This window comes from Protomyctophum parallelum, assembly GCF_964188405.1.
Source record: "Protomyctophum parallelum genome assembly, chromosome: 12".
NCBI lineage: Eukaryota > Metazoa > Chordata > Actinopteri > Myctophiformes > Myctophidae > Protomyctophum > Protomyctophum parallelum.
The window spans coordinates 1,854,490-1,926,578 of record NC_139712.1 but is presented as its reverse complement, the minus strand read 5'-3'; the positions used below and the strand labels follow the sequence as shown (position 1 = coordinate 1,926,578).

The 72,089-nt window shown below is 41.1% G+C and overlaps 1 protein-coding gene across 1 annotated transcript; it reads left to right on the top strand.

Moving 5' to 3' along the window:
* The first annotated feature begins 32,845 nt into the window (after positions 1–32,845).
* On the top strand, positions 32,846–46,761 carry LOC310868286 (uncharacterized protein). Its single transcript, XM_083778649.1, has 4 exons — positions 32,846–32,942; positions 40,907–40,974; positions 41,311–41,423; positions 42,555–46,761. Exons 3-4 carry the CDS (start codon positions 41,324–41,326, stop codon positions 46,211–46,213), a joined length of 3,759 nt encoding a protein of 1,252 aa, XP_083634775.1. The 5' UTR covers positions 32,846–32,942; positions 40,907–40,974; positions 41,311–41,323; the 3' UTR covers positions 46,214–46,761.
* Positions 46,762–72,089: the final 25,328 nt, after the last annotated feature.

Genomic DNA, 72,089 nt, shown 5'->3' with positions numbered 1-72,089 from the left:
CATGTGGTAAAAGTGACTAATATGGCTTTTTTCCCTCTGCTACAGCTGGAGGGTGACGAGGAGCTATCTGAGAACCAGAAATCTGACGTGAATGAGCTTACTGAGCTAAACGAACTCCCACGAGTGACTGATGCCAACAGAAAACACCTGCATTGGACGATTCTGCAAAAAGAAGTAATGTAATATAGAAAAACATGAATTATACTTAACCAAATAAACTAGATACTATATTAGAGAATTGAATATCTACATGAATACTAAACCAAAGTAATTTTGTTCCAAAAAGTCTCAGAAGCTGTTACATTAGCTACCATCCACTATATTATTTAATTCTGTATATTCTTTCTATTTTGTGTATTGCATTACAATGCAGGTTCTGGGCAGAACGGCTCCTCAGGTCAGGCAACTGAGAAGAGGGTTAAAGGAGACGGGAGTGTGGCCGATACTGACGGGGAGACGTGATGTGGCTGAAACGATCTTCCCTAAAGAGACGACGTGCGACCCCAAGGTATGATACTATTTTAACTTTATTTCAAATGGCTACTTGGATTCTGGTAAGGGAAAAAAACACAACCGGCACATGCCATGTCAAATCACAACCATGAATTACACGGTGTACATTAAACGTTGCACATGTAAATAAACCAGTGATAAGAACACAGGCCTTGGATGACGGTTTCATGTTAGACTCTAACATTAAGATTTTTTTTGGCGTTGCTTCAAATACATTTTTAAAACCGTCAACCTCGTTGCCTCAGGTCACCCCTGTAAATAACTTGTGTCATTCACCTCTGAATAAATGACAGTTAGTTTATAGCATTATAACACCTTACATTTCTGTCATTATGCTACATAAATCTGCATGTCACGAGGTGAACTTAGGACAGATTGTAACTAACGTGACTTCCTTTTTTAACCTGAACATGTACCTCAGTAATTGTTAAATGTTTAATACTACCATAGGAGTTGTAGCACATTTATTTAGCTAAACTATTCGGCTACTGTAAATGCCGTTGACCGTAGAAGAACGTGATGTAGCACTGAGCAGCCTCCAGACTAAATACTTTAACTATGCAGTTGTAATGCCTTCATTTGTTCATCCTGAGATGTGTCGATCGGTCTTAATTTAAAATGTCATTTCTGTGACAACTAGGTCATGATTGATCTCATCACCTGGCCAACGGCATCCAAGGACGAGGACTACCCTCTTGAAACCAGAGAGGATCGGAGCTTCATTTAAGCAGTTCATTGATACAGGTATATCATGTCTTTGAATGTATTCAGGTCAACTAAGAGGATTTAAATCCCAACAAAGCTGCTTGTTTCCATTGGGGTCCTTATTGTAGCCTACTTCAGATATCATTGCTCTAACTCTAAACTTGTGATGAATATTAAAGTGTACTTACTTGGGCTGAAAATGAACAGCAAGCAAGACAATAGTTAACACCTGATCAGTTACCTTTTGCTATTGTATTACACATACACACGCTCTCAAATATTTCAGTTTGTGACGATTACGCTTTCCTGCAGTAAAACTTAAATGTTGTCATTAATATTATACCAATGAGACACTTTGGCTGATTTGCTTATTCCTGATAATCGATATGATTAAAAAATTGGCCATTCTGGAAATGGGCTTATCGGCACTGAATTACAAACTTTTATTTGAATTTGCAGCCTTCATCATAACATTTTTAACATGCTTATTAAAATGTATCTGCTAAAACCAATGTTAAACAAATATTCCATTTTAAGGCCTACACCAATTTGATGTCTGATTAATATTGCCAATCCCCAATTTATATTTTATGATTAATTAAACTCATGATTTTTTCTTTTCTATCTACAGCACTTGACCGACAAACTCCAGCAAGCACTTTCAAGACAGCCTCTTGATTTGGACTAGTACCTCCAGTTTGTGTGCAACCATGCTTTTATTTTGTTTCATTCTTTTGCCGATCAGTTGGAGATTGATAACTATATTGTGCAGCAGTTGAACTATGTATTGGAGCGGATCCAAGCTGTATTTGACAACGATCAAACATTGTCACATGTAGACACAGCTGTGGGGTCAAGAGGAAGACCTAGATTCCTTATTCAGAAAGAGCAGCTTCATTATTTGTTGGAGTCCCAATTCACAGTGCCATGTATAGCTCAGTTGCTGGGAGTATCAAGACGCACTTTGTTCTGTAGAATGAAGGAATATGGACTAAGTGTATCTGGATACTACAGCACCATGTCTGACTCAGAACTGGATAACATGGTGAGAGCTATGAGTGTCAAGGGACAGCTCACTGCAATGGGTAGCCGTGTACAGTGGGAGAGGATTCAGGATTCAATGCATCGCAGCTGGTGTCTTGGTATCAAGACTAACTTTGTTCCGTAGAATGAAGGAATATGGACTACCGGTTAGTGTATCTGGATACTACAGCACCATGTCAATCAAACATTGTCTCACTGCTGCCAAAACACATGTGTTTTAGCCTAGAAGTCAACACTTGAACAGACAGGAACATGGTACTGGTCCCTTGTTTACAGTTGAGAACCCCTGTTAACTGCATGTGACAGAAACACTATGATTTCAGACTTTTGTATTCCAGACATCTTCCATAAAAGTATTGTCTCGGATATGTCATATAAAAGCACCTGGTTGGCACTAGCCTATCTAAAACAGCAGATACAATATAGTAGTACATAATGTTACATCTTGTCTGTGGTAATGGCACTTTAAGGTTTCATACTAAATGTGCTTTTTGGAGGCTGTCTGAATTGTTATGCACGTTGTATTCAAATAATAAAAAATAAAAAATTCAGTAAATGTTCAGTGTTTACAGCATCTTTTTAGTCACATTATTTTTCAAAGTAAGATGGACTTCAAATGGCCATGTATGGCTGAAGTGGTTAATTTCTATAGTAAATACTGATATGAACACAGGTTATCAATATGTACGTGTTTACTCATGACAAGCTACAGTGTTACTACAGTGTTCATAGCTGTATTACAAATTTAGCGTGGGGTTGGAAATAATTTCTCTAAGTTGTCAAATTGTTTTCCCCTAGTATTGGGCCACTACGTCATTCTAACGCAAAATAAAATCCAACAAATGTGTTTATGGCTACTATACCTGTGTATTAAAAGTTGTGCTTTGTGGAAATGTTCAAAAGCAAAGTTTTGAGGTTTCAAAGTGTTCTTGGTCAAATGTTATAGTGGATGTGTGGTATTTTATTGGCCTAAAATATTGTCTCTACATTTCATGAATCCACTCCAGCAATTTATTTTTATACGAGTTTACGCATTCCATTAACTAGTTACTAGAAGATAAGATTTTCTAAATTTCATTATGCTTTATGTAGCATGTGACATGTCGAACTAGGGGGTTTTCATGATTCTGAATTCATTCCAAGCATTAGTTTTGCACAAAGCAGTTAGTCTGGGAACCGTGAGGGTGAATGTGGTTTTGTCAGTAAAAGTTTTTTTTCTCAACTGATTCTTGTAGCTTGGGGTCACCTTAAGAATTGAAGAGGGTGCCCAGTGATATCCCTTGAGCATTTTTAGTTAACTCATTGATGCCTGAAACACTAACACATCCCTGAAAATAAGCCCCAAATCCCATAAAATATAAACGTTGAATAGAGGAAAGAAGTGCTGCCATGGTCCTTTGTTGTGAACTGAAAACAGGTGCTCGTTGGCGAGAGTTCAAACATGAAAAGAAAAAAAGGGGGGTCCAAGGCACTCGGTTCCAGTCAAGTGAAAATCTTTGCCAGTATTATATTTGATCAGAATAGGGCATTTTAGAACCCAGCATTCATTCATGCTTAAAACAGCAAAACCCCATAAAATACAATAATCAATGCAACAATTTTCCATTGCAAAATAAATGCTTATCTGGAAGTTGTCATGTCCACCACATCTCCTTGAATCTCCTATGAATTAACTCTTTCAGGCTTATCGTAAACATTCTATACCAAAACATCAACAGAACATTATGTGCATGTCAAACTATAGGCACATGTTTTCACTGTGAACTTTAAACAAAAGACAAGCCTGTTGACTGCCAAACTATACGGTAGGTAATGGAGGGTTTAGGTAGAGTTATCATACATATTTGGTATCTTTTCTTGCCTGTACTTGGTACCAGTACTCCCAACACCCATTTTGTTTTCTGCACTTGGCACTTAAGTTTGTGCCACACTGCTCACATGGGAGTAAAATTAACCTGGTATAAATTGTTCCTTTTATATACATGGTACAAACTTTAAAAAGTAAAATGTATAAAGGTGTGGTTCCCAATAAGTCAAGTTGTGAAACTGGAAGTACTGAAATTAACAGGCTCAACAGTTCAATTGTGGTTAAGTAATTGTACAGTAAATTTAATAGATGCTTGTTTCTGTAGTAAATTAAAGAAGAAAGTCTTCAGATGCCTCAAAGATGTTGCAAATTGTGATGTATGCTACATATCATGCATGCACGCATACACATGCAGACGTATACTCACTTGTGTATGCACAAACACCATATATAGAAACAGGTAGATAAAATAAATACAACATGGGCTCACTGTCCATCCTCTTCCTGGGAGGTCTTGAGGTCAATGGTGCCTGTAAGGCTATGAAAGAGCTCAAATCAAATCACCCAAGATGATTTTCTGCTCTGATGTTAATTCTATCATGTTGTGGAAGGCTGCCGATCAGAGTAGTCACCAGCAATTTGAGACATCACTACATTTTGGTGAGAGGACTCAGAAGAGGGTCTGCCATGCCTGCTGTTTACTCCAAGGCAATGATTTCAGCTGTGGCTACAAGGGCATTGAAGCAGACATGCTGTAAGACTCGGTTGAACTGACTATTGTAAGTTCTGCAACCCATTCACTGTAACGGTGGACATGGCTGAATGGGTAGAGAGGCCGCACGGGGAACAGTAGGTCCCATGTTTGATTCATAGTTCTGGAAATGTGTCAAGGTGTACTAACATAATAGGGATGTACCGATGAGACATTTTGGCCGATTGCTTTTTATAAAGAGGCTCTTTATTCCAAAACTAGGGATGCACCATTATTGAAATGTTGGGCCATATCCCAACATTAACAGCTTGAATGTAGTATTTGTATTTAAAAATGTTCCAACTTGTTGACTCTTTTGAAAGCTTCCCCAGAAAACATGCATATAAGTTGCAGCATTCATCATAACAAAAGGCTTTTTCAGGCTTTAAAAAATATTGTCGACATTGATTGATTGATTGATTGAAATATTTATTAACAGTTTGCAGAATTACAGTAAATTTTAAGCACAAACTCAATACAAAGACTGTTAACTGTCAGTGGACGACCCAATTAAGCCTTACACTTGTTTACAACAGGGTCCACATTGTTCAATTCATCAAAACATTTAGAGACATAGAAATAGACACTTCTATATAGTTAAAGAACAGAACAGGAATTCATCATATAGGAAGCAAAAAGGGAAAAGATACATATACAGTGAGGGGAAAAGGGGGGGCGGTGGGGGGGGATTCAGATTTTACAGAGGCCAGTTTCGAATTGCAGCTGTCCGTACAGTAGGTGCCCTTTGAGAGCGGTTTTGAAGGAGTCAAGGGATTCACATGTCTTAATGACTGTTGGTAGGGCGTTCCACATTTTGGTGGCATAGGAGCGAAAATAATTTAGTCCCTTGTTGGTGCCGAATCTGGGTTGTACATGGTTTGTTGCACTCCCTCTGGTGATGTGGGTGTGGACTTCGTTTACATTAAGGAAGTATTTAGACAGGTACATGGGACATAATTATTATAACATATAAAATATCTGCTAAAACCGATATATAATTAAACCTATACCGATTAATTGGTTTAAGGCCCATATCGGCTGATACATATGTGTTTGCCGATTAATCTCCCATCACTAGTACATATTAAGCATGATAGGCCTACTCATAACTCCAGGACCTGTAATCCCCAGACCCAAATATGACCACTTAGAGGTAGGGAACTTGCACAGAATAGAGATTAAACAAGTGGCACAATTTCAACCGGAACACTAGGAAATTAGAGCTGCCAAATGGCTACTGTTTCCTGATTAACTGGAAATGTGCAACTAACTATAAAATATATTTTATGAATATTAAAAAAAAGCATGGAGAGATGGGTAGCCCCCTGTTGCTGAACAAACACTTCACAGCAACGAGTAGACTACTTTAACAATATAGTGCTTTAACCTTTTAACAACAAAATATCCTTTAAGCAGCAATATATACTGGTTAAAGCTGAACAATGAATTTCCAAGTGGGATTAATAAAGTCTAATACAGTACATGAAGATGAAGACAATGAGGAGAGAGATAATGAAGAGGGTATACAGAAGACCATTGATCTTTCCTCGTTTTAGTAATATTCTCTAAACCCCCAAATTAGGTTAATGGTTGTAATTTATTTACAATCTAAAAAAAATATGTACCTTTCAAGTGACCCAACGTGACTCACTTTTAGACCCTATTTTCCCTCTATGAATGTGGTGGTGTTATATGTTAATGAGGCTACAAATGTTTGCTTGTGTTGTACATGCACTATGCAGTGCATTACCATTAAAAACAATCAGGGATGTTATTGACTTTTTTTTAGATTTTTTTTTACATATTTTATAACATCTGTATCATAAAAGGGAACAGGAAACACCATTTCTGAGTCTGTGAAATTCCCTGTAGATTGGGTTTCGTTTAAAAGAACAAACCATCATTTTATTATGTAGATTAACAAATAACACCAATATACATGAAATATAATTTATATTATTAAGTATGACTCTCTGTGAGATTGATCAAGTACAATATTGGATCCTGAAATGCTGTGTATAGTTAACCACAGTAGAAAACAGAAGGGATATGTCTGGGAAGCGACAAGATTTAAAATTAGCTCACTCAAAACTGTCCTTTAAGGCCCTTTATTGTTTAATAACACGTACAGTAAGGCCACAGACAAGATGTAACAGTATGTACTACTATATTGTATCTGCTGTTCTAAATAGGCTAGTGCCAACCAGGTGCTTTTATTAGTTTTATATGACATATCCGAGACAATACTTTTATGGAAGATGTCTGGAATACAAAAGTCTGAAATCATAGTGTTTCTGACACAAAAGCTAGCACCTCTGTATAAAGGTTATAGCCATTTGATTCATCATTTGCTAGAGGGTCAATTGCAGACTGAAGTGCTGAGAGATCTTCATCAGCAATGGGCACTGGAAATTCTGGGACCTGAACTCCAACAGAGGTATCGGGCGTCATCAGGCCATCCTCCCAGTCCATTTCTGGATTTTGCAGGTCCTAAACATGAGATTTTAGTGTAACACACAAGCATTTTAATCTTGGACCTCTAATAATAATTTCTGAAATAAGAGTAATGTGCTTAATTCATGGTGCCCGACAAGTACAGAATACAAATACAGCAGCAGTAAGGGTTAGTAAAGTTGTCCTACCTCACTATTTCCTTCTTCCACTGGGGTGTTGAGCTGTCCCATATACCACAGTTGTTCTGGAGTGTGGTTTCCCTCTGTCCTGTAATACGCATGTTTACTCTTTAGAACTACTTTACCACCATGTAACCTTACAGAGTGTTAAAGTAGTTCTAAAGAGTAAAGTCTTAAAAATACAAAAGAGTGGCTGCACACACTGATAGCTAAAGTGCCGATTATTTGTTTGGATGCAGAGTAAAAACCAACGTTTCGGCAGTACAACTGCCTTCTTCAGGGTATATGGAAAAACAATTCAAATCACATATATAAATAGAGCCAGGGCTCAACATTCAAAGTAGTTCTGCCATAAAGCATAGGGAGCAGACCATATTTACACAGTACTCTAGCTGCTCCATGCACAACTTGGCTTACAAGTTGTACCATAACAAGGCAGGCTGTGCCATCTAGGCTCCTACAAGCTACAAAATATATCATAAGGCACAAAGTAGAACAACATAGGTAATATAAGTTAAGGTTAGATATAAACAACCATAACATCATAATATAATTCTTACACAATTCTACCTCACCTGAGGGGATGATTATTCCAGCCAGATGTAAAGACATTGAGCGCTGCTCGAAGGCGAGGTAAGAACACATAATGCACACAGAAAAGGTGCACTGAGTTGGAGATGTCAAGGAGACCGTCTTCCTCTAGTGTGTGAAGCACATCATAAAAGATCCAGGTGACGGCCATCCACACATCTCGCCAGAGCCGTTCAATTCTGAAAAAGTATAAATGTCTATCAGGAATGGGTAGTGATAAAATGTGATACAGTGTTTAACTGCAGTTTCTCAGTTTCACTCCAGGGAACAATCCCTTTGGGATGCTGACCTCAGCTGAGATATGAAAACAAGATAAACCTTGAAATTACCACAAGGTTCATTTTAAGCTACTAGAGTGGTGCCCATATATGGACTTCTTTGCATGCCCAAATATGGAGTCTATGCAGATGTCAGAATGAGGTCAGATCAGGCCAGCACCATATATGGAGATATAGGGGTGATAACGTGCAGAGGCCTTTTGTGGCGGTTCTGGACATCCGTGGGTCCGACCGTCAGTGGAACAGTTGATTTTGAAGTCGGTGGGTCAAACGTTTCTCAAATTACGTGGATTACAGCCGTACACTCGTACAGACAGACGTACAGAGACATGGTGCATTTATAGATAGATAACAATCACAAGACATTACCTTTGATTGTGTACACTTTTTCCAGCGATATAACTAGCTCGGCCGGTTCCACGTCTGTGGAACATGAAGTAGGCAATGTCCACATTTTCAACTCCTTGATCTCCACGAACCCTGTAATATATACAGTGCAGCAATAGTTCAGTGAGACACGCAAATCAGAAGGTTTATTATATAATCCCCCTTTCATTCTCCATCAGTAATTAATTCTGCTCCTTTAAATCAGCTGTCGCTCTCCACATCAACTCCCTTCACTCTCATTCACTGCCAGCTAAATCACTCCCGCCAACATTCAATCAGGTAGTCCTTTTAAGCACTCTGTGTTCTCTCTACATGCCAAGTTGACTCTGTGGTTGTTCAGATGTCAGCGTTCAAATTCGCTCCACCTCCCCGGCCTCCCCCCTGTGACATTAGTTATGTTATGCATGATTCTGTGATTATAATGTGTTTTATGGATTGGAAATGTATGATCATGTGATATGTACAGTATCTATGTGGTATATGGAATGCATTGAAAGTTATGTTGTTGATATCAGAGCTGTGTGTCGGTGAGCTGTGTGTCGGTGCACAGATGATCTGAGATATTAAATGTGATAACTGAGCTGTCTCTCTTGGGGCACCAATAAGCTGAGATATCAAATGTGATATGATACCAGAGCTGTGTCTTGGCCTCTTGGGGCACCAATAAGCTGAGATATCAAATGTGATATGATACCAGAGCTGTGTCTTGGCCTCTTGGGGCACCGATAAGCTGAGATATCAAATGTGCTGCTTCTGTGCTTTTATTGATAGTTACAGTGAAGACGGACAGGATAGAGGGAGGAAGAGACAGGAAAAGACATGCAGCAAAGGTTGTTGTCATGAACGTGACTTGAACATGCGGGTGCAGTACTTAGTTTAGACAGTTTTTGGTTTAGACTAGTCATTGGTTAGACCAGTCATTAGTCCTACATCTACAACCTATCTCAAACCCTCACCCTAACCCTAACCTCCCACGAGGCAGCACACCTAAACCTAACCGTAACCCATGTCTAACCAATGCTATGTCTAACCAAAGTATGCCTCCCGAACATGCAACACACTGCCAGGTCAGAGTCTGTATGTGGCATGCGTCTGGACCACTAGGCCAGCGGCCGCCCTTGAGCTGAAGAGTTTTAATGAAAATAATTACTGTAACCAAGAACATCTGCATTAGTGACCCATAGCAGTAATTCTTAAGTATATCGAGGGGGAATCCCTCCCAACCAACACTCCCTGCTGACAGGTGCCGCCCCAGTCCCTAGTAATATATGCAGTGACAAATATCACCTGAACACAGACGCCCAAACAAAGCCGGATGCACCGTGGGGTGGATTAAAACCCACAGCATCTGAACCTCAGAATATATTATTTATACAAAGACAAAAAATACCTTGATGGAAGACCATGGAGCTCAACAGCCTCGAGGAAGAAGGACAATGCTGTTCTTGCACGGTTGTTTGTCGCTGCATTCAAGTACATGACCTGTGTAATTAACAAGGAATACATGAATGAATACATGAATACGTCAATGTCATTTCACAATACAAAATCTTTTGGTTGGAGACAGTTGTGACAGTGGACTTCCTGCTTTGAAACCAATGGTATGTGCACTGCCGATTAATGCAGAAAGAATTAGTCCATTAACTGAAGAATGATGAATCGATCAAAATTTGCTAGAGAATGATAGTGCCTCTAGAGAAATAAATCAAGGTCTTATCGTCCGGATTCAATGTTAAAGAATTTTGGGAGTGATTGAGGCACATCAATGTAATAATTAAACCACACTGCAGTGCCAAACACAATGTAAGTGAAATTAATAAACTAGCTAATTAGAAAACGCATGCATGAATTACTCTACCTTTCTGGAAAATCCATCGACTCCACCAAATATTACGAGGTTATACCTATGAAGAAAAGTAATTAAAAGGTACAGGTAAATACAAAAAAATATTATCTGGAACTGCTGTTAATGAACATCCAACTTGAGCCAAAAATTGCAGATCTACAAGCTCACTCTGCCAGGCGTTGCAAGCTTGTAGATTGGCTAAGTGTACCGGGGGAAAGACCACACTAAGTAGAGAGCCAAAGGTCAAGTTTATTAAGTACTGACGGTTTAAAGGGTAAGACCACTTTTTTTAAGGTTTGGGTTGTGTAGTTACTTTGCCATGATGCAACTCCAAATGTGGACAAGAAATAAAAAATAACTGCTCCAGTGATTAGAAATTGATCATTCAAAATTTGCTCCTCATTGACTTACATTGTAGCTAAAACAGCTCTCAAAGTCACTCTTTTAGTACGTAAACAAACACAAACAATGTTGATTCAGACAATATAGAGCATCACCAAAACTCATGCTGTTTTATTTTTTCATCAAAATGTTTTCTTCCTGTTGATTTGTCCATTTTATTGGGAAGAAAACCCGGACTGGATCCGTGGATCTGGATCCAGATCTTCAAATAGTAAAATCAACAGGAAGAAAACATTTTTATGAAAAAATAAAACAGCATGAGTTTTGGTGATGCTCTATATTGTCTGAATCAACTTTGTTTGTGTTTGTTTACATACTAAAAGAGTGACTTTGAGAGCTGTTTTAGATACAATGTAAGTCAATGAGGAGCATATTTTGAATTATCAATTTCTAATCACTGGAGCAGTTATTTTTTATTTCTTGTCCACATTTGGAGTTGCATCATGGCAAAGTAACTACACAACCCAAACCTCAAAAAAAGTGGTCTTACCCTTTAAGTGGTGAAATGTCTGAATACGCACATTAACATGTAACCTTTTAAATGTTTTAATCAAATTAGTAGTAGTAGTAGTCGCTGCTTCATTTATCTGTCATTAAGGGGTCCTTGGACCGAAAGATGTTAAAGACTCTTGATCTAAAGCATACCTGATGAGTTTATGGTTGGTATCAATATGAACCAATGCAAGGGGACCTCGCACTGAGTAACTTCTTCGCACAGTGCAGCCAAGTCGTGCATATCTGGATAGGACTCCAGCTGCATCTACACGATGCATTGAATCCTGAATCCTCTCCCACTGTACACGGCTACCCATTGCAGTGAGCTGTCCCTTGACACTCCTGTACCCTGCATTGGGCATCTGGGTTTTAATAGCTCTCACCATGTTATCCAGTTCTGAGTCAGACATGGTGCTGTAGTATCCAGATACACTTAATCCATATTCCTTCATTCTACGGAACAAAGTGCGTCTTGATACTCCCAGCAACTGAGCTATACATGGCACTGTGAATTGGGACTCCAACAAATGATGCAGCTGCTCTTTCTGAATAAGGTATCTGGGTCTTCCTCTTGACCCCACAGCTGTGTCTACATGTGACAATGTTTGATTGTTGTCAAATACAGCTTGGATCCGCTCCAATACATAGTTCAACTGCTGCACAATATAGTTATCAATCTCCAAATGATCGGCAAAAGAATGCCACAAAATCAAAGCATGGTTGCACACAAACTGGAGGTAGTCCAAATCAAGAGGCTGTCTTGAAAGTGCTTGCTGGAGTTTCGATTGCAGTCGGTCAAGTAATTGATCCTGAAGACTAAGACCATCCTGGCAATACAAAATAATTTGAAATTAGAAATGTGCACTCCAAGTCACAAAACAACACTACAACAATGCATCATATTGCAGGCTATATAGTTGTATTATAACATGTCATCTATGTACACTTATAAAAGAAAAACAGAGCCTATGTTTACATAGGTCAGGCATTGCATGGCTGCACCCCTTGTCACATGTTTCATGGCTGTTGCAAACACACTTTCTGAATGCCCAAAAACAATAGGCCTATACACATTAAAATGCAGCAGCCGAAAGGATTCTTTTGTTTTAAAGTGGGAAATTTGGTAGGTCTATATAGTCTTTCTTTATTGGCCTAAAATATTGTCTATATACATTCGTGACCCTACCATTTAACATCCTATGGCTGGCAAAAAATTCAAAATTTCCTTTAGCTTAAAGTAGCATGTGATATCCATTTCAAGCATTACTTTTGCACAAAATACACCACATAGATTAATCAAAATAGACCACATAATTTTGCCTACAGGGTTGAAATATCAAACGTCCAACTTTATGTTGTAAGTTTGTATACCATTGTCGATGTGCAATGTAAAAACACTACAGGCATTTTAACAACATTATTATTAGTATTATTTTAAGACAATTGCTCACCTGTATCCCAGCCATGTTGTAGAAGTTTTATGAAAGTAACTGGATAGTATGAGACGAGTTCAGTAAAATAAATGTGACCGAGGCTTCTCAACACGCCTTTGTTTCCCGGTTCACTGTGGGGTGAATTTGGGGCCAGCAACAGTGGCAGGCAGCGCCATCTGGTGGGGGTCAAGTCGGACAGATTGTGGTGTTTTACATTAGAGCAGGTCTGCCCAAAAGGTAGATCCTGATTCCTGACCTATCAGTAGATCAGGCTGAGCAGGTAGATGAGTAGATCACATGTCAGCTCAAACCCACAATGCGATTGCTTTCATACTTTGTATTGCACACAAACGTTACATAACATTGCAACGTTGCATTACATAAGTTATACAAAACAAAACAGTAGGCTACCAATTCCATTGTCCCCATATTTGAATTTCCCACTTCAAATGTGTCTGTCATAGGCATGTATCGGCATGGCACGGCACTATTCCACAGCCCCTTCAGGTACATTGAACTATTTTCAGCAATGGGATAATAATGTTTTGGATCTTATTGATCTGGTCATTTTGAAAGTAGCTCTCAAGTCAAAAAAGTGTGGGCACCCCTGCAGTAGAGTGATTTGCAGTAAGACCACCAGCACATGGTATTACATCAAATACATGAAGTCATCAGTAATCAGAAGGAAGCTAAGAGTAGAATATGTACAACTAAACTGAGCAGCATTGGTCAATATTGCTCAAGAGTCAAATGTTTACAGAGATTAAAATAGGGTGCATTTTGCATCCCAAAACGCAGTTTAGTTAAGGTACGCAATAAAACGACCTCTGCATCCACAGGATGCACTGCTGTACTGTTTATTTAGATAGCTTTAGTAATAATATCTATGAACCTAACCATTGAAAATTAAATGAGTCAAATGCTGTAAAAATGGCAAAAAGTTGAAGTGGGACTCATCTAAAAGACCATCCCTGCATCCCGGGACTCAACATTGAAAACCTATTTACATCACTGCATTATATTTCATTACTTTTAATGACAGCCAGCCTATTTCTCTCTATGGAGTTAGCTTCTGCCAGTAGAATTTGAGCTTGCATTCTAGCTGGATGCAGACAGGGGTTAACTTATTAGACCGACCCCAAAAAGGGGTCCATGGCTGTGAACAGTAATGAAACCTAAAGCACCTAGAGGGGTCGATGGCTGTCAGGAGTTACACAGTATGGTATGTACTGTTATGGCAGAGTAATACCTTGTCACTGGGTATATTACAGTAATATATTGCTAGTAACTTCTTACTGCACAAAACTGAGTATATGCGGTCTACAAAAAGCACAAGTACATATGTAGTGCCTTTGCATAGGTCATCAATACAGAAATATTTGATGTAGCGATAATAGAGTAAAAAAAAACACCACAACACATTTACTGAACATCGCATTCATTTGTATTTTAAAATGCAACCATTTTAAAAGACATTAAATAGTGCATTTATAAAGTGCTTTTTTAGAACATTAAGAGCAACCAAGACAATAGTTAACACCTGTCAGCTTAAAATAAACACATGTTAACATTTTTAAGGCCAGACACACAGGAACAAGGCCTTTTTTTAAAGGACCAATTGAACAGTACCGTTAAAAGTATTACAGAACAGAAATAAAATCACATTGAACCAGGGTTACTGGACTCTACAGCAAAACATTGGCAAGTCACCAGTCACCGGGTCATGTAGTGCAGTGCACAAATTGCATGGTCAGGGATAGCCCTGGTCCAGGGCTTACAGCGAGTCTCTGATGCCCTGTGGAAGTCCCTTCCCCAGACCTCTGGTGATGCTCTCAAAGTCACCTTTTTGAATGATCAATTTCTGATCACTGGAATTTCTTTTTAAATGTCTTGTCCACATGTGGAGTTACATCATGGCAAGGTAACTACACAACTCAAAAGAATATTACCCTTTAAAAGAAAAGAAAACCAAGGTCTTGAAAAGTGCTGCCATTCAAGGAGAGACATTAATGCATTCCAAAACCAGTTTCAACTGTACTGATGGATGCTTTAAGAGCGTTTTCAAAGTCCTTGAAATTCTTGAAGTGCCCTGGTAGGCGGAGGGTCTTGAAACACGTCCTGGACGTCGGCAAGGCCCCAACCCTGACCTCCAATGTGAGTTCGCCCGAGAGGACCTCCCATCCGACCCAGAATTTACACAGGTCAACCAGATCCGCTTCAGGAGCTAGAATAATAAAAAAAAGAAACCTTAAATAATTTTCAGCACAAATAACTTTAATATTTAACACAAACAGCTTTGTTGGCTTTTAAATCCAAACCTTGTATTGAACAGTTTTTTTTTTGCAAACTGAAAGTATTCAAAGACATCACATACCCCTTTCAATGAACTGCTTCAGGTAGCCTGCAATCCTCTGTCTGGTTTCAAGAGGGTAGTCCTCGTCGTCCTCATCCTCAGATGCCGTTGGCCAGAGAATGAGATCAATCATGACCTAGTTGTCACAGATATTACATTTTAAATTAAGACTGTTCGATACATCTCAGGATGAACAAATTAAGGCAGTACAGGGCAGGGTGGGGCAGCAGTGGCTCAGGGGTCGAGTGGCCAGATGGGAACCGCAAGGTTGCCAGTTCGAACCCGGGCTCCCGAGAGTTAGTATGAAGTGTCCTTGAGCAAGACACTGAAACATAAATTCCTCCTGATGTGCAGGTTGGTGCCTTGCATGGTTTCCCCATCATCGGTGTGAGAATGAGTATGAAATGCACTATGTACGTGTATGTATGTGCAGCTAGAGGCGGGATCAAGGCATACACAGAAATGCATGATCCCACCTCTAGCTGGCGCTGATTGGCCAGGCCGTTTGGTGGCCGGAGCGTCAAGTCTGGAGTCAGGTTAGCTACATTATGTTTTTCTACATGAGGTCAATGGCATGTACTACTAGTAGATGGTATAGTTTAGCTAAATAAAAGTGAGACAACTATTATTTCAAACTACTGAGATACATGCTCAGGTTGTATGTGCCCATTCAGTTCTGTCTCTCCAGCTCTTTAGTGAGTGACCAGCAAATAATCTGGATTATGGTGCACAGCAAACTTTGTGAGGTGCCAGTCAGAATAAACAGTTAAATAAAAAAGAGAATAGCCAGACACTCATAGCTGCTAATGTAAATTATATTGTGGACACAGAACGTTTGACAGATGAGCTGCCTCCTTCTTTACGGATATATATATCCGTAAACAGTATTTATATACAGTAGTGTAGGTATCGTACCTCGGGGTTGCATGCCGTCACTTTAGGAAAGATCGCTTCAGCCACATCACGTCTCCCCATCAGTATCGGCCACACTCCCGTTTCCTTTAGCCCTTTTCTGAGTTGCCTGATCTGAGGAGTCGTACTGAACAGAACCTGCATTGTAATGCAATACACAATAGTTAAAAACAAAAACTGAATTTGGGCCAATGAAAAAATATAGTGGATGGTGTTGTTAATGTAACATCAGCTTCTGAGCCCCTTTGGAACAAAATAACTGATTCAATTTAACAGTTTGTATAGTATTCATGTAGACTAGTGGTTTAACCATTTTCATATAAAAGGCCCATTATTTGGCATTTGAGCCACCAAGTCATTATTGGATAGGATTTTGTCCACAATTCCATGCTGCATTGAAACATTGATCAAAAATATAATTTGCGTTATGTAGACTTTTTCTATAGTTAACATTGGTGATCAATATAATTCATGTCCTACTTCTTTTTGTAGAATAGTCTGGTGCAGGTATTTTCTGTTGGCATCAGTCACTCGTGGGAGGTCGTTTCGTGTAGCAAGGTCATTCACGGCAAGCTTTTGGTCCTCCGACAGCTCCTCGTTGCCCTCCAGCTGTAGCAGAGGGGGGAAAAAAACATTAGTCTTTGACCAGACAAAAAAAAACCTGCGTAAAGACGCACTACTTTTTTGTATTCTGGCCTCAGTGTTTCAACAGCCTCTTGGAGCAGGTGTAATCTTATGTGAAATGTACACCATTTGCCAGTTTCACATGAACTTCTACATAAAGATTTGTCAAGATCTAATCCTGTCAGACTGCTTCGTTATGGTTACTATATTTGAAGCAAGACACGTTGTTAATTCATAATATATTTTATATATAAGTTTCAGTCTTAAGATTCCCTTCCCACAAATATGGAGTCATAAGTACAATACTATTACTTACCGGTAGTTAACTTTGTTTTAGCTTGCAATAAACTAAATTAGTTACTAGTGGACACCACTGCTTCTTACCAGCGCTATTGTGTTCCTATGCTCAAGATCAGGGACATCCTCTAAGCACAATATGGCCGTCTCTACTGGTCCACCCAACAGAACATGGACAACCGCTGGACTGATCCCTGCCAACCCAGGTCCACCATGGAGGAAAGAATGTCCAACTATTCGGCCCGCCATCACAAAAAGGTCATTGTCCAACAGGGGCTGTGATACAGAGGGGATGAGGTGATCCTGCTGTCCCTCAAACAGCATGGTTACATCAGTACTCCCTGCATAGTGACCATGAAACCATTAGTTGTTTTTCCCCTCCCCCAGAAGAATGTTTTTCATGAAAACTGACAAGACATCACATTGCTGCATACAGACTGATATCAAGGATACAATTGTGAAGGTGCTTCCTTAGGGTCTAAGACAGAGCTATACTGTAGCACTAACAAAGCAAACCAACATACCAAAATTCATGTGTAGTCCTGCCTGCAAAATATGCATTGCGAAACTGATGAAGTGCCGCGTCACACCGACACCGACAGCCAGGTCACCTAAACGCAATAATAGTTTAAATAAAACAATGGTTGATCTACGGTCTAGGACCTGGAAACAGTCAATAATGGCTACTGTACTTTGAAACATTGTTTGGACCACATGTTTAGTAACATAATTTAATTTGGATATTTGAAGCATTGTTTTATTTACACCTGAAGGGAGCACTGACCATTTAGGCTGCCATCCGTTGAAATACATGATCATGATCACATGGACAAGAACCAATTACTGGACGCTTGTGTGATACAGTTCTCAATTTCATCCAACATAAATAGCAAATGATCAGTGGCATAAATAACCAAAATGAGAATTTAGCAACTGTACACACGTACGGACCAATGACTAGTTTGAACCAAGTACTGAACCCGACTAAAAGAACTTGATCGTATATATTTGAAATTAAATATTGCTACCTTCCAGCACACACAAAAACGAGGCAGCCCACTTTGGTCGCTTTTGTTTGTAGAATGCAATGACTGAAGCTTCTCTGTCTGTCACTTCAGCATGCATGTCCATGGTCAATCTAAGTTCTGGCTCCCGACTCTGCTCCCTGACTATGTGTTGTCTGAACAGTTGTGCAGCTCTTGAGGGAACCTCAATTTGCTGCCAGTCTAGGAAATACACAAAAACAGTGTTTACGGTTAAACATTTCAGTGTGACATTTTCAAAAAAATCCAATAAAGGGCACAATATCGGATGGACTAGATGCACCGCCATCTTTAGTGTAGTTCAGACGTCGTTGTAATTACCCCTCTCCATTGGAAGAGGGAAATCACATAACTATTGGATTGTATCTTCAAAGGTTGAGGGTTCTAATTATCAGCAATTAACTGTAGTAGAGTTAGTAAAATGGGAATATCTTTCACTAACAGATACCTGCAATGTGGTGACAAATGGAGCAACAGCCACTACAGACCGTGAGCACATATATATATGGTTTATTTGTTTAAGTGTAATAAGTATGTGTCAGTTTGTGAGGTGTTAACTGGTACCTGGGACAGAAGGAGCAACTGTGACTGCAGGAGCAGCAGCAGTTGTGTGACTGTGAGCGGGCACCGCAGAAGTTTCTGCAATTCTAAGAAATGACACACACGTATGCCATGATAAGCTCTCTGCTGCAATTATAACTGTTAAAACAATCAGTGAAATGCAAAGGAATGCTTAAAGTCAAATGTATTCGTACCCAACTCCACAAAAGTTTGCATGCCACACAATGTCCTGTGTTGGAAATGCGTCCCCACAAATAGGACAGATCTCCTGAAAAGAGAAATTAGCATGCATTTATTTCATGATGTTTACAATTCACAACGGAGACATCGCAGGTAGCAAGTAAAAAAGGAAATTACTTCAATTGGAGCCTCATCCACAACAGCAAACTCATCACCATCATCCACGACATTGATGACTTCATCCTCACTTGGTGGTGGCACATCACCGATCTTTGAATAGAGTGAGACAAATTTAATTTGAATCCAAATGGCATAGGACACCATACAAGGCAGCAACCTGCACATCAGAAGCAATTAGGGGTTAAGAGTCTTGCTCAAGGACACTTGCAATTCCCATCTGGCCGCTCTAACCCAGAGTCACTGCCACCTTGGCCTACAGCCACAAGAAATTTGGCACACAGCATTTGTCGAGTAGCCCCGGACACAGACTAAGAGTCGACTCTGCCACTACACTGCTTCTTCCGTAAAGAAGCAAACATACATAATCAACTAACCTGTATTCCGTTAGTGAATAGTTTGAACGTTACTTACCTCTTCAACAAGACATTTCTTGACATGGAGGGTCAGGAACTGCAACGGCATAGACTGCCCACATGTCCTGCAGCTGGCCTTTGGCATCCTCACAAACTCCGGTGAGTCATGGGGAAGTGGGCTGCAATTATGGATGTGAATTATCAATTAACCGGTTAGTTAAGTGACGTTAGAAATCTGAGAATCTTAATTTCAATCAATGTCTGAACAAGGTAATAAAGTCCTTAACAAATATTTATTTGACCATTTGAGATACAGTGGCATGTTTGGATAAAGAAAATATGAAATATGCACTCTCAGTGTCTTGTCTGTCACTTCACATGCAAGAGCAGTTTATGTGGCTACCAAGGTGGTGTTAAATTGAAGAATTTCTTAACGGAAATTAATCGATTAACTATCAACATCCCTACCTGCAATCCAGTTCATCCTGAATTGGGACAATGTAGAGGGTGTGTCGGCCATTGTTGGTCACATTCTTCAGAAAACTGCCAGTATAGCCCACATCCTCTCCAATCACCTGGACAAGCTTCCTCTGCCCATGACCACCTAAATACAAAAAATAAATATCACTGGTATTTATTTTGAGAAATGTATAAAACATTTGGTAGCAGGCATAGAACTACCATCATTAAATTATTTCAAATAATTGACACTTAAAGCACCTTTGTATTACAGAAGAAACACTGATATAACTACAGACTGAATTAATCGTAACATAAGTTACGATTGGTTGTAAGAAATAAATGCATTCATATATTCAATGCAGTACAAGTCCAGTAGGATTACCTGTCGCCTTGTGGCAAAGCCATGCTCCATTCAGCTGGGCCAATTTGGAGAACTGAAACTCCAGTAGAGCAACAATCTAAAACAGGTTTAACATTAAAAACAGTGTTTAGGGTCATCCACAGTTCCACACAGAATGACAACTAGAAATATAACTCAATGATCAGAGCAGCAACAATGAAAACACGCCATGTAAAGGTTGATAGATTTTGATTACTGCACATCATGGTTACCTCATCGTGGGTCGCATCCTCCGTTAATGTCACAGTTCTTTTCCCCAACCCTGACTCCAGGAGCTTAATTTCCTCCGAAGGATTTGGAGTGCGTTCAGCAGGGCCAGGGAGCATGAAAAACTGGAGCCTCAACTGTCTTTTAACCACTGCAGGAGCCATCTTGGAAAGCGCAGCACCTGGGCGCTTCTTAGCTCGGACACCTCCCTGCCTCAAATATGCAAAAGAACTGTACACAGGGAAAGCAGTGTAATCAATATTATATATTAAATATATTACAGCTATAATTATTTGCAGTAATATGTGGGGCAGGCAGCAAATACCTTTGCAGTGACTGACCAACAGTTGGCAGTGTTGGTGCAGTGTGCCTACTGCTTCCATAGGTGACGGTGGTGGCAGTCACAGCTGGGGCAGAGGGGCCGGGCCGGCCGGCACTGGCGGTCACAGCGGGTGCAGTGTGCCTACTGGGGCTGACATATGGTGGGGGGCCAGGTTGTCCTCGTCCCCTTCCAGAGTAGTAGCGCAGGAAATCCATGTCATTTAGTTCCTCCTGCAAGAACAATTGTTGATGAGCATCTAACATGAATAGAACACAACAATGTCTGTTCCATAGCTCTAATTTTTATTTTATAGAATACATTGAATGAATGTTGAACATTGAATGACTAACAGTTTGCACAAAAAAAAGCACAGATACAGATATAAAAAAGTATCCTTCTGTGTGTGCGCGCACGCAATGAATGGGGTCTGAAACCAGAAAATGGCCGCCACTACCATGCTAGTGAAGACAACCATCAGCTGTGATTACAGACCATGATGAATACAAAGGCTTTGAAACGAGCAGCTAATGTTTTGTCAAAGTTTATCCAATCTAGTGTCTGTAGTGAAATTACTGTAAATGTAAAACCCATTTATCGCATAGAGGCTTTACACCGAAACTGGTGACTTGTGAATTCTGTGACCCTCCTTGGCTGAGAACCGTCGCAGAGTTAAGTAAACTAATATAGTTAAATTTCGAAGACAGGCACCGAGTAAATAGCTTTAGTTATTGGTTGGTGTACACAATATGGACATTGGTATTCACTAGTTCAGTTTGTTTGGAGACAATGTGCAGGCATGCTGCAGCAATGTGTTGTGTTATGCTCTAGTTTGCATTATACAGCGGGTATATACACTATATAGACTGAACGCATACATAAAAAAGTGATAAGAACATGATATTGCTCACCTCTGTCCTCCCAGCCATGTTGTTGTTTGATAATAACTGAAGCAGGAACGCGGCGGTAAACTGCTAACAATAATAACAAACAAGCTGGCAAGCTGCAATGAAGAAGACGCGCCGAATCATCCCGCCGAATTATTGAGTTCCCCGCGCAGTTCTTCCGCGCATGCCAAATTTATGACGCGCGTGTGGCTGCCATTGGCTGAGCAGTCTGTCAATCAGTCATTGGCCGAATGGTCCCACCTCTATTTACATGATGTCACATCCTCTGCCGGCGAAGCGGGGCATTGAAGAAGAAGAAGAAGAAGAAGAAGAAGAAGCTAGGCTACTACGTTTGTTTATTAACGTGTTTCTTTTCTATGGAGCTTTCCAGACGAAAACAACATTTATTTTCAAAAGGGTACGGTTGAGACTAATATTACGGCTTTGCGATGATCTTGTCTTGCTAATGTTATCGGTCTTTGTAATATTATTATTATGAAAATGTTAGCTAGCGCAATGCTAAGAATGCTAACGATCCCCTTTGTGTGTATTTACTATTTAGCCACCACACACTAGACTCTTGCTCTTACTAAAGCTCTTATTGTAATGCATTTCAGTATATAGGCATGATTAATTTCGGGTCATTCTTCTTTTTTCACAGTCCCTTTGATATCATTTTCTGATGATTTGATGTAAAAAAGTGTAATGCTTTATCAGTGTCGTCCACAGTAAGTATTTTTATTGAGTTGTGCTTTCATGTGAAATGTACCTATTCTGCAAACTGTTAATAAATCAATCAATCATTGTCCATGTGCTGCAAAGGATGTTCAAACTCTACTAATTTGACCAATCTATTGAATACTAAAGTGGGCAATAGCAGGCCACATCTATTGTTGTGTTAACAATGTTCATTATTTAATCTGCCATGGCCAGTGGTCGTTATATATCACCTGAATAGGCTTATCTTAAGACTTAGATCAAATAAATTATAGATTTTTTACTGATCTGTTAAATGCAGTATGTCAAGCTGGCATGCAGCTCCTCATATTGGACGTATTATATTTTTCCCACACATATATTATTCATTCTTGCTATATGTGCCACTGTTTCTGATCAACATTGTAACAGCCTTAGCCTTTTATTTATAAGGCATACATTTTACCACTACTAGGCTATAAAGCAGTAGTTCCCAAAGTGGGGTCCTTCAGGGGGTCCCCAGCTAAATGACAGTTGGTAACCAAATAGAGTAACGGTTCCATTTGTACACTCAAGACAAGAGTTAAATTGAATTTGATTTTACAATATACTTTAGGGGTTCCTGGCTGGTCATTTAATAGGGGACCATAGCCTAATTCAGTTCAAACTGTAATAATGGTTAAATCACTGCTAGGTGTAAAAATCTCTATCTTTTCAAATGAGGGTCCACATTGACAAGCAAGTTTGGCAACCAATGCTATACAGTGTTTAGCATGGAACATAAATAATTCATTCAGGTCTACATATATGCAGCTTATAATGTGACAGTGGTCAGATGGTTTACTTCTCTGCATGCTTTGGGAATTAAAAGTTTTGGCATTGTGACTGTGTACAGACCCTGCATTCTGACAAACTTGTCTTTACTGTATATAGAAAAGCTTTTAATTTGCAGGTGTGACGGACTATATGTGAAATTGTGATCGTTTCTGTGTGGTAATAAACAATTTGCAACATATTGCTACTTATTTGACCAAAATGTGTAAAGGGAAAAAAGCATTTTTTTTTAAAGTTGAAGTTTGTTAAGGACAAGTTACTCAGGACAAGGTTGAGTTGAACATTTAACAGACAGTAAAAACATTTGTGTAATAAAGAAAGTAATGTGACTGAAAGACACTGCTAAATCGGACTGCTGCACATCGACCTTCACCTGCTCAAGTTCCAGGACCAAAAGACCTCGAGGCAGTGTCCAGTTCAAGGAAGAAGAACAGCCATACACGTCATTAATCATCTATACAGATTTTACAATCAAATTCACTAAAGCAAAGTATATAGCACACCTGGTTTTCAAAATGTTTTGTTATTAAAGTAAACTTTTTAGTTAAGGACCAATAATGACATTGAAATGAAATCCAATAGCCTATTCCCTGGAATCTGCAAGTAAATATGTGCCCATTGTATCTTATTTCAAAGGGATTCACCTCTTAAAACATGTAATTTGGTTATGCTAGTGTACCCACCGACTTTGATCCATTTGAACACTGAATGGATTTATTGAACACTATTAAACAGCACGAGGTGCAGTCACTTTCTTTTTTTTTTAAATATATTTTCCATAAAGAAAGGTGCAGTCATAATAGGCTAAAATGATGCAGTCACATTTGATTAAAAAATCCTTGGGATTTCTGCCCATTGTGGTCCACCAGTGATTAGTTTGGATCCCATGCTTTTATCAAAGGATTTTATTTAAATATTTTTACATTTTTATCGTTTATAAGAATAAATAAAAAGACCAGTGAACGTACACAATAAGCAGCATTAACATGGTGTATTGGTTGCTAGCAATAGCATACTTAATTTAAGGCAATGTCCAAATAGTAAAGTATAAAAAACGGATAACATTATCAAGAATGAAAGATAGTAAAACAGTATTAATGTTAAATGTAACGTTCGAAATCAAACTATGTTGGCTTGTCACAGTCTGGAGAAATGCACTGCCTTTCTCCTTCAACGCAAACCAGGAAATCAAAACGGACATAACTCCGCCCCCTTCTGGTCTTCAGATACAAAGCAGAAAGTTACAGATACGGGTAGGACAGGAAAACAGGGAAGGAGAGTGCCAAAAGTCACGTGTTGACCGAAATGCTGTGACAGATCTGAACCTCTGAAACCAGACCAGGAAATCAAACCGGACAGAACTCCTCCCCCTTCTCCTTCAGATACAAAGCAGAAAGTTACAGATACGAGTATAGGACAGACAAAAACAGAGGGAAGAACAGTGCCAAAAGTCACGTGTTGACCGAAATGCTGTGACAGATCTGAACCTCTGAAACACTGTGGGTGAAACACTGAAAAATATTTGTTTCAGAGATTTGAAAGGCCATTTTGGCCTATAAAAACGTATTTTAAAGATTCAGAAAGTGTTTCAGTGATTCAAATATTTATTTCAGGCTTTTGGAGCCTTTAGTTTAAGTTAGGAGTTTACAATGGAAAACAAAGGGAAAACAGTGCCAAAAGGTAAATTCTGAAGCTGTGCATGTGACAAACTTGATACTCTGAAAATGCCTGGGCGAAACCCTGTAACATATTTTTTCAGAGATTCAAAACAAATTTTCAGCCTTTCAAAAATACTTTCAGAGATTCAGAACGGATTTTTTGTGTTGCAAAACTATTTTCAGAGATTCAGAACTTGAATTTTAAGTTTGGACTTTACAAGGTTTCAAACGTGGAAACAAAGGGAAAACAGTGCCAAAAAGTAAATTCTGAAGCTGTCCATGTGACAAACTTGATACTCTGAAAATGTCTGGGCGAAACCCTGTAACATATTTTTTCAGAGATTCAAAACGAATTTTCAGCCTTTCAAAAATACTTTCAGAGATTCGGAACGGATTTTTAGTGTTGCAAAACTATTTTCAGAGATTCAGAACTTGAATTTTAAGTTTGGACTTTACAAGATTTCAAACGTGGAAACAAAGGGAAAACAGTGCCAAAAAGTAAATTCTGAAGCTGTGCATGTGACAAACTTGATACTCTGAAAATGCCTGGGCGAAACCCTGTAACATATTTTTTCAGAGATTCAAAACAAATTTTCAGCCTTTCAAAAATACTTTCAGAGATTCGGAACGGATTTTTAGTGTTGCAAAACTATTTTCAGAGATTCGGAACGGATTTTTAGTGTTGCAAAACTATTTTCAGAGATTCAGAACTTGATTTCAGATTCAAAGTATTTGGCACTGATTTGATTCCATAACTGAGAGCAGTTTCTTTACTGTCAGCGTTTCAGTGCAGAGTTTGCTGTTGAAATTACACAGCTGAGTGATGCTGTTTAAAGTTTCACTCAGTTTAGAAAGACTTTGCTGCTGATGGAGGTTGGTTGTGTGTGTGTGTGTGTGTGTGTGTGTGTGTGTGTGTGTGTGTGTGTGTGTGTGTGTGTGTGTGTGTGTGTGTGTGTGTGTGTGTGTGTGTGTGTGTGTGTGTGTGTGTGTGTCGGGGTCTTCAGGGGGCACAGCTGCCTCCCGTTCCCCCCCCCCCCAATACCCCTCGCGTCATGTAGAAACAGGTGCGGACGAGACCCCCGCCCTCAGTTTGCTGTAGCACGCCAGCGCTTCTGTATACAGCCCCACACACACGCACACACACACACACACACACACGTACACACACACACACACACACACACACGTACACACACAAAACGGCACAGGTTAATCTCCAAAGAGCTGCCCCCCCCCCCCTCAGTAACATCTCAGTCCGCAGGGGGCTGAAGGGAAGGGGAGGGGGCCGTCCTGCAGGGTAAGTGCAGGCCGTCAGAGGGTCAGGCTGTATGTGACCGTGATAAACCAAGCCTGTTGTTGACCCTGTTGTTTTTGGCCGGGGGGTGACGTGGTCGTCATTGCTGCAGGGTCATCCCGGTGTGTGTGTGTTAGGGCATTAACGACTTGAGATTTTTCCCAGTCGACTTGTCGGACAGTAAAGTATCGATTTATCGATTTATCGTTTCTGGCGGCGGGGGGGGGGGGGGGGGGGGGCGGACGCGGACGCGCGGGGGGGGGGGGGGGGGGGATTTAACAGGGGCGGGTGGAGCTGCCCATAGAGTTATGGAGCTGCCGCGCGCTCAAATACGGAGCATGTCAAACATAGCACTGCGCATTCAGTGGCCTCTCCAATACGACACAGTCACAGTGCATGTATCATCTATATCAGAGGTTCCCAAACACCGGTGCCGGTCCGCGGGACACGTGGCACTGGTACGCAAGAGGGGAATTCTAAGTTTTGCGTCGTTTAAAAATGTCCAATCTTTGTATCTTTAGCAGCAGCAGCTGTAGGCTATTTTGTGACGATCACGTTAATGAAACCAAACGCTACACGCGGTTCCGGTACAGGATTATTATTTCATGTGAATCATGTCAAAATGAAAAGATGATGTTATCCAGGTAAAGTAGTGGTATTGGCACACAGCGCAGCAGCAGCACCGAGAACACAATAAGAGATATAACATTATTATTCTCCTCCTCCTCCTCCACAACTCGATAACGTTCTCATTTGTTACTCATTTTCTGAGCCATGCAAATAAACAACAACCCGCACTGACCGGAGACGGAGAGGTTCATGTGCGCTGCGCGTAAAGCTTAGCCAGAAACAGACAGTCATTGCGTCAGCATGAATGTAGCCTCGGGAACCCAGACGTTATATTTCCAGCACGGAGGTGAGGGGGATATCGTTTGGGGGTAACGTTTGCGTGCTTCTATCTGTTACTTCTCTGACACAGCGCTGCAGTTCAAACAGACTTCAGCCAGTCTCAATAGTGGGACACCGCGCGCTGAGAGCCACATAGCCTACACAGCTGCATTTGGTTTTTAATTAAGGGCGCGTTCTGAATGCAATGAAAAAAGGGGAGAAAAAAAAAAAAAAAAAAGCTCAACTTTCGACTCGCGCTGCTGCCAGTCGACTCGTGACTCGTTTATCGATAAATCGATAAATCGATTTTTTGATGAATGCCCTAGTGTGTGTGAGTGTGTGTGCGTGCGCGTGTGCGTGTGCGTGTGCGTGTGCGTGTGTGTGTGTGTGTGTGTGAGTGTGTGTGCGTGCGTGTGCGTGTGCGTGTGCGTGTGCGTGTGTGTGTGTGCGTGTGAGTCAAACATCACAATGCAACACAGATTACTTTTATATAATAATAATAATATACAATGGCATTGCAAGACTAAACAATGAAAAAAAAGAACAGAAAAAAATATATTAATTAAGTAATTAAGTAATTTTGCAATAGTACTACCATGGGTCAAACGAGTTAACACTGTCCTTTGCGTTGTTGACACGTTGAAATCAGGGAAAAACTAGAAAAAGTGCCCTTCTGGGCACAGGTCTCCACCAGGATAGGAATGTAGGACATTGCAGCTTGCCTTCATCTGGTGGTTGGATAAAAGGGCAACAAAAGTAAATCAGGATGGAGTCTGAGAAATCTGAAAGATCGGTTTCGTTGAATGGCTCTAGAGAGACAGTGTACCAATTTGCGTGATGTTTGGTCAAAATCTGTAGGTGTACTGTGCAAAAACGTGTTTTGCACAAAGCGGCCTCCTGGTGGCGCTATAACAGGCCGTTCTGGAAAGTTTGGGGCAGAGGTTCATCGTTGGCATCCAGGGAGTGTGTGTGCAAAATTTGGCATCGACCGGGTTAACGGTGGCCGAGATTAGCTGCTCACGGACACACACACACACACACACACACACACACACACACACACGGACGGACGGACGGAGTGCAAAACATACTCTCCCCCCATGCCTTCGGCCTGGTGGAGACAACAAAGCCTTAAAGTGTTGAACTATTGCAGCCTTTCTCTGTAGTTTTGGCACTAGAGCAGCGACACTTAGCGCCTTCATCCACTTCCTGTGATCTACAGCGCCAGAGAGAGGCTCCTCGTCAACATCCAACCTCTCAGGGCGAGAGCTGTGATGATTGACTGGCTGGCCCTGGATCAGCCGTCTGGGCTGCCACGGTATACTGGGGAAATGTTTTACCCCGTTTAGATTAACCCATTCTGACCTGAGATCAGATTCTAAAAAATGTCAGTCGTTCTTCGATTTTAAAAAAAATAGCAGACCTACAAGCTCGTATCGCGCCACTCGGTGGCGCGATATGAGCTTGTAGATCTGCTATTTTTCAATAGCTAAAGCACGACATGATGTTAACACCAAAATGGGTTCCCGATCAGAATGGATTAATAACCAGGCTCTGATATACTGTAGGAATGCTGACACCTTCTGTAGAACGGTGTTGTTTTTTTGGCAGCAAATTTTCTATTTGAGTTTTTAGTCATTTATTTTAGTCTCTTGGAATAATAGTTTTCATTTAGTTTTAGTCACATTTTAGTCACCCGGAATGTTTTTTTTGGTGTTATAGTTTTAGTCGACTAAATATCGACTAAATCTACAGTTGATTTAGTCGACTAAAATGATTTTTTTTTGGTGGGGCTTGATGTTGTCGCGCAATGGCTTGTAGATCTGCTATTTTCAGCATGCAACCAAGTGTAAAATTACTTATATTATACTGGATCTCTTGTCCACTAGCCCCTTCCTAACACATAGGGCCTGATTCTTCAAAAACGAAATGCGCCAGAGTGTAACGGTGGCGGAAACGGATATCGTATTTATCCGTCCGATCATCCTACGTTGAGAGGACGTGTTATTCAGGGAAGCTGGTGTAATCACTTCATTTGTGCGGATCGCCGAGTGTATCCTTTCCGCATTTTTCCCAAGCGATTCGCCTGGTGTCGCCTGGTTAGTTGGAACATCCACGCCCATTCTACACCATATAAGGGCAACAGGAAATCTCGAAATACGTCATCATAGCCTGCACAGAGGATTTCAATTCTATACAACAGCGCGATGAGCTTGTAGAGTAGTTAATTTTGACAGGACGAATGCACTGCAGGGTTATAAAAAAAGAAAGGCGCCCTGCAAAAGTAAAGAGATATCCGATACTTTTTTTTAATCAGAGCTGCATTGATTCATTCGGGGAATAGATTAATATCATCTCACTGTCAGCTGTCTGAATGCATATAGTGGAGAATGGATTTGTTCTGAGCATGGACATGTAGGCATAGCTATTTAGAATTTCAACCATATACAGCGGGTAGCCTATATCCTCTTTGTCAGATGTAAGTGCATGGTTCATTTCATGATGTCCTCATATTAAAATGATTCGCGGGAGTCGGGACACTTGGCAAACTTGATTGATCTCATGATGAGATCAATGTAGTAGCCTACAGCCTACACAGCTACAACGTTGCCCATATTATAATGAATTACGGTGAGCTGGCTTAAAACTGACTGGCCAAATTGCACGCGCTGATGCCATAATGTGGATTTATAGGGCTAATTAGCCCTCGTGACTGCTGTCTGTCTGTCAGACCGGCATGTCTGTGAACCAGAATGTCAGTCGGGCCGGGCCGTGTTCTGTCCTGGCCGGGCTCACCGCGCCGTTATATTAATTTTCCAATGTAAATTTCACCCAGATTGGACTCGGTTCAGCGGCAGCATGCTGCTGTCCGCCACACACACACACACACACACACACACACACACACACACACACACACACACACACACACACACACACACACACACACACACACACACACACACACACACACACACACACACACCGACAGTCAAGAGAACTGACTCACTAAACAATACAGTCACTAACACACACTAAACAACGTTAGATTCGTACAGTGCAAAATGCAGATAAGTGTAGGCCTATGTTCTTATTATAATTGTGAGTTTGTTTTTTAACATGCGCGAGAGCCGATCTACAAGCTCACAACGCTTGCACTGCGAGTAGCCTAGAGAAGGCTGTCAAGTGAGCAGCGCAATCGCGCATGGCATGCTATATAAATATCCTAATAAATAAATAAAAAGGTGTCGGGGCTTGCAGGGGCAGTTTCCTTATGGGACTCTATAGGCTAACTTGCCTCTAGAATGCATATGCATTTAGGCATACAAGTGCACTCGGCTTTTATATATATATATATATTATATATATATATATCGTTTTTTTATGTGCTGATCGACCAATATGTTGGGGACACATGCCTACATATTTTATCTGAGATTTGGGGACTATTTATTGATTCAGCATGAAGACTAAAGCCTTCTGAATAAATCTATATATGCAAGTGTATGCTTCCGCAAATTTCTCCGCCACCTAAAGAGGTGGCGGAGGATTTAGCGGAGTTGCCGATCAACCAAAGTCAGCGTCAAGTTCACGGCCATTTCCATGAATTCCAAATTAATGTGGGAAATCCACGTAAATGCCTTTCCGCTAGCGTCACGTCAATATATAAGCGGAAGCGCGTTGAAGAATCAGGCCCATAGTGTTTTATTTGTTGACAAAATCGACAGTATATTTAATCATAGTTTTAGTCACCATGGCTTTAGTTTTTGTGTTTTTTTGCCATTGAAAAAAGGTAGTCGACGAATATTTTTCATCTTAGTTTTTTAGTCGGCAAAATCAACACTGACTTTGCAGACTCTAAACCCCTAAGGCTCTGATCCTAAACGTAAACTTTCTTTTTTTTTGTTATCAAATGTTTTTTATTTTAAGACAAAAATCACAATAATACACGTTAACAACATGAATGACTTAAAGAAAACAAAACACATATAAAACAACACATAACAGCAAAAGCAAGGAACACAAAAACAAACAATTGCTATTTTTGCCCTGTGGCGCCATCATCGCTCAACAAAGTGTAAAATCGGGCTTATACATACTTAACCTCGACAAAGTTCAACAAATGTTTTCAGCAAAAAGATATTAATAGGAGAACTTTGGATTTCTATCATCCAATCATTCATTGCCACTTTACTAATTTGCCTTGACTGAAAGGCTGTGCCTAAAATAGTTTCATTTTCCACAGTGTCTAAATGAATGTTATGCCTGACCCAGAGATTTAGTTGCGTCTGAATAACTTCCAAAAATATAGGCTAATAGTGTACTGAGCTGAACAATGACTGTTGACCTAATTAGCTCCCCTCGCAGCTTCACACACACACACACACACACACACACACACACACACACACACACACACACACACACACACACACACACACACACACACACACACACACACACACACATTTACAGTTGTGGGGGTTAGAGTGCTTTCTAGACCGATTCCGTACCGGTTTCATGGTCGCAGCCTACGTATTTCCTGTAGGCGGACTCGACGTAGCTGCGGGGGTAAAACCCTCACCAGGCGCACATCTTCCACTACAGTGAACGGCAGAGTGACTGATGTTAGTTTGCCTCAAACTTTACTCCTGTACCTGCTTTTTTACTAACACTAACATTACAAAGATGCCCAGAACATCGAGATGAACCTGTGTAGTTTATGGCTGCTCCAACAGTAGTGGCAACATAACAAATAAAATAAAACGGAATGTCTATATCCACCGCGATGGCTGAGACCAGAGCCATTGAGCAATGGTTGAGACAAAGCAGTGAAAGATACATAACGCCAGTCTTACCCAATACCAAATATTTCTGTTTTATTAACACAAGGCTGCTGTACTTTATACCTCATACTTTAAATGCTTAGTATGAGGTATAAAATACAGCAGCCTTGTGTTCATAAAACAGAAAGATTGGGTATTGGGTAAGACTGAAATTATGTATCTTGCAGGATTCTTAACTGCTTTGTCTCAACCATTACTCAATGGCTCTGGTCTCAGCCATCGCGGTGGATATTAGACATTCCGTTTTATTTTATTTGTTATGTTGCCACTACTGTTGGAGCAGCCATAAACTACACAGGTTCATCTCGATGTTCTGGGCATCTTTGTAATGTTAGTGTTAGTAAAAAAGCAGGTAAAGGAGTAAAGTTTGAGGCAAACTAACATCAGTCACTCTGCCGTTCACTGTAGTGGAAGATGTGCGCCTGGTGAGGGTTTTACCCCCGCAGCTACGTCGAGTCCGCCTACAGGAAATACGTAGGCTGCGACCATGAAACCGGTACGGAATCGGTCTATAGACAGCACCTGCTGGCCCTATGCTGGGTGTCTGCGGAGCGGAGCCGGGAGTTTGAGACGCATGTGTGCATGTGTGTGTGTGTCGGGAGGGAGGGGATCTCCCCATTGGTGGGACCGCGACAGGCTGGAGCCAGGGGGGGGTTTGCCTTTACTGCAAAGCCCCCCCCCCCAGCACTATAGTGAGGCAGTCACTGCCCTCCCCCACTTAACTTAACACCATGTCCCGTACTGGCCAGCAAGTTGACCCCCTGGTGTCACGCTCTGCGTCGCGCCTGCCCACTGCCATCCCCCGGGAGAGGAAGAGTGGTCTTCTGCCCTCCTATGGGACGAAAGCACCCAGCCTAGCCTCGCCTGCAGACTCCTCTCCGAGGTACATTTGAACAGTAGTGCGCGTGGCGTGCATGTCCGTTAGTCCGTCCGTCCGTCCGTCCCGTCCGTCCGTCCGTCCGTGTGCGTCTAGGGCAGCAGAGGTTTGGACGTTGTTGGAATTTAGGAGGCCGCGGGTGGAATATGGATTAGTGCCGACATGCCGTTAAGCATCATGAACTGGTAAATTATTGGATTTGTTTGATCTGTAGAAAATGTGCATTTTTGCACATTTTTGCTGTTTTATGTCCTGGATTGAATGTTGTTATTAATGTGGACTACAGATTTTGTATTTTGTACTATTATTGCGATTTTGTTTTGTTCAACTCAACAGTGGCCATTGTACTGTACTGTACGTGATATTGGCATGTTATTTTTGTCTTGGGTATTACTCGGTCTCAATCACTGTAAAACATTGGTTGTTTGTCATTAATTAATCACTCCAATGGCATAGTTAAGTCTACTTGAAGCATAATTAATCTACCATTCTTTAGGGCAATGAAAGCCCTATAACCACAGCAAAGGGTCGAGGCGGTTTTAGCGTTGTCCCTGCTGTGTGATACAGTATGTCTTGTTGCACGTTGACGCACGTTGACCAACGTTGGTAAATGGTAAATGGTGCATTTATATAGCGCCTTTATCCAAGGCGCTTTACAGAGATTGTGCATTACATTCACCCATTCACACATACATTCATACACCGATGGCAGCGGAAACCATGCAAGGCACCAACTAGCACATCGGGAGCAATTAGGGGTTCAGTGTCTTGCTCAAGGACACTTCGACAGTAACTCTGGGGGAGCCCGGGTTCGAACTGGCAACCTTACGGTTACCATCCAGGCACTCTACCCCTGAGCCACCGCCGCCCCGGTGTTGACCCTAGTGATTCAACGCATGGAATTCAATGGCCCAAACCACACCAAAGGGTCGAGACGGTTTTAGCGTTAACTCCTTGTAACCGCTTGGTGACCCCTTTGGTGTGGTCAGGGCTTTAGAATGCCATTTTAATGTGTGGTCTGTACAGTAGTACTCACTGTAGGCGTACAATGGTGACGCAAAGCGAAAAGAGCCGATCTACAAGCTCACAGCACGTCACGTTTTGAGCTTGATTTTATTTTGAAAAAAATCTTAAAGGGACACTTCACCCACTTTGCAAAAACATATATGTTAATGACGTTTAGAAGCTTTAGATCACTTTCCTGGGGGGTCTTTATGTGTGTAATATGTGGTTTTAGATATTTTAGATTGTAGCAGTGAGCCCAGTGTCTCTGATGTCATGGACACTGGGCTCACTTCCTTCCTGGACTACAATTCCCATAATTCTTTGGTGCACTGCTCCTCCTTGTGGATAGGGGGAGAGCTGTCTTACTGAGACAACATGTAGTCCAGGAAGGAAGTGAGCCCAGTGTCCATGACATCACAGACACTGGGCTCACTGCTACATTCTAAAATATCTAAAACCACATATTACACACACAAAGACCCCCAGGAAAGTGTTCTAAAGCTTCTAAACGTCATTAACATATATTCTTTTGCAAAAAGGGTGAAGTGTCCCTTTAATGACATGCCCAAAATATAGGGCCTCCAGAGTTGCAAGTGGTTAATCAACTGAATGTGTCACAAATACAGTATGCGTATACAGTAACAGCATCCATAAATTAACTGATGCATAATAACTCCATGCGTCTTCATTCGTGTGTATATCGGCTTTGGAAAGGCCATAGGCTGGATTTATCGCCCTGCTGGGATCAGTTAATACCTGCATGTTGTCACCAGAGTTGTTGTGAGTGGTCACCATTTCGGATCTGAGAGCCATTTGTTTCCGTCTGACCTCTCAGTGCTGCGACTGTTATTATCTTGCGCCAAACTGATATCACTCACATTTTACTAGGGCAGCTATTATGCCATCCAATATCGCTGGCATAACCCATTCTGACCTCAGATCAGATTCATACGAGGTTTCCACTGGACACACACTGGTCTGATTAACCCATTCTGACCTGAGATCAGATTCTAGAAATGTCAGTCGCTCTTCGATTTTTCAAAAATAGCAGACCTACAAGCTCGTATCGCGCCACTCGGTGGCACGATATGAGCTTGTAGGTCTGCTATTTTTCAATAGCTAAAGCATAACATGATGCCGACACCAAAATGGGTGCCCGTTCAGAATGGGATAATATGCACTGCAGTGTCACGGACCATTAGTCTTTTTTATTGCTGATGTATGTTGGATTCTATCGAGAGCGACGCGCTGCATCTTGCCCTCATATGTTCTTTTTCCCTCCACATGGAAAGATCTAAAAGGTCGTGGGTTTGGTTAAGCACTCCAGGCTGGGACTGTATACGCTTGCCTTCATGTTTCACTACATCATATAAGGCCTTGTGGTGGAACAAAATGTGCGCCACAGAACCCCCCTGTCAAAGGTTTGTTCTGACAGACACGTGTTGCTGTGGTGGAGTTTCAGTAGAACTGCGGCCTCCACAAACACGTTTCCTCTACCAGTAGCCTGTGTTTTATCTCTGTTGCCTCTGTCGCTTTTAACCCATTCTGACCTGAGATCAGATTCATACGAAGGTTTCCGCCGGACACACACTGGTCCTGATCAACCCATTCTGACCTGAGATCAGATTCTAAAAAAAATTCAGTCGTTCTTCGATTTTTCAAAAAATAGCAGACCTACAAGCTCGTATCGCGCCACTCGGTGGCGCGATATGAGCTTGTAGATCTGCTATTTTTCAATAGCTAAAGCATAACATGATGCTGACACCAAAATGGATGCCCGGTCAGAATGGGTTAAGAGCATCCCTCCTCCTTCCTTCCACCATTCCTTTCCTCCTTCCTTTTTGGCTTCCACGAGACTGCCACCACACGGACATGAAAGTAAAGGGACACGAGCTTTATTTAACACGGAGAGCACGGCGAGCCGTTTTTAGCCCAGACTGTTTTTGGCCCAAACGTTGGGAGAGAGCCACCTATATTGGAGTTGACGGAATGATGAGCTCCGTTAATCTTTGACTTAAACCCATCTCTGCGTGCAAAAAGACATTTAGGCTATTTGATGTAGCGCGAAACACACTCATGGCGCTGGAAGAGTCGCCATGAAGGGTGCTGGACAGGGAGAATTAACCCTCTAACACCCGCATTCATTTCTACTTGCAAAAAATAGATTTCAACCTTACTACTACTTTGTACTACTAGGACTAACACTAAAACATATGTTAAAAAAAATAAAATAAAAAAAGTTTGATGAAAAACTTATAATAATTATAGAATAATTATATAACAATATAATACATTAATAATTTACATTTGGGGGATATCTTTCACAATAATGAATAAAACATGTTATAGACATTCTAATGATCACAAAAAAACATATATTACAATTATTTTACATACTTTTATTAGGGTAAAGGTCAAAAGTCTTAGGTTAAAAAATTTTCAAAAGTCCAGACATTTTTAATTTGTGTGAATTTCAGCCTCTGTGGGGGGTATTTATATGCAAATATCATGACCAATGGCATTGAAATGGCATTGCAATGAACATCACTGATGACGTTTAGGTGGAAAAAGAACAGAAACAAATAATGATAATTTAGTAATTAATTTAAATAAAATTGTTGCTAAAAAGCAACACTGGGTCTTAGAGGGTTAAGGGACCTACGTAGTTTCCATGCCATCATTAACTCTGTGTGTCGCGTGTCATATAGTTTTCATTTCCTCCCAACGATATGAAAGGCTCTCCTGGTATATGAAGGGAAATGGCCCTGAACCTGTTTTCATGGAGCTCTGTCGCTGTCTGCGATCCCCAGCTCATTAGCATATAACATCACAGGCTCGGAGCATAATGAATATCTCTCTGAGGTCAACAGTGATTTGGCTCTTCTGTCCTCGCTGTTGGTTTTTAAAGTCTCATTTAGCCGCCCACGAATTGCAGCTTGACTGAGTCAAATTGTGAAAGTTGGGGCCGCTGACATTTTTTGAGAATTACCAATTTTCCTGAAAACGAAGAGCTTTAATATACCAGCGAGGGTTGAGACCCTGCAGCTCGCTTTATGATTCATCAGGTCTCTGCCGTTATCATACTGTACAAGCCACATGCAGCACTTAAAGGACAACTTTAGTTTGTTATTAGATAAAGTAAAAGATGAGCGTTAATCTTTTTTCATTTGCTGCTTTCTTTCGTTTTAGGGAATTTAGCTGTTTTTGACAGGGGGGCGGGGGCATTCGAGCATGGGTCTAAATATGTATTTGTAACACAATTTTATGGTGATTTATTTTTTTATGGTTTACTATAGTCCTAATAAACGTCAGGAAATTACATCTGGTTACAGAAGATCACAGGATCTACTGATTGTGAAGGTAGCCTACTGGGGGAAGGCTTATACTGTGTGTGTATAGGCTCAATATGTCAGTTTGTCACATTTTTTGTGGCCAGATGTAATTTCCTGGCGTTTATTAGGACTATAGTAAACCATAAAAAAATTAATCACCATAAAATTGTGTTAAAAAACACATATTTAGCCCCTTGCTCAAATGCCCCCGCCCCCCTGTCAAACACTGCTAAAATCCCTAAAACGGAAGAAAGCAGCGAATGAAAGAAATGAACACTCACCTTTTAGTTTCTCTAATAACGACCTAAAACATGAACCTTGGTTGAAAAAAACTAAAGTTGTCCTTTAAAGATAAGGTCAAATAAAACTCGAGACATGCAAGTGAAGATAGAAAAAGTTAAGTATTCTGAAAATACTGATGTAATAAAGTCACGTTACCTTATTTACAGTACCATGCTAGGAAGACGGGAGTATGAGAGGGAAGTGAAAATGTTGAAAAGTGAAGTGTGGTATTTACAGTAGTAGTAGTAGTAGTAGTACAAGTTAGGGCCGGGACTAATTGCGATTAATTACGATTAATTAACTACAGAAAAATGCAATGAAAAACGCATTTTAATCGCACTATTTTTTTCACCGCGGAACGTTGTCACTGGGCAGTTTTCAGACGGACCTGCGCACCAAGTGTCCGTGTCCTCTTCAGACAATAACACCACCAGACACCGCAGACAGTTCACCAGACTGGGGGAAGCCGCTGAGATCACTTTGCTTGTCCCCGTGGATTGGAAATAGGATTTAAAAGGCTATCCGATGGTAGCGTGGATTACAGCACAGTTGTGTGCAATTATTCAATAAATAATTATTACCCCTATTACTACAAAAACAATGTTTTATTGCTTAAACTTATGTATTCACTATTCATTGATTCACTAGTATACCAAAATCCATTTGAAAAAATTGCTTTCTCACTGTTCTCGGGTCAAATAATGATATGCGATTAAAATGCGATTAATCTAGATTAATTAATCGCAAAGCCTCTGATTAATTAGATTCATTTTTTTAATCGAGTCCCAGCTCTAAGTACAATATAAGGACAGTTTTAAAAATGTTGCATAATAACTACAGCCTGACTGATTAACACATTAGGTATAGTAAAGTTTGTAATGCAATCATAACATAGCTGGGCTATAAACACTCATATTTTTCATTCAAACTGGAAGCAATGTTTTCCATTATGTAGAACATAAACATAACTAGAAACAAAATTTCAAGAAATTTTACTGGGTGCCTGAAGCTCGCCAAGACTGTGCAGCATTTGAGCCACGGACCACCATTTGATGACATTTAGCCTCTCAGAAGGGTCCATATGGTTACATGTGAGCCAGGTCTCCCCATTGACTTTCAATTTATTTATTGCGCATTACGTTGCCACCAACATTCTAATGCTAACATGCTAACATGCTAATGCTAACATGCTAATGCTATCATGCTAATGCTATCATGCTAACATGCTAATGCTAACATGCTAACATGCTAATGCTAACATGCTAATGCTATCATGCTAACATGCTAATGCTAACATGCTAACATGATAATGCTAACATGATATCATGCTAACGCTAACATGCTAATGCTATCATGCTAACATGCTAATGTTAACATGCTAATGATATCATGCTAACATGCTAATGATATCATGCTAACATGCTAATGCTAACATGCTAACATGCTAATGCTAACATGATATCATGCTAACGCTAACATGCTAATGCTATCATGCTAATGCTATCATGCTAACATGCTAATGCTAACATGCTAATGCTAACATGATATCATGCTAACGCTAACATGCTAATGCTATCATGCTAACATGCTAATGCTAACATGCTAATGCTATCATGCTAACAAGCTAATGCTATCATGCTAACATGCTAATGCTAACATGCTAATGCTAACATGCTAATGATATCATGCTAACATGCTAATGCTAAGATGTCTGAGCTGTAAGGGTCCATTTGGTTTCGTTCAGGGGGGCGGCCCGGTTCCGGCGAGCCGCCCTGCTTCTGAAACGGTCGAGAAATGACAGTTACGTGTTTCCCCGATTTTCTCCATTGACTTTCAATGTGTGTGTGTGCGAGTGGTGGTCAACTTGGTCTAAGTGCATGGAGCAAGTTTCAAGACTGTAGCATGTTGCAAACAAAAGTTATAGCTGTGTAAAGGCCAGCCAATAGGAATACAGAGGGGCGGAGCTTAAGCAATTAAGCCATTACAGCTTGTTCCTCTTGATGGTCTATGTCCATGTACCAAAATTTGAGGCTGTAGCATGTTGTAAGCAATAGTTGGAGCTGTGTAAAGGCCAGCCAATAGGAAGACAGGGTTTGTGTGTGTGCGTGCGCGTGCGTGTGCGTGTGTGTGTGCGCTCAGGGGGGCAACCCGGTTCTGGCGAGCCACCCCGCGTCTGAAACGGTCGAGAAATGACAGAGTTACGTGTTTCCCCGATTTTCTCCATTGACTTTCAATGTGTGTGTGTGCGTGCACATGTGTGCATGTGCGTGCATGTGCGTTCGTGTGTGCGCGTGTTTGAGAGGTGGTCAACTTGACCTTGAATCATTAACAAAGTATCAATTTCACCTGGGCTAGGGCTAGTCTATGCAAATGCAAACACTATTGAAAGTTAAAACCACACTGATTCAGTGAGAGAACGTATGTCCGAACAAATTGCTCTATCGCAAAAAGTAAACGTCAAATGCGATTTTTGTTTTCGCCGTGAGTGACCCGAGACATTGAGGTACGCCGTGTGCGATCGTGGTATTGGTACGATAAAAAACGTGGTTATGAGAGCGAGTTAAGAAATTGTGTTTGTGATGAAAAAATTGCTGACTCATTCATGCATTTAACATGGAGTTGTATGACACATTATGATGGTACACCTGTCGCTTTCAGGGCTGTAGTTCACGTACCGTATGAATCTGGGCTGTGGTTGTGACATTGGGTGAAAGAGGACGAGTGTGGCTACAAAATTACCGAAACCCATGCGTGTAAAGTTAATATTTTGGCCGTGAGGACGATTTGTTCGGAGAATTTCGCTACAGTTTTCACATTGGCTTCTCCCTCTGACCCGCTCTCTCTCTGGCCGTGCGACACTGAGAGTCGAGATTTTTGCTCAGACCACACACACTTTGAACTGCGGTAGCAGGCAAACCATGCAACGCATTCGAATTCCGTCTGAACCACGACAAAGTCGATGGCCTCGTGTGCTGTTTGAGGTTTAAATCGTGTTTCTACGTAACAGTATGCCAGAGCAATGTGGCTCCAAAGTAACGTGTCGTTTTCTGTTTTTACCCGCGTCTCCCCATTGACTTTGCATGGGGCATTTTTCGCGTCGTTTATTGCGAATTACGTCGGCACGGTAACCCGAAACGGAAAGAAAAGCACAAGCACACCATTCCCGGCCGAGCCGCACGTTTCGATGTATATATTGTGGGGCTTTGGTAAACCGTGCGGCCGGCCATAGACGTCAAAGTTTCGTGTCTTGATTATTACGATTATTAAGTATGTGTTGCGGATTTCAACCTGTGTTTCTGCCATTGCATGGCAGGCACCCAGAATAATGTGCCTTTTGGCCTAATTCATTCATTGGCCAATATTGCATGCATGCATTCAAAGCTATACTGTATATTTGCAATGCAACCCGTTGTACTGTTAAATGTGTAATACTAATAACATGTTTAACGGTGAAGTCCTTTAATTAGTTTATACATGCAGAGCTTGCTTGGGAGTTTTGAATAGTCTTTTAATGTTATTTTCCCATACAGGTAAGCAGGTGCTGCATGGTGAAAACTTGATGATCCTGACTGTCACAGCAGATCCTGGTTTGCTAGAGGTATAGAAGACAAGTATTTACTCTATTTACAATTGTTTTACAAGGTATTTAAGCAAGTATAAGTCTGTCATGACTCATGTACACAACAAACTACACAAATTAAATGTAATGCCTTCCCATACATGCTCCTATTGTCACAATTAAAAGCGGCATTTGGCAAACACTCCCTTGTTGGTATAGCAACTTCAGAACAAGCTTCAACTCATGGAGAACTTAAATTACACAGAGTATTTAAGTAAGGCCCAGATTCAGAGTTCACAACATGTAGGCTATAGTGCGTATTATGTTTTACCAACAGGGTGAATGAACTAACACAGGTGTATTTATTTTCTCCAGGTCAGCGTGAGCAATGGACCCAGGGGACAATGCAATCATACCGCTGGCAGCTCTGGGACGACCCTTCAGTCTTGGCATGCTCTATGACTGTCGACGAGACTCGCTTGTCCCAGGTAACGCTTTAAATGTAGACTACTTTTACCATTTTTACATTAATATGTTGAATGGGTGCTCCCAGTGAGAATTCAAACCACAAAGCTTAACAGTAATAGTCATGTATTGACTTCACAAGATTGGGATAACAAGATTGGGATTGACACTAAAGTCTCAAAAGCACTTGCCCGTCAAGAAAATACACAACCTTACCCCTTATCCTAGCTCTGTTCCATAGCCTTCCGCTTCGCAGAAGGCTATGCGATTTACCGGTTTGAATCTCAAATCGAAATCAGAGCAGCCTCTCCTCTTTAGTGGAAATCTCACGAACGTTTGACCTACTCACCAATACAAACACGGGTTGTGTCAATAGAAAGCCTACTTTCCTTAGTGGACGCACTCTGAGCCCCCCACCACACGTATAAACGGTACTTTTTGGCCAAAAGGGGATTTTGTTTCCACCGGGAAAAAAAAGAAATTAGTTACTCCGCTGCGCTCTCTACTGATATTGCCCAGAGAACTGCCTCAGAGAATATTTTTCCTCCGGTGGAAAAAAATCCCTTTCTGGCCAAAAAGTACCGTTTATACGTGTGGTGGGGGGCTCAGAGTGCGTCCACTAAGAAAAGTAGGCTTTCTATTGACACAACCCGTGTTTGTATTGGTGAGTAGGTCAAACGTTCGTGAGATTTCCACTAAAGAGGAGAGGCTGGTCTGATTTCGATTTGAGATTCAAACCGGTAAATCGCATAGCCTTCTGCGAAGCGGAAGGCTATGGAACAGAGCTACCCTTATCCCTAAACCTTTTTGCCATTTTTTACTATTTTAAAACATTTAAAACTATATAGACGTTGTTAGCTTGTATAGGCTATATTTAAAATGTTTTAAAATAGTAAAAAATGGCAAAAAGGTTTAGGGATAAGGGGTAAGGGGCGTGAACTTTTACTAAAATAAGTTTGTACTAATTACTACTGGAATTATACGGTAGCTACAATTCAATATTATATGGCAGCCATCCCAGGATCAGTGAGAAACCATCAACACGTTTTCATTATATTATTGATGAATTCCAAGGCTGTGTACCAAGTTTAATGTCTTCATCAAACATCAATATTAGTGACAGGCACATAACTGAGCTACTTTATCAATTTCAGGCTTTACACTGTGGAATAATGAAGATCTGGGAAAGGATATCAGAAAAAGACCCCAGCGCAACACTGAATTTGAGATTGTTGCATCTGAATCGATTAAGGACAAATTTTCATCACTAAATGTTGAAGCGTCCTTGAAAGCAAGTTTCTTGGGTGGACTGGTAGAGGTTGAGGGCTCTGCCAAATATCTCAATGATTGTAAGAGTACACAAAATCAGGCGAGAGTAACATTCAAATACAAAGCTACCACAATGTTTGAAGAATTGTCAATGAATCATCTTGCAAGAGGCAATGTGCACCATCCATATGTTTTTGACTCAGGCATAGCAACACATGTTGTAACTGGTATCCTTTATGGGGCACAAGCCTTCTTTGTATTTGACCGTGAAGTGTCCGATAATGAGAATCATGAAGAAATTGAAGGCCACTTGAAGGCAGCAATCAATAAGATCCCCTGCTTATCAATAGAAGGTGAAGCTTCTCTACAAATGAACAACACAGACATCGCAAAGGTTGATAAGTTCTCCTGTAAGTTCCATGGGGACTTTACTCTTAACACCACCCCAGTGTCTTTTAAAGATGCAGTACAAGTCTACCAAAGTCTTCCACAATTGTTGGGAACAGATGGAGAGAATGCTGTACCAGTGAAGGTCTGGCTAATGCCTTTGAAGGTTTTAGATTCGAATGCTGCTCAGCTGGTCCGTGAGATTAGCATTGGATTAGTGAACGAAGTTCAAAGTGTCCTGGAGTACATCGCTGAACTGGAACTGAGGTGCAACGATGCACTGAAGAGCACTGTCGCAAAACAGTTCCCACAGATTAGCAAGAAGCTGAGGGCTTTTAAAGATCTGTGTAATGAGTTCAAGCTAGACTTTCAGAAGACCTTGGCAAGGAAACTCCCTTTACTCAGAGGAGGTGGGGAAGAGGAAAGTGTGCTTGCAGAGATCCTGAAAAGAAGACACTCATCTCCTTTCAACAACAAAGACCTGAGTGAGTGGATGCGCTGCAAAGAGAGAGAAATAAACATCATATGCTCCCTCACTAACATGATGAAACACACAGAGGTTGTCTCAAGTCAGGATGAAATTGACAAAATAATCCTAAATACCGAAACCAAGCAAGCGGTATGCTTTGCTTTCACCTCACTGCAAACGGCTGAACCATATCTGTCAGCTTTATCAAGCTATCTAAGAGAAGCACCCAAACAAGTGAAAACCGATGATACTGCACTGCATCCCCGAGATGTAGAAGACGAACAATGGTACTTCTCAAAAGAGCTATATGAGGAAGTGAGGCAGAAAGCTAAGCTTTTCATTGATTTTGCGGATGCCAACAAGGACAGGAAGAATATACAGTTCCTTGTGACAGCTACAGCAAATGAGAGTCAAAAGGGTGCATGTGTCTACCTGTATGAGGATGGATTTCTGGCCAATGAGAACTTCGAGCCACCTTCGAAGCCTGACACAGCTGTAGCGAGTGACATAAACCACAACAACGTCACACTCAAGGTGTACGCACCGAGATTTGGAGCAGAGGACACCAGCCACTACTGTATTGAGTACCGTGGCACTGGACAAGATATCTGGCAACAGCAGACTGCAGCCAAAGCTGATGAAGTCACAGTGTCAAATTTGACTCCTAACACGGAGTACATGTTCAGATACCGAGCAGTGGGTCCAGTTGGCAGAGGGCCAGCCAGTGAAGTCAGTGGCTCCATGAACACTTTACCCACAAGTCCACCTGGAAAACTTCAAGTTGAAGCATTCTCAGATCAACTCTCAGTGAAATGGGAGAGACCGACGGAGCGCGGAGACGGGGTGAACGTGGAGAGCTACAGTGTGGAGTACTCACAAGTATCCACTGGAATGAAACATGATCAACTGCATTGGAACAAAGTGGCATCAAATGCTGAAAATGCCATCATTACCCGGCTAGAAGCGCTGACAGATTATGTAGTCAGAGTCAGATGTGACTGTGGCGTAGCTGGCAGAAGCAAGGAAAGCATTCCGGTCACTGTCCAGACAACAAAAGCTGCAACTGTATCTCTGTCTGAATTTGCCAGACGTAATAGCGAACTCATCAATCCGGGGCCACCCAAAGTTTACAAGCTACCTCTGAAAATGAATGAAACGCACATTGATGGATGCAGGAGCTACAGTGTTGGCGAGGAAAGCACAAGGCGAAACCGCACGATCATGGTGCTTGGAGCAACTGGGGCAGGGAAGACCACCCTCATCAATGGGATGGTCAACTACATCCTCGGCATAAACTGGAATGATGATTACCGATTTAAATTGATCGACGAGGGACCAGGCAACCAAGCTGAAAGCCAAACATCTCAGGTCACTGCATACAAACTTAACCACCAAGAGGGTTTTAGAGTCCCTTATACGCTCACCATCGTTGACACACCAGGCTTTGGTGATACTCAAGGAATAAAAAGAGACAGGGAAATCATAGAGAAGATCCGGAACCTTTTCGGTTGCGACGTTGGTGTCACTGAGATTGACATAGTGTGTTTCGTTACCCAGGCCTCTCTTGTAAGACTGACACACACACAGAAGTACGTGTTTGACTCCGTGCTGTCCATTTTTGGTAAAGACATTGCAAAGCACATTCGGATGCTGGTGACGTTTGCAGACGGCCAGCAGCCCCCAGTTCTGGAGGCGATAAACGCGTCCAATGTCCCATGTCCCAAAACAGATGCAGGGTTGCCCATTCACTTCAAATTCAACTCCTCTGCTCTGTTTGCAGACAATGGTTCCCCCGGGAAAAGTGAAGATGAAGACTCTGACGATGAAAACTTTGAAGAAATGTTTTGGAACATGGGCATTAGGAGCTTGAAACGTTTCTTTGCCGCTTTAGACAAAATGGAAACCAACAGTTTGCAGCTAACAAAGGAGGTTCTTAAAGAACGCAAAAGGCTTGAGACAGCCATCAATGGCATACAGCCAAAGGTTAAAGCTGGGATAGTGAAACTTGAACAAATCAGGACGACGAAGCGAACGATTGAAGAACATGAAGCCACCATCTCCATAAATGCAAAGTTTGAGATTGAAGAAACATCCTCAAATTATGAGAAAGTCGCCAAATGTGAGAGGGGCACCAACTGCAGACAATGCCGAAGGACTTGTCACTACGGCTGTGGAATACCAAGCTACCGACCAATGACACTCTGTGCCGCCATGGACGACAATGGAAGGTGTACTGTATGTGAATGTGAGTCGAATTCCCATGATAACGAGCATTTCAGATGGGAGTATGTTTCGATGACAAAGAAGGTCACAGTCTTCCAAATGATGGAAAAGTACCAGAAAGCCACGGAAGCAAAGATGTCCGTACAAGATGTGATCAAAAAGCTAGAGGAAGAGATTAAAGTGCTCCAGGACCTGATGGTGTCCCTCGTGCAGGAGGCAGCTGCATGTTTGGCCAGACTGAGTGAGATCGCTTTGAGGCCCAATCCACTTTCTGCCCCTGAATACATAGACCTGCTCATCGAGGGGGAGAGGTCTGAAGCCAAGGAGGGCTACATGACCCGAATTCAGTCTTTGGGGGAAATGAAAGATCAGGCGACGATCATAGCCAAGGTCAAGAATCAGGAAAAACTCACAGAGATGGAGTCGGAAGTGTACACAGAAACACAGAAGAGACAAAAGAAGTAGGGTTTTAGAGATGTGGGGAAGGCGGTTTTAGCTGCGGTTGCCATGGGTGGATTTGGACACAGAAACACAGAAGAGACAAAATAAGTCGGGCATTAAATTCACTCCTCGACTACCAGTAATACGACAATATGAAACCCAAAGGTCTCCATTTTGGGCATGTCAAAATAGGCAAAACATTTGGGAGAAGCAACAGATCTACAAGCTTAGAACGTGGTGATGCATTGTGATTTAATTTGATGTAGACATACTGTACGTATAGATTATATTGCTATATTCATATTGTGATGATTTATTTTTCTCTCCTCAAACACAGTTTTCTTTGGTGGACTGTAGGCCTATGCATTAATCAAACAAATGATGTTTGCCTGAATTACTATTACTATTACTACTACTATTACTATTACTATAGTCCCATTTGTTAAAACGTGAGTGTACTATAGGCCTACTGTCTTTCTAATGAAATACGTTGTAAATTGTCATGACTTTCATCAAGATGTCCTGCTGTGGTACTAGTGGAAAGAATGGAAAACACTATACACATTATAATTGTAAATGTGATCCATTCTTTAAGATAGATACTTGCAAAGTGGGCAAATTAACATCTTATGTATAGTGTTCAACTTCAGTGAGACATATATATGTACATGTATATGGAATGATGTTTGTTGTTAAACGAGATTTGGGTTTGATACATTTTTTGTTTATTTTTTTTGTGTTTCTTCGGTGCCGGTGACGAGGGGGAGTTTGCTCCCCATCCGTCCGCGCTGGCAGTGATGCTATGGGCAGTACGGTCTTCAGCTGGAGGTGGTGGTGAGTACGGTGTGCGCGTGCACGAGGCAGAGAAGGTTATAGTTATAGGGCCAGGGTGGTTTAGAGCAGTGGTTCCCAAACTTTTTCACGTCAAGGACCCCCACAATTGACATTAATTAGCCCGTGGAGGCGCACACCCCCATTTGAAAATATACGCCAAGGACCCCCATAAGAGAATTTACAGCTCCAGCAGTGAGTTTGACATGCATTAGTCTACGGACCCCCCCATTTAATGGCATTTATATCTCTTGGACCCCACTTTGGGAACCACTGGTTTAGAGACCATCATCAGAGCTATACGGTACGTGAACCCCCTGAGCTAGGACGAAGAAGAAGCGCTTAACGCTGTTTGTTGTTTTGATGTATTTTTCTTTTTATTGAACATCTTTTTCGTTTGTTGTTTTTGGTTTGTTGTTTTGTGGTGCGTCGGACGCCGGGACGCCACTGGGCATCACGTGCCCGGTTGGCGGAGCTGCGTGTGGGCGCACTGAAGACTAGCGTTGAGTTGTTAGTCAGTCACAGACTCTCTCAGAGTACAACTTGAGATAATTAGAAACGGGGTGGCTCTCTTTGAAAACACTATAGATACTTCTCTGTGTTGTGCACGTACGTGTGCACGTGCTCACTACTACCGAGCTGGCTGCATGGGGAGATAATTAACATTTCTGATCGTAATTTGCATTTGCTATATTGATAGTTCCCACTGAAGATGTAATTAATTAGGTTTGATTGACAATGCTTTGAAAATGGGGGCAGCCAGTATTTGAAAAGGCCTCTTTGGTTAGGCCACTTGTGCTGCCTCCCGATCTCTCTCTCTCTCTCTCTCTCTCTCTCTCTCTCTCTCTCAGGCAGAATGCTGGCCGTGTCTGATCAAGCTGATTGGTCGAGGAGGGGGCTGGTTTCAATGTGTGCTCTCTCTCTCTCTCTCTCTGCCTGTTCTCTGTCCATTTTACAATTACAAAGTCGCTTAATTTCTGCCTTACTTTAAGAGTATGCCTACATTGAAAAATTGAAATTTCTATGTAATGTAATTGTTTTCCTAATAAATAATTTTGTCATTATTGTACATCATTTTGTTGCAACCCATTTTTACATTGCCAGATAAGATGAATGTAGCCTAACCCATTAGTGACCATTAATCAAGCATTGTATTGCTTTGCTGTTTCTAGAAAAGAAAAAAAAAACTATTTGGATTAGAAGTTATACCTAATGTAGTTCAGTGGAAGCAAAGCCACCTGCCATGCACCTGTGTACCCACTGGCCACTAATCCTCCATATCTTAATCTGATCCAGTTTTTCAAGCAGAGAGAGAGAAACACTGCACCCTACTGGTGGGCCTGGGAATATCCGCAGGTGTGGTTTTCCCTCCTGGAATTAAAACACAGACAGACAGTTAAAACAGATGCTATGATGACATGGTATTGCATACTGTGGGGGTATGCATTCCTGATTTGTATTGTTCCCAACTTGCATCGTTCCCAAGTAGGCCGGTGCCTGATGGGCACTGGTCTTAGTAAACCTTATATATACCTATATATACTACACAATATCCAATCTGAGAAACCATCGTTAAAAAAAGTCCTTTGTTTGACTAGTCAACAGTCTGTCCCTGACTAAAACATCAGTTGAATGTATACTTGGTATAATATTGGCCTATAAATGCACATTTCAAATGTACAGCTATAATGCCAGTGGCCTGGAAGCCAACTTTGTAGGCCTACTGTTTAATAGTATAAAATATTGATGATGGAAGTGTTAATGAATTTACGGAGTGGTCAAGCAGTAGCAAGGTAATGCTACTCCTGATGTCATAGCCTTCACATGTTACAGTAGGCAAGGGCATCCAATTACAAACACAACCGTAAGTTAAAGGGATTGTGACATTTAAAACACATTTTTGTAGATTTTTTGGCTTTTTTGGCTTTTCTTGACATCAATTTCACCAAAAAAAAAACGAAGTTTGAACATTCAGTGTATTCTCTGCTGTCTGGACTTTTGTGAATTATTATGCAAAAATGTCTCATCTGGTTGGACGGCAGAGATATACGTAGATCTCCGCTAAACCTCCGCCCCCTCCCCTCTGCTCCCTGCCTAGTGCCTACCCTCTCTTCTCCGCTTCCTCATTGTGATCGCGACTTTGTTTCTTTGTAATACTTACTAATAATGGCTTCTAGAGAAAAATCAATCTGCTCTGTTGTTGGCTGTGTCAATCAACACAAGTCCTTACACTGGATACCAACTGGCCTAGATGACTCTTTTATTTTTGACGACGTTCCTACCACGTTGTCAAAGAAGCGCATCTTGGGTTGACAGGAAAGGGGGAATTACCGACATCTACAGGCTAAAATAATGTGTTTTTCCATGGCTTCTCAGGATGAACTTTACACATGCACAAAAACTCGTGTCAAGAAATACTGGAGTGGAGTTGAGTGTTCAAACGTTTTAGACACGTTTGAAGGACCATGGCCAAGACTTTTAATGTTGTTAAAATTATGTTATAAATCATGTCATAATACCTTTAAAATATGGAGACAGCAACGATTTACTAAGAAACAAACCAGTGATGGGAGATCAATCGGTGAACACATCGGTATCGGCCGATTCTAGTTATTTTCTGAATAATCCGATTAATCAATCGAACCGATTAATACACATATGTCCGATTGTCTTTACAGATAAACAATGTATCACAATATTAAAAATAAGGTATTAAAGTTTAATCTGACTTGCCTAAGCCTGCAGTGCAGATACCTTGTTACATACTGTACATGTGTTTTTCAGAATGGACAAAATTATTATAATTGTTTAACACATAATGATAGGGTTATCGACATCGGTAATATCGGTTATCGGCCATAACAGCAATTCATTTTGTCTGATATCAATATGATATTGGTCATAATGTCTCTAAAACAAACGTTGAAATGTAATCTGAGACGCAGAACTAGCAGCAGATAAACTAAATGTAATGTGAGAAGCAGAACTAGCAGCAGATAAACTAAATGTAATGTGAGAAGCAGAACTAGCAGCAGATAAACTAAGCGAAAAAAAAGCAGCCAGTATAAGTATCCCAGGGTGATCTATCTAGTTATAAAACAATGCATCTATCTAGTTATAAAACAATGCATCTATCTAGTTATAAAACAATGCATCTATCTAGTTATAAAACAATGCATCTATCTAGTTATAAAATCATGAAACCGTTGCATTGTAAGATATATATATGGGGTTCATAGCCGAGGCTAATGGTTAGGCCTTTCTATACAAATATCTAACTATACTAAAAACAATCGTTTACAAAAAATAAACTAATCTAACATGCAAAAGCATTAACATTCCCAAAATACAGTCGACAATCGACATTTTTAAATGTTACCTCTGGCCAACACATTTAAAATCTATTTGCTAAAGGAGAATTTAATAAAACTGTCAAAACTAAGCATATTGTATTTTATTTTTTAAGGATTATGCAATGGCATACCATTTCATAGGTTGATATTTTGTCCATTATTTATCTTCAGATATTGTTTATAAATTAGTTACTGATTGGTTTGGTGATTGACTGGCTCCAGAAACTGGAAGTAATACAATAAGAGATATGGGAAAATATTATGGCATGCATAAACAACAGTTTGTCTGTGTGCAATGTAAGGCTGTACCCTAGCCCTTATTTTAGGACTCGAACTTCGGCAGGAATTTCCGAGTGAACATTCGGACCATTTGTTTTTAATTAATTAAAAAATAACCGTCTCGAACAGAGCGCACAGCGCGTCTCCCCCGCTCTTCTCTCGTCTCTCACAACACACACACACACACACACACACCACGAAAACAGCTGATCTGCGCGTTGCTCGTTAGCTGTTCCTCGTTAATTTGTTCCACCTGTGTATGAATGCGGCTTCAGAAGAAGTGGGCACAGGGAAAAAGCAGATCCTCCGTGACCGTTTTGCTTAACAATGATCAGAGTTCACTCATTTTGTGATGCTATCATGCTAGAGAGCATATGCTAATATATTATGGCTGCTACTGGTAAGAACAGTTCCCCCTATCAGCGATCAAGCTGGCGTGTGTTTGTGAGAGAGAGAGAGAGAGAGAGAGAGAGAGAGAGAGAGAGAGAGAGAGACGCAAGTCTCCAATCACCAAATGAATGTGCACAGCAGAACAAGGAGAGATTTCTTTAAAAAATCATAACTTCTGACAGGAATGCACTAGAAACTTACTTTATTTTACACGTTCATATCGCATTCTCGCGAAGATATATTTTCAAGTTAATAAAAAAGGAAAAAAATAAAAAATAAATTAATAAAAATGATATTTAAAAAACGAATGGTTCAAGCCCATTAATTAAGATTCGAGTGCCAACCCTAACGAGCGAACATTCGAACCTTGAATGTTTGGGGACAGCCTTGGCCAGACCATATATACCATTGCACTGCAATCGTATATATGGTCTGGCCAATCTAAAGCAGTTCAGTCTTGCTCAACTTTTCATACGAGGTTTCCGCCGGACACACACTGGTCTGATGAACCCATTCTGACCTGAGATCAGATTCTAAAAATGTCAGTCGTTCTTCGATTTTTCAAAAAATAGCAGACCTACAAGCTCGTATCGCGCCACTCGGTGGCGCGATATGAGCTTGTAGATCTGCTATTTTTAAATAGCTAAAGCATGACATGATGCCGACACCAAAATGGGTGCCCGGTCAGAATGGGTTAAATGCCTTGAGGTCATATTCGACCATATAGGCCTAATATCACATTTTGTTTTAGAATTCTCATTTTTGGTCATGGGTGGTATGGCTGACTTGGTACTGTAGTAGCCTATAGGGGATATTTCTCATACAGACTTAAAAAAAAAACATCTTGCAGGAAAAGAGACAATATGAATATGAGAGAGACTTTATACACGGGGAAGCCGACTATTAGGGGACTAACTATAAGGGCAGCCGCATTTGAACACTGATGTGACGTCTGCCGGTCACAATGTGGGACAGACAGGGGTCTCAATTTGTGGGACGCCTGAAACGTCTTGGAAATGAGGGACTGTCCCACGCAAAGGGGGACATCTGGTCCAAACACAACATAGTTTTTCCTCATCTCTAAGGCCTCCCAGACATGAAATGGATTATTGTATACAAATATTTTACTGCTAAAGCGGTGAAATTGATATTTAAAGTTATACACCTCAAACTAAAAATACAGCCTGTCCGTCTGGGGATTAAGGCATATAAACTCATGTAGAGTCACAATGGAAGCTCTGAGAGGTTTACTTGGCATACTTTTCTTTTTTTTCTTAAATATTTATCCCACGATTTTGTAACCCAGTTTTCTTTTCACCCAGTGCCAATTATCTAATGTAATCCTGGGCGCTACACTTCCTCTGCCAACCTGGGGGGGGGGGCAGCGGACTGACCTCATGCCTCCTTCTATGCATGAGGAGTCCAAGCTGCTTCTTTTCACCTGACAGAGGGGAGTTTCCCCGGCCGGACGTATCGCGTGGAAGGAACACGTTATTCCGACCTGTTCCTTTCCCCTCCATCAGGTGCCCCGGCTGGCCAGGGGGAGGTCGTTTTAGAGACCAGGATTACTGCATGTTTTTGTGAGGGTATCTACCCTAGGGGACACGGGGAGAACATGCAAACTCCACACAGAAAGGCCCTTTCGCCAACCCCGCCTCGGGTATGGGCACTGATGACACGGAGGAGGGAACACGGGAATACTTGGCATACTTGAAGCCAGGACATCCCTCTACATTCTAAAAAAAGAATAATGTCAATATGTGAATGTAAATATGAGATATAGTAATTTGAACACATACCTACAATAGGCGGAAATGTAAATCTGTATAGTGTCTTCTTTACTTTGCAGTGACTCTGACATGGATTGTCATAGCACACATATGAGGGCTTGTAGGAATGGTGTGGTTCTACTGTATCCAGCAATACCAATTGTGTAATTGTAGCTTGCATACTCGTGGAGTTATGGCACTAAACGTAAATTGTCCTAATGAATTATTAAGTATTAGTTAAGTGTGGTTGCTCTAGAGTCTAGCAACACACTATTGTTCTGTCCGATATTCTTTTGCCAGGAAGGTGCTTTTTGAGGGAGGTTTGATGCTTTTTTGTTCAATGTTTGTTTTAAAAACGCCATTGCCAATGAAGGGAACATTTGCATATTGTCCCTCATTACGTCATATTGTCTCTTTATTGTTAATGGCATTTAATGTGTTGGCACCGTTTTACATCACCATTACATCACCTAATCAACAGGAGTTAGACTTTCATATATTAGCCCCCCTCACTTCACACAGGTGTGATTTTGTTAACTTTTGCACAACAGAAAAGTGAAGCTTTTTGTCATATGCTTCACATGACATCACAATAAAGAATACAAACGGTAAGACGGAATTCAATTCCCAGGTCCCTATGCTTTGTGACTCACGTCAGTGCAACCACACTTTCCCAGAATTCCCAGAATTGCACCTTTCTAGTTTTATTTTGACTTCACTTATCAATGGTGGAATAATTATAACAAATTGACTTGAGTAGAAGTTCCAAAAATGTATGAAATCCCAAACTTGAGAAATTGTGAAAAGAATATTGCAGCTGCAACAATACTGCAGAGAAATGCAGGCCTACAATAGAACTACTGTTAGGATGAGGGTGCTCAATGGTCAACGTTATCCTCATAACAGAACTACTGTTAGGATGAGGGTGCTCAATGGTCAACGTTATCCTCATAACAGAACTACTGTTAGCATGAGGGTGCTCAATGGTCAACGTTATCCTCATAACAGCAAGTCATTAGTTACTGCGAGAGTCTAGCAAACACCAACTCGGGATTCCTGGTTCTCTGCCCTCCACAATTTTCACAATTTTTATTTTTTATTGTTTACTGTATTTAGAAAAGCAATGTACAGTAACTTTTCACATCCCTTATACAAAACAAACACAATCAATTATCATATTTTCCCCATGTCCTGTGTCCCTCTTTAAGTTCTACCAGTATTAATAAGACAAAAACAATGCAATTAAAGTCATTCATTTCTGTAGGAGTTGATATAATTTTCCATAATAATTTGGTTACAGTCCTACAGTTTTTTACGGTATTTGGGTCCATCTGCTTGCGTGTTGCCTACAGTATATGGGTTTCTTCATAAACTGACAGCAAATATTTTGGAATGTGAAAAGATGAGAAGAACCTTGTGAAGTCTAGTACTAGTAGCTATTTAGCTAGCTGGAGTGACCTAGCTTTAAGCTCCTAATAGCAAAGCCCAGACTGTGTTTCACCAGAATGGTTAATTAGTATCACTTGTAGCATTATACTGTGCATAGTACCTAACAATAGTGTACGGTCGGGTCAAAACATAGTTGATTGATGAATTCTGAACCTGAAGTATTATTTTTTTACCAGAATAGAGTGTGATGTACAACCATTGGATCCAAATATTTGTATCATCTGTGGTAAACATTTAGGAAAAGTAAAGAAACAAGATCCATAATGTCACAAACCCCAAAGCAGATGCAATGGTGCTCAACAGAGAGATGATGATGATGATGATGATGATGATGAAAACCCTGGCCCCAAATACAGAAAATATACTCAGATATCTTATCATGCATCATGTTGCTGAGCAAACTACACCAGTCAGAACAAGTCGCAAATGTTGAGAGTGAGAGTATGCCTGCAGCCGTCTCATCAAGAAGACTGAATAAGGTTGATAATAGTAACAGAGACAATGAGGAAGGTTGATGAAGTTGTATCGTCGGCTGCTCTTGTATTATATATACATCATAAAAGCTACCTTAAACCTCTAAAGGAAATAAAGCAGCTGCCAGACTAAACAAAGAATCAGAACAGCAGACCAAATGTTCACCTATTTTAATTTAATTAAATGAAAGTGATGACACCAAACTAAGCGTTATGATGACATCCTGAAGACACATGTCACCCAGGCCGATGCGTGCACGTGACCTCGCCCTTTTCTCGCCCTAAGGTCTACAGTGTCAGGGTTCTACTGTAGTCAATGGCTACTGGACATGCTCTGTTGGTATGTTACACTAAATGGAACTTAAAGCTAGGTCAGATAGCTACTTGATTTGCCATTATTATCCAATCTTTTCATATTCCAAAATATTTGCTTTATGAAGAAAGCATAGGCAATACAATGCAGATGTGATGGAGCTAAATACAACTTTACCTTAAGCAAACGTGTTAAATGATTACATCAACTCTACATGAATGAATGACTTGTTGGTATGATAATAACATTGAGCATTGAGCTTGGTTTCCCTCATCCAGGTGTGCTAAATAATAGTTAGGTAGTTCTATTGTAGGGCTGCATTTATCTCTGTGGCCTACTATTGTTTAAGCTGCATAATATATACTTTCACAATTTCTCATTTGTGACATTTCATTATTGTAGGGACTTCTACTCAAGTGAATTTGTTATAATTTCCCCACCCTTGCATAAGTGAAGTCAAAATAAAATTAATACAGTATGTTTGATACTGTAGATTTCATTTAGGACTGCTTTATTTCCTCCCATTTGGGAAACCATATGCGTTTAGTGCCATAACTCCAGTTACACAATTGGTATTGCTCGATTCAGCAGAACCTCACCTTCCATTCAAGCCCTCATATTATGTGTTGCTATGACAATCCATGTCAGAGTCACTACAAAGTAAAGAAGACACTCTACATAGGTTTACATTTCCGCCTATTGTAGGTATGTGTTCAAATGTCTATATCTCATATTTACATTCACATATTGACATATTTTTTTTTAGAATGTAGAGGGTTGTCCTGGCTTCAAGTATGCCAAGTTGTAAACCTCTCAGAGCTTCCATTGTGACTCTACATGAGTTTATATGCCTTAATCCCCAGACGGACAGGCTGTATTTTTTGTTTGGGGTGTATAACTTTAAATATAAATTTCACCACTTTAGCAGTAAAATATTTTTATACAAGAATCCATTTCATGTCTGGGAGGCCTTAGAGATGAGGAAACACTATGTTGTGTTTGGTCCTACCTCCGGTAGGGGTATCTCGAAAACGAAAGCACTTTTTGACTGTTCGTCACAGGACTAGAGCTGGTTGAGACGAAGCAGTGAAAGGTCCTGAAAGATATATGCATAACGTCCGTCTTACCCAAGTGTGAGAACTACTGATTTAGAAGGCATTCGTAGAATCGACCAAATGTGATAGTAGGCCTACAATGCACGCACATCCACTCTGACCCATGGTGCTGGGCAAACGGCAATACGGGAGGGAAAAATAGAGTCTGCAAACACTGGTGAAGAAACTCAGCTCCACTGGTTTATTAAGATTCAATGTTTCGCTCACTGGGATCTTCTTCAGGAATACTATGATAGCATAGTACTGTGACCGACTCATCACTACCCAGGGCAAGGAAGGACACAAGACAAGGCAGCTTCCATAAGTGTGTCGCTTTATTCCTCCAAGTCAAGGGAATAACAATTTGAAAGTATCACAATAATAGTTTACACAGGAGAGCAGATGGCTCTCCATTGTCCGGACAGAGGCTCTCTTCTCAGTGTTTGTGAAGATGACTGATTTAACCTGTTGTGCCTTGATCAAGTCCATGATGCACAACAGGTGCACAGCCACACCCAGCTCTGAGTCCAGTTGTAGTTTGACTCAGGCCAGGTGTGACTGCTTAAATCAGTCATCCTCCCTCTCACAAGTACAAACCTCTCAGGTACAACACGCTGTTTTGTTTCTTGTCATTCATCTGCTGAAATAAGTATCTTGTTTTGTAAAGCAATTTGTTTGAATAAATGAATAATGTTTTATTGTTGTAGTAGTGGGTTCATCTCCATAGCCTACCGTCACTGAGAGCATTGAAGATGTGTGATGATGTGTTTGACCTGTGGCTGTGTGTTTATATATTATCCCATTCAGGACGGGAACTCTTTTTGGTGTTTTAACCCATTCTGACCTGAGATCAGATTCATACAAGGTTTCCGCCGGACACACACTGGTCTGATGAACCCATTCTGACCTGAGATCAGATTCTAAAAATGTCAGTCGTTCTTCGATTTTTTTCAAAAATAGCAGACCTACAAGCTCGTATCGCGCCACTCGGTGGCGCGATATGAGCTTGTAGATCTGCTATTTTTAAATAGGTAAAGCATAACATGATGCCAACACCAAAACGGGTGCCCGTTCAGAATGGGTTAACCATTATGTTATACTTTAGCCATTGAAAAATAGCAGATCTAAAATCTCGTAGCGCAGCACTCGGTGCCGCAATCTGCTATTTTTGAAAAATCGTGAAGATGTGGCACAAATCTATGAATATATATTCTTTCAGAGCGGGGGGTATATGTAGTTCCCTGCAACTACATATTTTCAGTTGGGGGTCCACAGCCAAATTCAGATAATTCTGGGGTCCTTGACAGACATGAAAAAGGTTGAGAGCACCACTGTCATAGAAAAATAGGTTTATTTTTTATTATTTTTAATCGGCCTCAGGTCTAAATGGGTTGGTTCATGATGTGACGTGCAGATTTAATATAACAAAATACATACATAAATGGATGCACCTGGGACGTATCCTCAGTGATGTATCCCAAGGTCATCGGGGTTTCGGGTCTCGCAACATCATACCCCTCACTCAGGTGACCCAGCCGGGAGTGATCAAGTCCCGACTTACGTCCCAGTAGCTACCCTCGATAAGTCCCATTAGGGAAAAACCAGGGCCACACAATCCGTTCCTCCTGAACTACTCTGCCGGGACTGGGAGGTACCATTCTGGTACATGGAAGGACTAGGCTCTGTGGGTTGACACCTGTCCAGGCCCCTCCTACGTCTCACCAGGTCCACTCCTGCTCTCACCAGGTCAGGCCCTGTGCGTTGCACCAGACTCCCAGCACCAGGCACTTCATTCAGGAATGGTGGATTCTCAAGCCGCAACGGTTCCGCAGGCTCCACCTTGCCCTTGGTGGTGCCGCAGGCTCCGCTTGAGGCTTGCATGGCCCTCCTAAAGGCCTCACCGTGGGTTTGTTGGGCTTCTTCCTCACGGAAGACACAGGCTGGGGCGCTAACCCATACTGCTCCCGGGTGCCGTCTAATTTCCGGCTGCCACCCGTCTCTCCGGTGGTCACCAAACTATTCCTGGTTGTCACTTAGTCTATTCCTATGAGTCGCTATAAATAGAAGAAGATTTAACAGTATTAACAGAATATTGCTGGTGTTGGAGAGCTTTGACTCCCTGGCAGAACTTTCAATTTGAATCCCACTTTGCCAATGTTGTTGTTTGATTGATTGATTGATTGAAATATTTATTAACAGTTTGCAGAATTCCAGTACATTTCAAGCACAAACTCAATACAAAGACTGTTAACTGTGAGTGGACGACCCAATTAAGCATTACACTTGTTTACAACAGCAGGGTCCACATTGTTCAATTCATCAAAACATACAAATAGACATTTCTATGTAGTTAAAGAACAGAACAGGAATTCATCATAAAGGAAGCAAAAAGGGAAAAGATACATATACAGTGAGGGAAAAGGGGGGGGCGGTGGGGTGGATTCAGATTTTACAGAGGCTAGTTTCGAATTGCAGCCATCCGTAGGTGCCCTTTGAGAGCGGTTTTGAAGGAGTCAAGGGATTCACATGTCTTAATGACTGTTGGTAGGGCGTTCCACATTTTGGTGGCATAGGAGCGAAAATAATTTAGACCCTTGTTTGTGCCGAATCTGGGTTGTACATGGTTTGTTGCACTCCCTCTGGTGTTGTGGGTGTGGACTTCGTTTACATTAAGGAAGTATTTAGACAGGTACATGGGTATCTTGGTGGTGTATCGAATCTTGTGGACCAGACCCATTGCAAGATGCTGTACTCTGTCGTCGACCCTAAGCCATCCCAGCCTGTCAAAGTGGGCAGGGGTGAGGTGGGTTCGGGGGGTGAGGCATTGAAAGACTACACGGGTAATGACCAAGAGCTTATTTGAAATGGCCCCTGTTGGCGTTAGAGCTGGGGTGGGTGGGTGGGGTGCTGGAGCTGGACTGATTGTAGATGAGGAGCCCAATACTGTTTTAATAGCCTGTGATCTCACCTGTCCCCACATGATCGGGCCTGCCAGGTACAATACTACCACCTAGTGGACAAAAGAGTGAATTACAGAAATAAAGTGCTTTTGCGTGCAGAAACTACAGTCTATTAGTCCGGGAGCTAGACCCAGCCCTCATAGCAATTTTTGCTACCTTTTTTTCACTATTATTTCCTGTTAGCATATACCTTGGGCCATCTCAAAATGAAGGGACCACTCCCAACTCGGGGCCGTTTGGTTTCAGGGGCCCAAAAACCCCTTTTTTGGTATATGTCTCTGGCGAAATTGTGTAAAGGCAAAAAAGAATTCACTAAACTTACATAAATACACATGGAAGTGTGAAATTTGGCATGGAGTATCCTGACACATAGGGGTAAGTATCAGAATAGGATTTTGGGGCTATCTACCATTGTATTCTTAAATATGACCTACATCATCCTCAGAAACACAAAAATATACACTGTCCGTTTAACAAATAACAACAAAGATGGTTATTTTCCAGCACATTAGGGTGAATATAACTGCCTCACTTGTATATAGAAAACTTCCCATATCCTTAAGCTTCAATTTAAGTCCAAGATGACCTCTCTATCTTGAAGATTACTCTTTCTGTGGCCAAAATGCTGCACTATACCTCAAATCGGAGACATTTTCATTATCAGTCACTATAGCCTTCCAGAGTCCTAGAATGTAACAATAGGTTCACATGTTCTGCAACTACTGCTGTCTGAAGTTAGAAACATGAATACTACAGCAGGAACACAAATGCCTTTTATTATAATTATATTTATTTATTATATTATATGCACATAATAGCTTGTTTCAGTACATAGCCTATCAATAGTCACCCAAATCAATGTGCACCCAAATGTAACAGTGACCGAGTTAAAGACAAAGGGAGACACAACAGAAAAATACTGTATGACAAGGGGGCATCAGATTCCTTGTTTTTCTTTTTTTCATAATTTATCAAAGAAATCAAAGAAAACAACAAAAACAACCACAACAAAATAATTGTTATACCACTGCATATTTTAAACCTTAAATTCACAACCCTTCCATATTGACAACTACTTTAGGTTTATTCATCATCAGATTCATCTTCCTCCTCCTCTTCATCATCAGAATCATTCATATGTGTATGAATTTCTTCTAGGTCATCCTCGTCTGTCCCCTCTTCAGACAACACATCAATGAGGGCTTTGGGGATGACGTCACCTTCAAACCATAGAGGCTCTAGTTTGCCATTTTCTGAGTTCAGATGAAACCCATGGTCAAGAGGTGATGGAATTTCTGGGTTATTCTCATGAGCCCTCTTCCAGATGCATAACTGGAAGTTAACTCTTTTGACATGCTGCAAGAGGACCCTCTTGCATGGTGGAAAAGTTGAAAGGTCAAGGGAGAGACCTGGTCGAAGCTTGAGGCTTGAGCCACACATTTTCTTCACCTTGATCTCTCTTGCCTCATCCACACGCTTCACTCGAGGACCAAAGCTATAGAGGCGACAGGTGAACTCTTCAACACCAGTTAACACAAGCCCATCAAGTTCCCAAGAGTTCCCCACTGCGGCAAAGATCTGAAAGAACTTAGAATGCTGATTCAGAAGCTTGATGGGTCGCACCTTTCCTTTGCCTTTGAATGCAGAGGTGCAGTCAGCACCAGTGAAGGCATGCAAGGCCAGCAAAACTGAAATATGCTCTTGTGAATAATCTTCAGCCAGCTGGTTGATGTTAATCAGCTTATCTCCCATGTCAAATATGACATCGACTGTGAAGGATTTAGCATAATAGAGGAGAATGAAGAAAATGTCTCTGGCTCTGACTCGGACAGTTTTGATGTGAGGCATTGTGCTTTGGATGTGATTGATGTAGATGATCACCCTCACATCAGTTTCTTCATGTGTTGAATTCAGATCAGGTAGAAGTGCTTTGGAAATCACTCCAGCTTGAGCTTCTATCCTGAAAGCTTGACCAGCCTCAATGAAGATGATGGGCCTTCGGAGTATCTCTTCCATCATATCTGGAGAGCTCCAGTGCTCGAGAATTAGATGTATGAGTGACTTCTTGTTGTCATCATTAGTGAGGAAACCTTTCCAATCTGCAGGTCGGCGAACATTCAGACCATTAACTATGTACCGCTCACCACAACCTCTGCGATCCCTCTCAGCTGATTTTGGTGAATGAAGTCGGTCAACATAAGTGTCAGTACTGAATACTGTTTCTGCGGCAGTAGGTTGACTTTTGAAGATGCGCTCTGATATAGTCTTCATTGTCTGGGGCACATTGCTCATATAGAATGTGGCATTATACCATCTACAATGAGACCACATTGACCAGGAGAAGGGAGCTCCACTTTCTCAGCATCTTTGATCATGTAGTTCAGCTGGCTGAACCAACCAACTGGCTGAAGATTATTCACAAGAGCATATTTCAGCTTTGCTGGCCTTGCATGCCTTCACTGGTGCTGACTGCACCTCTGCATTCAAAGGCAAAGGAAAGGTGCGACCCATCAAGCTTCTGAATCAGCATTCTAAGTTCATTCAGATCTTTGCCGCAGTGGGGAACTCTTGGGAACTTGATGGGCTTGTGCTAACTGGTGTTGAAGAGTTCACCTGTCGCCTCTATAGCTTTGGTCCTCGAGTGAAGCGTGTGGATGAGGCAAGAGAGATCAAGGTGAAGAAAATGTGTGGCTCAAGCCTCGAGCTTCGACCAGCTCTCTCCCTTGACCTTTCAACTTTTCCACCATGCAAGAGGGTCCTCTTGCAGCATGTCAAAAGAGTTAACTTCCAGGTATGCATCTGGAAGAGGGCTCATGAGAATAACCCAGAAATTCCATCACCTCTTGACCATGGGTTTCATCTGAACTCAGAAAATGGCAAACTAGAGCCTCTATGGTTTGAAGGTGACGTCATCCCCAAAGATCTCATTGATGTGTTGTCTGAAGAGGGGACAGACGAGGATGACCTAGAAGAAATTCATACAAATATGAATGATTCTGATGATGAAGAGGAGGAAGATGAATCTGATGATGAATAAACCTAAAGTAGTTGTCAATATGGAAGGGTTGTGAATTTAAGGTTTAAAATATGCAGTGGTATAACAATTATTTTGTTTGGTTGTTTTTGTTCTTTGATTTCTTTGATAAATTATGAAAAAAAGAAAGAAAAAGAAAAACAAGGAATCTGATGCCCCCTTGTCATACAGTATTTTCTGTTGTGTCTCCCTTTGTCTTTAACTCGGTCACTGTTACATTTGGGTGCACATTGATTTGGGTGACTATTGATAGGCTATGTACTGAAACAAGCTATTATGTGCATATAATATAATAAATAAATATAAATATACTAAAAGGCATTTGTGTTCCTGCTGTAGTATTCATGTTTCTAACTTCAGACAGCAGTAGTTGCAGAACATGTGAACCTATTGTTACATTCTAGGACTCTGGAAGGCTATAGTGACTGATAATGAAAATGTCTCCGATTTGAGGTATAGTGCAGCATTTTGGCCACAGAAAGAGTAATTTTCAAGATAGAGAGGTCATCTTGGGCTCAAATTGAAGCTTAAGGATATGGGAAGTTTTCTATATACAAGTGAGGCAGTTATATTCACCCTAATGTGCTGGAAAATAACCATCTTTGTTGTTATTTGTTAAGCGGACAGTGTATATTTTTGTGTTTCTGAGGATGATGTAGGTCATATTTAAGAATGCAATGGTAGATAGCCCCAAAATCCTATTCTGATACTTACCCCTATGTGTCAGGATACTCCATGCCAAATTACACACATCCATGTGTATTTATGTAATTTTAGTGAATTTTTATTTGCCTTTACACAATTTCGCCAGAGACATATACCAAAAAAGGGGTTTTTGGGCCCCTGAAACCAAACGGCCCCGAGTTGGGAGTGGTCCCTTCATTTTGAGATGGCCCAAGGTATATGCTAACAGGAAATAATAGTGAAAAAAAGGTAGCAAAAATTGCTATGAGGGCTGGGTCTAGCTCCCGGACTATATGGCAGAAACAGATGATATTGGAACTGTGCCCTCAAAGACCCCTTTTCCACCGGTTGGTTCCCTGGCAATGGGAACCGGTTCAGTTATTTTTGGTTCTTAGTCCATGAGCCAGAGCTCCAACATGAAAAACTAGACGTATTACATTTTTTTATAGGATCAATACAAGTAAATTAATACATGATAACCCTTCCACGGTAGTAGAATAGTAGAATATTTAAAAATGTAAAATGTGTAATACAATAAATCATTGTCTTCGTGTAAGTATACTCAATTGGGGAAGTTTCATGGTGATAATAAATATTGTTTTCCCCACTCAATTCATAAGTAACGTTCCAGAAAACTCACTTGACTCCCTTGAATCCCTTGACTCATTCAAAACCGCTCTCAAAGGGCACCTACGGATGGCTGCTATGGCGGCTATGATGAATTCCTGTTCTGTTCTTTAACTACATAGAAGTGTCTATTTGTATGTCTCTAAATGTTTTGATGAATTGAACAATGTGGACCCTGTTGTAAACAAGTGTAATGCTTAATTGGGTCGTCCACTCACAGTTAACAGTCTTTGTATTGAGTTTGTGCTTGACATGTACTGTAATTCCAAAATCTGTTAATAAATATTTCAATCAATCAATCAATCAATCAATCACTGATGTAGTGGGTTGAGCCTTTCCAGTCATGTGACACCCCCAATCACCCATATTCAGGACAGCTGAGACACATGACTGCTCACTGAATAAAAGAACGGGAGCCACACACGGCCATGTTTTTGTGTTTGCCTCCTTGGTCGTGTGTTGGGGTTGTAGGTGCAAGAGAATGTCATTGATGGTATGCAGTATATTCCAGTATATTTCCAAACTATGAGCTAAATCTTGAGTGTTCCTTATGATTAGGTGTCATCCTTGACTCAATTCAAATTTGCACATACAAAAGTTGAGCAAGACTGAACTGCTTTAGATTGGCCAGACCATATATACCATTGCACACAGACAAACTGTTGTTTATGCATGCCATGATATTTTCCCATATATCTTATTGTATTACTTCCAGTTTCTGGAGCCAGTCAATTACCAAACCAATACAGTAACTAATTTATAAACAATCTCTGAAGATAAATAATGGACAAAATATCAACCTATGAAATGGCGCCATTGCATAATCCTTAGAAAATAAAATACAATATGCTTAGTTTTGACAGTTTTATTAAATTCTCCTTTAGCAAATAGAAATTTAAATGTGTTTCCATTAAAGTTCTCAACGGGCCCAAAAATTGAGGCCCGACCCTACCCTAACTGGGTGGGCCCGAGGCTCGGCCCGGCCCTAAAGATTACCATAATGTTGGGCCCGAAGCCCGACGAAAGCCCGACTGTGAAAAAAAAGAAGATAGCCACTAGGCGGGGCCACCGCGCTTCATTTGGCTTCCTTTTGACGCTGCAGTGCCAAAAAAAAAAGCCCTGAATTGATTTTAATTGCAGAACGGACTAATAGTATTAGTCGCTTAAAATGGAAACTTCACATTGTAAATTGTTATTAGGCGGCAGGCCTATAGTATAGTAATAGTTACAGTATACACTATAGGGGTATATAGGTTATAGGCTACAGAGAAGACGCAGTGACGCACCATACATGTTATGCGCTTCAAATAACACTATCTGACTGTGATAGTCTCTCTTGTCGGGGCGGGGGGCCTGGGGAGGCGGAGAGAGATGCTGGAAGTTGTTAAATCCTATTATCCTGCATCTCTCTCTCCGCCTCCCCAGGCCCCCCGCCTCGACGTGAGACAGTCACACTCACAGTCAGATAGTGTAATTTGAAGCGCATATATGATGCGTCTTCTCACTGCTCTCGCATCGCATTACCTTATCATGACGAGAGGAACTCTTCTGCAGCAGTTGGCACTTGGCAGACTCAGTCGGCACTCGTTTCTAATTATATACACTCATCAATCATTTTGGGACAAATAAAAGCTTTGAATCCGTTTGTTCTTCCTTCCTATTTCATGATTGACCATAAGTTATTTATAATATTCATAAAATGTAACACAAACACAGCGAAAGCAAACAATACTTTAACACTTTATTGACAAAGAATAGGCCACGCAGCAGTGCACACACATAAACTAAATATGAAATACTAAACACACACACACACACACACACACAGGTCCAACATTAACACTAAACAAACAATATATACCTTACGAGGGCCTTCGCTGCTGTTATTGTTGCTGCGATGCCGGCGGCATGTTCTTTAAGTGCACCGTCGTTGTCCAGGCCGTGCTTGAGCACTGTATTTAGCACATGATCCAGACAGTCAAGTCTACGGTAGGGCTCAAGGGCTTTAATGATGTTTGCGCCTTGGTCAGTGACCCAAACAATGTTTTTAAGTGACAGTGCCTCGAAGTTGAATTTCGTCACCAGGAGCTTGATGATTTCCCTTCTAATGTTATCACCCGTTTTTTTTCTTCCGCTGGAAACTGCACGGTGGCCAGATTCTTTCCCACCAAATCAAAGTCTTCCCCAATAAAATGGCAAGTGATTGCAAGATAGGCGACCTTCCTGTAATCGTCAGTCCACATGTCCGTCGTCATTCCCACTGTGCCTCCGTTTTTGAGGTGGGCCTTAATCTGGGCAGTGAAGGCTTCTCTTTTGACTGTTGCTGAGGCCTTGCAGTGGGTTGTCACCGTGTTGGCGCATGGAATAACGGAGCTAGCAGGTACCCTTCCGTGAGTCGCTCCGACGTCTATTAGCTCTTGGGCCAATAGCATGAAACCATCGCCTTCCACCACATTAAACGGCCTGATGTCCATGGCGCAAAATGACACACATTTTGCGGTCACTGCCTGCTTCACTCTGAGCGGGACACTTTCTGCACTCTTCTTCACAAATGTGGCCATTGATGACTGACCTGAGGTGCTCTGCTGTGGCATCGATGCACAAACTTTATCTTTGTGACGGCCCATCGTGGATGTTCCGGTCCTTTTACTGTCATAGGACAGCACTGTTTTGCATTTAATGCATTGAACATATTCTAAGACCTTCCCTGCAGAGTCTACAACTAATTTAAAAGTTGTCCATACCGCTGCCTTCGCTCCCTCCTTAGCGATCACACCATATTCACCGGCTGCAAGTTTTCTTTTAATATTAGCGATATCCATTGCAATGCTCATTAATCATAGTCTATTTGCATCTGTTTGCATCTGTATTCTGTTTTGTTTCGGACACTGACCTGTTGTTAACCTGTCCGATACACGCCCACCATCACATTCTCTGCTACTGTCTGATTTATGGCCCTGTGTAAAGAACTGATCTGCAAGTTCTAAACGTGTCTGATCGTGATGCATTGTAGACTTCAGTGGTCTTGTAGATTGAATGGCTTGGCTATTTGGTGCGCAACACCAGCTTACAATGAAGTTGTATACTCAATTGCTCATTACTGGCTGGTCCAATAACAAAGCAGCACCCTGCTGTGTCTGCCAGCCGCACAGCGCACACAAACTCTCCGACTGACTCTCTCTCTCTCTCGCACAAACAAATGAAATGAAAGTGAAATGCACTAATGCACTAAGTGCTTCATAATAAATAAATACAGAGTACTTACTACTTACAGAGTCAGACAGAACAAAATGTTTTTTTTATTATTATTATGATATACAAAATAATGAAACAAAACAAAAAAAATATAATAATAAAAATAAAAAAAATGCAGAAACGCAGGGCCCGAGGCTCGGCCCGACCCGACTAATTAGCATATTTTTTGGGCCCGGCCCGGCCCTAAAACGTCGGGCCTGGTCGGGTTTGGGCAGAGTTTGAGAACTTTAGTTTCCATGTTCTTGCCGCAGCGGTACTTTGTCCTCAGGTAAAAGGACCAGATAGGATCCAAGGATCATTCACAAGGGGATCAGCAGCCAGAACCTCACGGTACCAAAGTGCAACACCACATTTGGTCATCTTAGTCTTTAAAAGGGACACACCTGTGGAATGCCCTACCAACTGAAATAAAAATCTGTTGAAGTCGGGCCAGAGGTAACATTTTAAAATGTCGATTGTCGACTGTATTTTGGGAATGTTATTGCTTTTGCATGTTAGATTAGTTTATTTTTTGTAAACGATTGTTTTTAGTATAGCTAGATATTTGTATAGAAAGGCCTAACCATTAGCCTCGGCTATGAACCCCATATATATATATCTTACAATGCAACGGTTTCATGATTTTATAACTAGATAGATGCATTGTTTTATAACTAGATAGATGCATTGTTTTATAACTAGATAGATGCATTGTTTTTTGTATCGTCTCTGTTAAATAAAGGAAAACGAGGCAGGTATCTGACAGTGGGAATCTCACCCTGGGATACTTATACTGGCTGCTTTGTTTTCGCTTAGTTTATCTGCTGCTAGTTCTGCTTCTCACATTACATTTAGTTTATCTGCTACTAGTTCTGCTTCTCAGATTACATTTCAACGTTTGTTTTAGAGACATTATGACCGATATCATATTGATATCATACAAAATGAATTGCTGTTATGACCGATAACCGATATTACAATTGTAATAATTTTGTCCATTCTGAAAAATACATGTACAGTATGTAACAAGGTATCTGTACTGCAGGCTTAGGCAAGTCAGATTCAACTTTAATACCTTATTTTTAATATTGTGATATGTTGTTTATCTGTAAAGACAATCGGACAGATGTGTATTAATCGGTTCGATTGATTATTCAGATTAATCAGAACATAACTAGAATCGGCCGATACCAATGTGTTCACCGATTGATCTCCCATCACTGGTTTGTTTCTTAGTAAATCGTTGCTGTCTCCATATTTTAACTTACGGTTGTGTTTGTAATTGGATGCCCTTGCCTACTGTAACATGTGAAGGCTATGACATCAGGAGTAGCATTACCTTGTTACTGCTTGACCACTCCGTAAATTCATTAAAGGTGATATAGACAAGTTTTCAGCCAAAACTCAAAATATTTATCTATCTATATTTTTGGCCTTATTCCCTCTATCTTCCCCTATATTTTGATGCTGAGCTGCTGCCCTGTAGACATACACTCTCCCTTTGGCTCCCTCTATGTGTTTATATCTGTTTCTATCCACTGGTGTTTGTGCTTCGGGACGTCGGGAGGTGTGTCGGGAGGAGGGTCTGTGTGGGGGGTGAGGCGGAGTCTTAGCCAATCACAGCGCGAGGGTGCTTACAGGTACAGAACGCATACGGTATATCACCGGCCCGTGACATGGCAGAGTCAGCGGACGCTTCGACTTTACCAAAGAAAAGAAAGATTTCTGAAAGCAAACGTGTGGCAGACAAAGCTCGATCCAAAACAAGAGTAAATCTGGGTGTTGCGTTTCCCCGATGGCGTGCATTGAAGGAGAGGCTATCGACGACCATGGATATATCCAGCGACGCAGAGTTGGGAATGCATCTTTTAGACCAGTAAGTCTCTTCCAAACTGTTTATTTCACACAACACGTATAGCGCTCTCAATGTAAACCATACTGTTAGCTGTGCTCGTCTTTTTGGACAGTCTCAAAACTTTTATCGTGCCAAAGAGTCTGTTTTTCCAATTGCTACCGCTCCTGTTGGCTTTACACGTACAGTAGCCTACACTGATCATGTAAATAAATACGTATAACCATCGCAACGGAAGAATATACTGTTGACGGAAACATCCCCATCATAAATAATTAGCAAGACGCTAATTATTTGGGTTAGCAAGCATCTAGAAATAAGCACAGACGCTAAACCATCAATCTTACATGGGGGGTGGGGTGGGGTGGAGAAAAGAAGACGGAGACCCCGGTAGAGTGAATTAGTATGCTGTCTAGTAGTTGTCGTATATGGCCTCAATAATTCGTCATTCTATAACCAAATGTTCTTGTACAAAGGTGTTCTGTCTGTCTTAAAGTCTGCAGTCACTCTGGTCTATGCAAGGCCTGCCTTTGTCATTCAAAAGCTGGGTCTAGCCATCCTGCATAGTAAGTAGCTGGCTCGGCCATAGGTGTGACAGGAATTTGCATGCTCTATTGTTTCCACCAAGAGGCCAGTCTCATACGTCACTCTATCTGCATTTCAATGACATTCGTATGTAAAAATACCGTCTGCCCAGGAACACCTCTGTTGTAGACCACATATATATGGCTGTAAATACAATGTTGAGTTAAGCTTGTGGGGGCAGCCTGCCCGGACGGTCAGCTCTAGGGCTCCGCGGCTCAACTCAAGGGCCGCGGAAAGCCCTCTGTCTTTGTCTGACTTACTGCAAATAAATACATCGATGGATCTTCAGTTCACCTCTCTCTGCTTGTTTCCTTTCATCCGACCGCCTGAGACTTTGATGCAGACTCTTCGTCCTTATTTTGTCTATTTTAGTCAAGTTAGATAGTGTACTTGAAGTAGGAATATTTACTTCATAGTGTACCAGCGTGTCGATCTACCTATATTACCTAGAAACTATGATGATGTGGAAAAGTACTATTGCAACGTGTGCTGTTTCATATGAGCATTTGTTGAAGCCTCTATAGTAGGCCTATGGCGTTTTTAGGTCTGTGTAGACAATACCTACTTCATGAAATATAATAATTCTGAGTTCAACGTTAGGTAACAGTACAGTTACAAAAGCTATGCTCAATTGATTACAGTAAAAGCACTGGGGGACTTGTTTGCAATGGTCTAATAACTGTAGCCTAATTGTTATGGGTTCATTTGTTTGTGGCATTTCGGTGCATGCAGTAGCTTAGTCCAATGTACATATATGTGATGTCACCTGATCTGATCAACATGTATTGCTCTTCTTGAGTGCAACATTCATTTGGTATGTTTTTGGTATCAAGCACAGGCCTTGATTCACTGATTGTTTGACAAATATGTTGAGTGACTGACTGTAACAAGTTATATGTTCATGTTTTTACTGTCCCCAATAGATATGAGGGTGGGCCATCAATCTCAACACCCCAAAAGCGCCTCTCTATCTTCACAATGCCTCTGTCTCCAATTACAGAAGGTAGTGCTGCTGGACCAGCCAGGTATGTACTTTTGTGTACTTGCTACCTGTAGGCCTACCTGGTTGTTGTTGGTTTATTTGTTGTATAATTCATGTGTGTTGTCATTCACTTTTGAGTACAGTAATGAATGACTGTAAATATAGCATATACCTAAACTAGTGTAGACATTAATATTGTGCATGATTGAGCCTCTTCTTTAGTAATATACACATGTTAAGCTTTTGAAACAGTTTTGTTTTAGAAATGTTCATGTTTGCATATTTTGCACATTGGTCATGGGTAACGGAAACTAATTATTTATGTTTTTGTTGTACAGAGAGGAACGACCACAGCGAAAAGAAGAAGCTTTACTGAGTGATGTAGAGCCTTTTCCATGTTCCAGTGGCGAAGAAATGGAAGTAGTGGGATGTCTGCAACAAAGGTTAGTCTACATTACAGTCCTACTCACATGCCCATCTGAAATCTAGTATTATTCAATTCACCAACACATCTTTTTCTACCATTTCAGTTTTACATCATTGGTCATTGAAGAGGAACAGGAAGATGAGGTTGATTCACACTATAATGCCTTCAGCAACACTGTGTAAGTCAAAGTGCATGTAATAACACAATCTGCATTGTATGGTTTGTCATCATAAATTGTATTGCAGATATGTTGACACACATAATATGGTCTGAAATTATTCCACCTCTCCTATTCATCACTAATGTGAATGTAACCCTTCTGTTTGTAGCATTTGCTTGACAGATGAAGAGTTGTTGGAAGATGATGATGATGATGACCAGACGCACACTGCTGTTGGATAATCTGAAATTGACCGCACCGTCACAGCTGATGAAGGAGAACAAGAGGACCTTGAACGCACTTTCACAGCTGATGAGGGACATGGTGATGCGGGAGATGCCACACTCACAGCGGACGATGAAGACTATCTCGAATACGGCTCCGATGCAGATGACATGGTCGAAGAGTACGAGCAAATGCATGGGGAGGACGACAGTGGCGAAGACTCGGACGAAGAATATGTGCCACCTATTTATTTGAGGTTAGTTTCTACAATTTAATTTCATGTAATTTTGATTTAATTTGATATGTATTTTCTAAGCAGTTCAACTTTGTGTATAACAGGTCTGGTGGACCAACTCAGATTGACCTGAACACTTTGCCTACTATCGGGATGGATGAACTGGTCTACGACCCCCCTGACCTGGAAGTTCAGGATTCAGAGGATGTGTCTTCAGAAGAAGTTGACCGATCTGAGAATATTGTAGGTCATCCGGCGTACATAGCATATAAAAGCTCTCTCACTCAGCTCATCTCATTCCTGGAGCTGCCAATACAGAGCTGTCCTGTCAAAAACTGTCAGGCACAGCCACCGTTTGCGGTGCAGTTCTCTCCAAGAGGCTCTGCAGCCATATTCTCTTGGGTACGCCTTTCTTGTAATTTTCAATAACTTTTTTTGTTATATAGTTGTACTATTGCAGTTCATTAAAACTGTGTGTAATGTGTCATTGTTGTGCTTTATATTTTGTTATTTTACAGGTCTGTTCTGCCAGCCACATTGTGTGGTCATGGAACTCGCAACCAAAGTTGAAGTTTGGAATGCAAGCAGGGGATTTCATGATGGCAACCAACATTCTGCTGTCTGGCAATAATTTTGCTAAAGTGAAGCTGTTGTTCAAGCAATGAACATGGGCATAGTGGCAGTCAATACGTTCTTCAAGATCCAAAACGCCTACTGTGTTGACACCATCAAGGAGTTTTGGGAGGAGAAGAGATCTGCAATAATTCAGCGCCTGGCTACTCAAGACAGTGTAGTGGCCCTAGGTAAGGAACCTTCATTATTTCTAATGTTCTCTAACCATTTATTTATCTGTGTAATTGTTTCTATTTTATGTTTATAATTTATATCATTCACATTTTACTTTGTGCAATTATGTATTCTGTGTATATTTTTTGTCAGCCGAT

Excerpts from the sequence above, each read along its gene's own strand:
- LOC310868286 (XM_083778649.1), top strand. The coding sequence starts at position 41,324 with ATGGACCCAGGGGACAATGCAATCATACCGCTGGCAGCTCTGGGACGA. Across the intron at positions 41,424-42,554 it reads ACGAGACTCGCTTGTCCCAG|GCTTTACACTGTGGAATAAT; the intron begins GTAACGCTTTAA and ends TATCAATTTCAG.